Genomic DNA, 72,089 nt, shown 5'->3' on the forward strand with positions numbered 1-72,089 from the left:
TTTGTCATTGTCTCAGTAAGACTAATGAATCGCTATATTTACCTAAAAATGCTGGATCTCTCGCACCTATCGGGACGAACGGCAATGTTAAACTACATGCCAACTACTCCGGCGAGTTTGCCCGTCTCTCGACATGCCCTTTTGAATTAAAGTAGATGATTTCCACGAGCCTTTCTTTGAAGTGGGCCTTCATGCAAATAGCTAACCTTGATTATCAGATAACTGGGCCATTTTTGCCGCTTGGTTATCCAGTGTGTTGTAACAGGTGTCCCTTAGGGCAATCAAAGTATTTTTGTTTTGATATAGTTTCCAGATTGAAAATGAAATGAAGACAATTAACGCATTGGTTACAAAAAGTTTTTCTTTTACATGGGCTTCTTGTCTCATGCCTCTGGTTTTCTGGCCACTTGATTAGCTTGGTTTATCTTTTTAGAGGTGATACTTAGTTTTTGTGCTTTTGTTTTGGGTGTTTTTCAGGCTGATTTTCTTTTTTTTGTTCTCAATAGTGTGTATATATTGCGCCGTTGAGTTCAATGAAAATTTGGTTTCGAGTCAGCGCTCTGTCCGTGTCCTTTACCCTGTCCGTCGTCCTTTGCGCTGTTTTAACCTTTTAAGCGCTTGCCCAGTTTGGAATTTCTGGATTATCATGTGCAGCTGGTATTGATTTACCCTGTCATTTTACTGTGCTGTTGATTCTCTTTGCAGGTGCTCTAATGAAGGACTCCCCTTCCTGGGTGCATGGTCGACTTGCATCACAAGCTGCATGAAAAGTGTGAAGAACATTTCCTAGGCCCGTGACATGCAGCCTCTTTCATCCAGCGCACTCCTCTAGCGACAAGCCCATGATGACCAGCCAAGCTGTAGCTTCACTGGAGCTGACAATAAACAATTACGGTAACAATTTTGTATGTTTTATTTGCTATCATGTGTATGAGCGACAGATGGCTGTGGCAGCCGCTTTACCAATAAGGTGTATACCTATGCCAGAAATTTACTTTCATGTACAGTGCAACATAATTGTTTACACTCATTTGTTGTTAAAATTATTCTTCTTATGAACTACATCATTTCTATTCAGGTGTAAATTGCACACAAAACCACATGTTAGGCTGTATGACAAGACCGGGAACTGTACGATTTAACCCGCTAGCCTGGGGTCTTGCTGGTATCTTGCGGTACTGCTGGTAGTGCACCGGGGATTTGTGCTGGCAGCAGCCCGGGAACTCGCTGGGACAAAACAAGCCCGGGAACTGTATGGCTTGAGGCCGCTAGCCTGGGGTCTTGCTGGTATCCTGCCGCGTTTCTGGTACTACGCTGGGGATTTGTGCTGGCAGCAGCCCGGGAACTCACTGGGACAAAACAAGCCCGGGGACTGTATGGCTTGAGGCCGCTAGCCTGGGGTCTTGCTGGTATCTTACCGCGTTACTGGTACTACGCTGGGGATTTGTGCTGGCAGCATCCCGGGAACTCGCTGGGACGCCCAGTGCCGGGCGTCCCAGTCAGTCCCAGTCACTGGCCAGTGACTGGCAATCTCACTGGCCCGTTGTCGCCCCGCGGTGCGTTTCCAGCGTCGCCCCAGTAGGATCTTACCGGCAGACCGGTACCGCCCCAGTCCCAAACCGGCGAGTTGTGCTACTTGGGATGGTGGCTATTCGGAAGACTATTAAAACTTGTTGTTGGCCTAGTTGGTTCATGATGCAGTATAGAGGTTTTTTGCGCGACACAGGGGACAATTACAAGCGAGTAGACACGGTCCGTGTCTACTCGCTTGTAATTGTCCCCTGTGTCGCGCAAAAAACCTCTATACTGTATTCGGAAGACGTCTATATAAATCTGATCCTTCGCAAGTCTTTAATACTATTTGAATGAGAGCACTTTCTAGGTATTTCTGTCTTCCTATTCTTGCAGCCCTGGTATCATTTGTCTTCAGCGACACCAAAGGTATACCGTTTGCACCAACTATTTGCGAGTTGGTCGTGCATTTCAGTGAAACAGAAATTACAGAATATGAGATGGATCAGTTCAGCTAAAGATAATGAAAGGGGTGTCATGTCGATTTGTTAGTTATCAATGCAATTGTTATGGGGTAGAAAAACATGTCCACACAACGAAACAAACTTATTTATTTATTTATTTTTCAAAATGCGTTTTTCTTTTTGGGAGAAAAAATAACGTGTAAGAGGAAATGGAACAGCGACTTCTTTAATTTCGGGTTGGCGTAGCTGTGAAAGCAATAGGAATAAATAATGCAAGTTCCTACATCGTAAATGTTTTTATGTATAACTCATAGACACTTGTGTACTTGAATTAGTTAATTTTATTTTATTGAAGATTATATTTAACAAAAAATAAAAGGACCAGTTTGGCTTTTTGCGCAACTCTTTTATATAAGAGCATCTCTGATTTTTAGCACATGTTAAAACAACCTTTAGAGCTGAACCATTTTTTGTCAGAAGAAATAACGCGTTGTGCACTTTAACAAAAAGTTTACGTTCTAGTATTTTTAGTATTTTCCTATTGCGCCCGAAATATTTATAAAAAAAATAAAAATTATGGGACTTTTGGAAGGCAAAAATAAAAATTAATTCTCGATTTTGTTTTAATATTTACTCAATATACTCGTGACGCGGGTAATTCAGGTCCTGACGACAATGACGCTTAGAAGAGTGAAGTAATCATTTCAATCACGTCTACCTCGGGGCGTGTCTTTGATGGTTACACAAACGACACAAGCGACGATAAGATTGAGACGACCATACTTCACTCATTTAAGCGGTATTGTGAGCAGTGCTTGCGGCGGGCTTTTTGCGCGCAATTTTTAAATCTGGCTAAAAAACGTTAAGATTTAGCAATTAACATATCAAAGACCATTACATTTCCAGAAATTCTTTCAATTAGACTGGTCTTTAATTGTGATTGTCCTCAATACTGTACTTGCAACGTGACCCTTAAGGCCAACCATCAAATAGTTAATTAACATATTTTAGTTAATTAGTTAACTTACCTGACGGTTATAAACTGATCGAATATCCACCGAGCCTGATAAATACATGGTAAAAACAACTCTCGTTCAACCCCTTTAAAAAAAATTGTTCGAACCAAGATCAAACGCCCTATGAACATAAAACTTACGAACGGACACAAAAAATGTCAGGGACGCCTGTCAATATTTTCTCTTGCACTTGAAACAACAATATACACGCAGAAACACAGAATTATTGTTTTTACTTCACCAGCTGGCGTGGCAGAAGATCAAGGACGATTTTCTACGTCGTCATATGTCAGTGTGTTATGAAATAAAAGGGAGTATAAAAAGATAAGTGTCCAGGAAAAGTCAAGATTCCAACCTGAGTAAATATGCAGCGTGGCTTTGCATATGTCGCGGTCTGTACCCTTTTGGCCACTCAGATGCTTTCCCCGGCTGAAGGAGACGACTATAACAACACGGCAAATGTGGACTACGAGGACTACGAGGGGAAAGCACACGAACTTTTTTAGGTAATGTAGTTATAAGAAAGGCGTGGATAGGTTAGGGGGCGCTTTTTATGTATGGAATATTAGCGAGTAGGACCAACTAATCAAACGTTCCATCATATCCACCGAGCAAATACGTCCGTGTTCAGCCGTCACATCCATCGCTCCGACACATCCATCATGACATCGCCAATGAGAGACAACATCCCTTTTGGGCAATCTCCAACGTGCCCATCGTGTTATTAGATCCATCTTGTTGTTTGAGCCATCCCGTCATTATATGCAGCAAGAAACTACGCCCAAAGCGCATGTCAAGACAACTACAGAACCAACACACCCACCGGTGAATGCGTTGGCTCGGTGGATGCCGCGATCATAAACAAACACAGGTCGAGTGAAACGTTCCTTTGAATGCTCCAGATTATATAAAAACATAAACAGGGTGCCAGAAAAGCACCCGATGTCACTCTATGTACCCCAGCATAGGCTAGAAGCTCGAGCTCAAAGTTATTGTTGAAGCTTCTGCTGTAGATGGGTTCGTGACGTGAAGCCGAGGTGCGTCCTTGAGCAAGACTCTCACGCCTGTAGCTTTCACTACAGTGCATCTTAAGGTGAAACATAGTATAGAGTGGATTGGGCGAATATTAGGGATCATTTGTAAATACTTTCTGCAAGCGTACCAAGAATAGCTGACCTTGCGGGAGCGTACTGGATCCACGTTCGAAATGACGGCACGAGCTCCCGCTAGCCACACAGCAATGCCGAAAACGGTTTACGGAAACTCCTTGTTGCTTGCCTAGAACTACAAGCCTGAGATGAGCACAGGAGGGTAACGGAATGTTGTTCTACACGCATACACAAAGATAAATCTAATTGTCTAAATGAAACTCTTGTTCACTTTCTATACGGATAGAGTTTGAGGTAGAGGAGGAGATGAAAGTGGCTCGGGGCTGTCGAAACATCGAGCTTGATTGGAATGATTTGGGATTTTACATAAAGCTAGTTGGGTTTGTCTCGTATTTTTAGTTATTTTTTCGTTTTGTGGAGTGTATACTTGCCGATTTCATTAAGTGAACATTGTACCGCTATTGAACTTTAAAAAAAAAAGTTATTGTTTTTGTTGAGTACTTGCGCGACAAAACGAACACAACTAGGATGCTTGCTTTATTTTACCCTAAGTTTTGATGGCGCCCTCCCCTCAGTTGCATTAATCGACAGGACTGAGCTCTCGAAAATTATCTACAGCAGAAGATAGAAGAGAGGCATGCATATTTCTCGCGCATAAACGACCTGATTGTCGATGTGTACGAGAGGATTCGGACATGAAATTCAGCAAGTCCACATTCAAGCATTATATGTATTGCATGTACCACACGGTCCAGCGCTACCCGAAAAGGGTTTACTCGAGCAAGATTTCAACTTAAAGAGCACATCTAGTGAACAGTGTCGATGGCAGTCACATCTCGACCACAAGACGGAGTGTGAGAGGACCTCGTTATGCGGCCCGTTTGGGGAAGAGCTTCTTTTTTCACAGCACCAGCACCCAAGCAAAGGAACCGCTTACGGCCCGAATATCCATCGAGACAGAAGATCCAACGAGTCGAAAAAATCCAATTGGTCACGTGACAGACGAGACGGAGTTTCCACAGAGAAGAAATGTCCAATTGAGACGGAATGTCCAACGAGTCTTAATATCTAACGAGACGGAAGATCCAACCAGGTCGGGACGTCTACTGAGAATGGATACTCGATTTGAAAACCGTGGAGACGTAAAATACTACTGTGCTGTGCAACGTGACACGACAGAACCTAAAGTAACGGTATGGTAAAAATTAAGTTGGCAATTTGAAGTTGAGTAGATAAGTTTCTGAGGAGACAGCTTTTTTTGGGAATCAACGAGCGGGAAGGAAAAGCATCCCTGAAGTAAAGTGTACGTGGGAGGTCCTCGTAATTTTGTGATGGATTTAAAATAAATGTTCCTGGCGTCTTGGCCTCTCAGAGAAACCGGTTTGCTTGGGCAAGAATATGCAGAGTGTCCTATTTAGAACAAACTAAGCTTTTAAAAAATCAGACAGTTCTACGCGATGAAACCGAATGTGCTTTGCTTGTAAGCGTCTTCCGAAAGCGCAAATATATAATCTTTGAAACTTAATTATTAATTTAAGACTAATTTTCAAATTTTCTGCTGTCACAGTCCTTTGCCAGTAGTTATTTTGTTTTTAATTTAAAATGTTCATTGGAGCCTTTATTAAACAAGAAATCAAACAAAAGACTGCCAAATTTCTAAAAAAAAAAAATATACGAGAAGGACCTTGAATGGAATCCATGCTCTTTTCTGGACCCGCTTGCTGTGGTAAGACTAATATCAAACTCCCTCTCGGCAAGAAACGAGAGCCTCCATTCAGTGCATGCGTTTACCTCATTCACCAGTGACCATGCATGCTGCCATCTACCAGGACGTCTTGAATTACATGGACAGAATTACGATCATTTGTGTGCTCCCAGGGACTACGTAACAGTTCTTTCTGTAATCGTGACGCATAAATTGAATAAATATTTCTTGTTTTCCGCTGACTACGTCGCCCTCTCTTCAAGACGTTTAGAAGGGTGCCACAGGCCGAACAGGGATCCTATATCACCCCACGAAGCTTGGTCTCCGTAGTGTTTTTGCATAAACAGTTGGTCTGGTATGCACCAATCACTCATCGTTGTAGGGGTTTGCATTTTTTTCTTGAAGTCTAATTTGCATTTTTTTCTTGAAGTCTAATTTTTGTCAGAAAATTTATGAATAAAACGATAACCTAGATCAAACATCTTTCTAAAATAAATACTGGGTATTTGTGCAGTTAAAGCTCCGCAGAGTTGTACGAGTTTTTTTTTCTTTTTCAGCAGTTGTAGATGCTTTGCAAAGTTTGAGAAACTTAACCAGCTTGCTTGAATGTGCTTAAACGACGAGCGTCCTTTTTAACACATTCTTCACCTACCTCACTTCATATCACGCAGGGTAGATATCAGAATAAGGTTCGCGAATAATCGTGCCGCACTAATATCTTTAAATACTTTTTTTTCCTTACCACTCATCAGTGAGACTGTCTACCCGAGTCGCTTGTCATGGCATCATCCAACACATTAGTCTTTATCCAGACTTATTGAAGAGTGCTTGTACCTTATCCCCTGATGGGTCAAATGTGTTAATAAGTGTATAAAGCTTACTATTCTTATTGCTCTTGCCTCTAGCAAACTTTATGTCGCAAACCTAGAGTTAGTTTATTGTTTCTCTGTCAGTGCATATCCCCCCCCCCCCCATTCTCTAATGTCTTTGGGCGCTGAAGGGTATATTGAAAAATAAATAAATAAATAAACAAGCCTAGACCTTCTCATTTGAGTTCACTTCCCCATCGGTGGCATCCCATCCAGGAGTAGCCTGCCATGTACGGTGGTTCCCTTAATCTCTAGAGTGAGTTTTCGCTTCTCCATAAACTGACATTTTCAGCCTCTAATTGCTCACCAATCTCCTCCCACTTAATTTTGTTTCTACCTCCCTGCATGTTTATGAAACCCATATTGAGTATATTCATTCTATTATTTGTACGGGATCTTACTCCTGCTCTCCCTGCTGCTCTTTCGGTACTCACACCTAGGAGCTTCCCCCAACTCTGGTACTGGCTCATATAACAATGGTATATCTACACCTCCAGGCTCCACGTATCTCTAACAAAATCTACGACATGACGCTTAACCCTATCCCCTATCGTGCTACCTGTGGCTCCACACAAGTGGATGGCCCATGCAAAAGGGTCGGAACAAGCCTCAAACACCACCCTATTTACTCCAGTACCCTATACTAAAGTCGTTGGCTCATCCCCCTAATCAACCGGTTAGCTTCCACCATACCCTTCTCTGCCTGAAAGGCTGTCCCCAGACCTCTGGTATAGTGCATATTTTCACATGCACCCTCTCAGATACCTCCCTCAGCTTACGCACCCCAAACTCTACGGGTCTGCAGAGGTTCTGGCGCCTTCCATTCAACACATCATTGAGTCCCGCATGCTGTACTACTGGGTTACCTCCCTCCATTTTACCCCAGAGCTCTTCCGTTGCTTTGGCCGTATTGCCTACGACGCACTTCCTCGACTGGCCACTACGTTTACCCTCCCGTCCCTTTTTACCCTGGCCAGTAGACCCCTTTAACCCTTGTTACGTTAAGGTCTCCTACCACACGTACCCTCTTAACCTCCAACTGCCTATCTTCACTCCCTTTCCCTCCATCCCTGCCCTGGGGCTGACAGCCTTCAGCTATCTGCGCTACCTGACTTTGTCTGTAATTTCACCACCGCGTCCTTTACTGCCCTACTGATAACCTGCTCCACTACGGTACTGTACGATCGACGATCCACTCCCGTCCCGCTGACTTTTACTTGTGCATTATAGTGCTTCTTTTCTCTGAGACTGCCATTCCTGCAACGTTCGCTGTCGCCTCTCCCCTCAGCTGCTCAAGCCCAGCCTCGCACTCCCTCTTACGCTGCCCCATGCGAGCCTTCTATACTTCCCCCTGCTTGAGCTCCTCCACCTGTCTCTCAAGCTCCACCCGCTTCTCCCGCTACTCACTAAGGTCGCCTACCATGCGCTCCCCCTTTCCTTTCCATTCACTGATGAGCTCCTGAAACTCTATGTTGTTTCTCCCCCTTAGCTGACACCTCGAGCTGAGTCTCCTTGACCAACCGCTTTTTACACTCTACTTTAAGCTCCACTTGACTTCCTCGATCCCAGCTTCTCAGTTCCCTTCTCAACTTAAATTCGGCAAACCAAGCTACCCTCCTCCCTTTCATTTAAACTTTCGAAATTTGTCTCATCTAAATGCACCCACCATATGAAGTCACTCCACGACACTAGGTCATCACCCCCGTTGTGTGGTTTCTTACGCCGAATCATTGCGCCTACCTTAAACTGTGCTATTGACGTTTGAAAAGATTGCCAAAAATTAAAACACATCCTTACTCTAGCCTTACTTGATAATGGCCTCTCGGCTGTCTAACCTGGCCTAACTTCCTATCCTAGCACGTCCTTAATATATGCCAACTATTTAATTGACGCTACAGCAAAACCTACAAATGAAGCAACAAATAAAAAAAACACCAAATACAATGTCTACAAATCAAACACCAAAAAGCTTTGCACATCTCCGGAAGAGCTACCGCAAGCACGTCGGCTCCGCTGAGATGATGATCAGTATTGCAATACCTCTTTAACAGATATAAATAAATAAAAGGCAAACGCCAACAAATCCCCAAAAGATCGTAGGGTCCCAACGTTTCGGTGCCGGCTCGGTACCTTCTTCAGGGGGGCTGTTTAAAAGAGAAGCAGCTTCTTTCTTTTCTTCTGCGGTGAATGTAGGGCAGTATCTTCGTTTTTTTACGGTGGTTAGTTTTCAAACCAGGTGCGGTACGTTCGTTTTTTTTCAAATTTGTTTTTTTACAAATGAGGATCAGCATCTTCGTTTTCCTCTATGGTAGGGGCCTGTTTCTTTGGTGTCTCCTCTAATTGTCGTAGTCCACTGACGTTTGCTGAGGGTAAGGTGCCGGAGGATCGATTAATATTTCCGGCACCTTGCTTCCAGCATACGTCAGTGGACTATGACACTTAGAGGAGACACCAAAAGAAACAGGCCCCTACCCTAGAGGAAAACGAAGATGCCGATCCTCGTTTGTAAATAACCAACTTTGAAGAAAACGAAGGTACCGTACCTAATTTCAAAAGTAACCACCGTAAAAAAACGAAGATACTTCCCTACATTCACCGCAGAAGAAAAGAAAGACGCTGCTTCCCTTTTAAATGGCCCCCCTGAAGAAGGTGCCGAGCCGGCACCGAAACGTTGGGACCCTACGATCTTTTAGGGGTTGGTTGGCGTTTGCCCTTTTATTTATTTATAACACTTAACCCAACCCGGCAGACGTCTGCCGAAATTTTCACCTTCTCTCTAGCAGATAGTTTCGGCTTTGCCATAGACGCGCGAAACAAAACTTTGAAACGTTATATTTTTAAAACTACACACAGTCTCGAAAAACAATTATATCTTGTAATTCAGGCACACTGACTGAAGTGAAAACAGTCTTAATCCCAATTGCGAAAATGTTGACCGGAGTCGCCCTTTAACTTCTGAAGAACATGGGTTACTGGTTTTGCTTTGGAGATGTGACTTTCATGAATCATTACGCGTGATGCAACGTGCGATGTTTATATATGCTCCACACTATGAGCGAAGTGTGTTCATTGAGAGTATCGCTGGTTATTTAGAATGCGATCAAATATTTTTTTTTGTGATTGGAGACTTCAAACTGCACTTACGTATCTGAAAAGATGACGCCTCAAAGACGGTGAATAGACAGCAGCGGAATTGTATGGAATAATCCAGCAGAAGAGCATAATCATGAGGGCAGCCCATTGTGGTGAAGGCACGAAAGGGGTGATTTTCACTCATTTTCAAGGAAGCAGCAACAAGCAACAAGAGAGGGCGTACGCCTTATAGATCATTCTATGCTGTGTGAAGCCTTCAGGATCGATCAGATATACGTCCGCCCCCAATGTCTAATAAGTTTTGAGTTCAGGTTAGAAAAAAAGGAGAACCTTGTTGGATTGTGATAAATGAAGATTTAACATTTTAGCCCCTTCGGAAAAATAATTATATGAACAAGGTTAAAAAGCACATCAAAAGTTAGAAAACTTTGGAGATCGTACGATATGCCAAGGATTGGGAGTGCTAAGAGGAGATGAGCTAAATGCAATATAAAGATCCAGTATATTTAAGTTCTTAGAAGAAAAAAGAGAAAAACGGCTGTGCGAAAACCTCAAGACGCTGGGTATTGAAGTATGCAAACTCTCAAGGTTAACCATAGACGACATTATTAGGCAGTAAAGAACAAACTGCAGGTTCTTGACAGAACATTATAAATCTGTAATTGTGAAGTTGGCAGCAGATATATATAAAGATATCTAAATGCTCGATATAATAGGCGACCTTAATTGTTTACAATACGTACCTCAAACGCAAATTTCTTTAGTTCTGCTTTTCATTTCTTTGTTCTTTACAGTTTCTTGAAACCCTTAAAACGGTACGGTTTTGTATACTCTAAAGCGCTCTTATGAGAAAAATATTCAAGCTACTACAGGTACGAAAACTGTAACTTGCATCGAGGCTACAGTGATGTATGCCGAAAAAAGTGCTGCAGGACTGTGCACAATATATAAGACAAGAACAGAAAATGCTACGTAAGTATTTCACAACTTCTGAAATTGCAAACAACACTGAATGGGTTAATTTGAACCGATTAAAAAATGAGAGCAGACAATGAGAGGGTACATTTGAGGTCAATAGCACTATAGAGAATTTTCGGGAAAATTGAGGACGCTTTCACTCAGTCAATACAGCCATTTTCACTGTAATTCTTGGAAGCAGAAAATCAGGTGATCTAGCCAGGCAGTAGCTTTCTTAACTGCTGCACTAAGCAAAAACCAATTCAAGTAAATATTCTAACCATGAAAGCGTCGCACGTAAAAGACTGCCCTGTTTGGGTTATGTGCGAGGCTTCCCCCAGGCTAAGTAGTCGAGTGCGTAGGAATGACTTTGTAACACTGAACGAACCGGTCACATGTTTCTACATTTGTAGTGTTTTTCTCTGTGTCCTACTTAAAAATGTTTTACTAAGAATCAGCTCAACCTTACTTTTTTGCGTCCAAGCAAGGAGAGCAATAAAGTAGTGTGTTGTGCGCCATCAAACATATATGGAGCACATTGCAAAATACGGAATCATAACGCGAGAAGGCTTTTGCTAAAATCTATAGATCTTCGCAATCAACACAAGACAATAACTATTTTTCCCTACAATATTATTTATGATGTTTCTTCAAAATAAACAAAAACAGGAAAAGAAGTATCTAACCAATCTCCCATTAACATTTTACATCAAAAAAGAAAATACCGCGTGTCTCCTTAAACAAATTTACAATGTATTTAGAACAGCAAAATCTTCGCATCGCCGAACGCTAATATCAGAGAAAGCAATGCCTTATTAAAAACGTTATCAGTGATTTTTGAAAGTATCAATAAGAAAACGGAAACATTCGCAGTAACTGACACCATTCCTCTCTATGTACTCGTCGGTGTCGTTGGCAACATTTTTACAAGTTTTGATCTTTGCAAAACACTTTATATTTTGAATCAAAACTACAAGCTCTGACACTTTGGCATATGGTCCGAACAACTAGTGCTATGTTTGGACGGAGGCAGCCTTCGGCGATGTGAAATTTATTTCCGCGATGACATGAACACTGTAGTATTTCCGGAGATTGTGCATACATGGAAAAGCGAACCCACATGAAGTTACTTTAATAATGAACTACGGAACGTGAAATTAAAGTCGTTGATCAAGTAAGAGCTGGACAGCACACTGGAGTAATGGACGTTAGATAAAATTTAAAGATGGCACAAGAACTTGACTGCAAAGATTGTGACACGTCACCAGTTTTGGTACGGGGCGTGATCAGGGATGCTGGAGCTGTGATGTCGGTGGCGGTCGAGGAGGTCGTGGACTTTGTTTTCTAGCATCGAAGCAGCCATCTCCTGGTGTTTCTTCAAATAACCTGGATATATCCTGGAGAAATCCATGCTAGTTACAAGATTGACTCTAATAGTTACCATATTAATTAAAGAAAACAATGATCTAATCTTCTTAGTCTGCTTTGAAAGAAACCAAAATAAATGTATTCCTTGAGACCGCGCACATTAATTTCGTAAAAACAATAGCTCCTAACTGTGCATTTACAATGAGTTAATTCTCCAAAGAGAATAATTTTCTGCCACAAAATATTATCACATACTTTAAAAGGATTATCGCACACCTTTACCTTCTTAGTCCTATAATTCATTGCATGCAGAACTTAAAAAGCAATTGTTTACATCAATTTCGGAAATATGAGGAGTCGTTTCAGGAAATGAAGGAAAGGTTTTAGTCAATGAATTTATATAATCCTCCTTCACAACATCACTATACACTACGGATTGTGAGTATAGACATGTAGTAATGGTGTATATGCACGACGGAGTTTCTTCCCGAGGAGAAGAATAAACGTTATCGAGTTTTAACGCCACGTGCTCCGCATCACAGATGTTCGCTGATCCTCCGAGCTCGCGGCGTGCTCGCGGGGTCCCGAGGAGAATCTGTGACAGGTCTACAGAATATCCGCCTTTCCGTCGGTATCCGTCGGAGCGGTCGGGCCCCCTCTTTTGTCCCCCTGCTTTTGGGGAAGGATAATGATGAATAGCTTTCAAGTGTGGGGTGCCTTTTCTTTATTATTTTGTGCCTGCCTTTTTGTTTGATGAGCCCCCGAAAGCCTCCAGCAGGCTTGAAGTGTGGGGTGTCTTTTCTATACTTTTTTTCCCTTCCTTTTGTTCAATGAGCCCCCGAAAGTCGCCAAAAGGTTTGCGAAAAGAAACACTCCTCCGGCGTGTTTCATATGACTCCGTCGTGCGAATGCTCGCTTGGATTTTCTCCACTGCCTCCTACTTCTCGTGCCGTTTCCTTCTCTCAGCTCTATGACGTACTCGATTTTCTCCGGGGATAAAGATCTCTCGTGCGAATACACCATAACAGTAGTAAGAGACGTAGGCCGTACATCTTAGACGGTGCATCGGGTTGCGAATGGGAAGTTTCTTGCTGCAGTTCCCGGTGGAATATACGGGTTTCACTTCGAGTTCAAAACTAACCCTTACAAAACTAGAGCTTGCTATTTCGTGCTTGGTTAGCAAAAAAAAATCAATTTGATATCATAATATTTTATATGTTGAGCTGCTGCTTACCCGATGGAAAATTAGCTAGGCTAAAACAACTGCACTCTGTGAACAATCAGACTTGAATGGCCATTCCTTCGATTTGCTTCCCCAACTTCAATCATAAAGGATTCAAACACATACGTGACTTTCATTTGACCTTTAATTTGTTTAGTTTTCTTTCCAGGCATAGTATATTACTGGAATCAATTACCGAATGAAATTGTTAAATGAAGAGCTGTAGAAATTTTTTGCGGATTCATGTTTTTATTGCAAATGTGATGCGCCTTCATTGTTGACAGAAGCTTCTTTCTACTATAACAAACGGTTCTAAAAATCTACACAATAACTGAGTAGAGTTTTAGTAATATCACTATTTTTCACTGGCCGGTGTTCTCTGCTTTTAGTGATGTTGGTGGTTTTTACTTCCAATACAAACAGTGGGTAAATTATCTATGGATATAAATCATGTTGTCATGGGGTGCAATTTTATGGCTTGTTTTAAGATAAATTGCTTGTGTGTGGTAATTGCCTGCATGATGTGCCTCTGCATAAAAAAATTCTGAAGGAAACCTGTCTGTGCTTTCTTCAGTGGCACAACTTAAAACATTTTCTTTTGCTTTTTTTTTTCAGTGGCCTCCCAAAATAATTGTATATCTTCACTTCTATTTTCACACCCTGCTTGGGCCTGCGATGGCCTAGAGTATACGCACTTAAGTATATTTATAATTTTCTAAATATATTTATACTTGAATAAATGCTGCGCCATGAGGTACGTGTGGATGCATGAATGAACTATTTTTTGTGGGGAAGCTTCCGTTATAAAAGATTCCATGTTTTAAAGGTTTAGCTAAACAGACTCCAACATTTGTGGGCTACAAGTGCAAAATTTGAGAGAATTCTAATAACAACGCTTTGAAAGAACAAGAAATTATTTCCCGTGACGTATTTTGATATGTAGAGGTGTCTTCTAGGAAAAACCAAAGTCAGGCATTGATAAGCCAGCATCTGGTCTAGCCCATTTTCTTGGGTGGGCTTCCCGATAAAATTGGCCAGGCCAGATGCAGGCTTCTTGCGACTTGGCTTGCTTTATTTGCGCCAAGACCTTCTTTACCTCTTAAATGTTTTCAGGGTGGTTAAATTACTCAAAAGTAGAACGTCAGTGCACTTGTCGTGTCAACTTGTTTTACGCAAAAAAACAGGAATACCACAAAGTGGGCAATATATATTCTATGTGAAACGATGCGTGAATAACTATTTGTGGTTACAGTTATATTATGCAAAAGCAAGAAAATAAATATTGAAATGTTATGGCCTAATCATCACCAGCATTATCATCATCATTTTAATCATTTTTATTCTCACGTGCGCAAAAACTACCAGCAGGTCTTCTCTTTGGTGCACAGAGACAATCAGGAGCAAAAGTTACCAAAAACTGAATTGAAGGTTTCAAACACAAAGCACACTAAAAATTTACAGTTAGGCTGCAGGCACTTTTACTTGCTTCGCGAACACGATATTGTCACTAAATATATCAATTCGTGATTTTTAACACTGTTAAGTAGAGATTGTGGTCGTGACAACTGAGAGGGTTTAAGACAGCGTGGATGTCGAAAGTACTGTGATTACTAGTGGAACTGGGAGGGACATGGATATCCACATCACGGAAAAGCGAACCAGGGTCTAATACGCTATTTACAATCTTGTACAGGAAAACTAAATCGCGTTCTGGATTTCTATTAGACAAAATTACCAGCGAACCTTATTAAAAAGAAAAGTATAATCAAAATAAAAACGACGCTGGAAGTGGATATCGTAAACAATACGTATTAGCCTTTGTTGCACATCTTCAATGGCCATTGCCTGCGTTTTCGATAGACATTTGTACGGCTTGCTAAAATCCGGAGCACGCGACCCTAGTGTGTGCTGACTACAGCTGTTTCGGTCTTGGGGCAGTCCTGCTCCAGGACCAATCATCAGGTCAGCGTCGGGCGGTGGCCTCTGCCTCGCGGTCACTCACAGCGACCGAGCAGAGGTACAGCCAGACCGAAAAGGAGACTTCGGCAGTGATATGGGCCGTGCGCCGCTTCGATGAGTACGTCCGGGGATTGCGGTTTACCGTGGAAACCGATCACCAGCCCTTGGCTGCGTTGCTTGGCGACAAGGCCGTGGGCCTTCTTCCTCCACGAGTTCAGCGACTGAGAATCAAGTTGATGCGGTATCAGTACCAGATCTTTTACCATCCTCGGAAGCTCCTGGCAACGGCCAACACCCTGCCCTGAGCGCCTTTGGGGCGGGGGACTCCGTCAACCTGCGACAGCCTCGAGCTGTACGTCCAGAGTGTGGTTCAGGCAATCCAAGAAGGTGTGCACGTTAGTCTCAAACTGGTCCGTCAACAACAGTCAGCAGATGGCGAGTGTACAGGTCTGGAAAATGTTTGTGACCGATGTTGGCTTCAGAAGACCAACGTTCCATGTCACCTAACGAAGTACTGGAACTACCGCGGAGAACTAATCGTTTGTGACGGTGTGCTTCTGAAAGGAGGACGTATGGTGTCCCTCATGAATGGTCCTGCAGACCATTCATGAGGGACACCAAGGAGTGAACTGCTGCAAGGCACGGGCTCGAGACGCGGTGTGATGACCTAGTATTGGTGATCAAATCAAAACCATGGTCGGGAAGTGCGAGCGCTGCGCATCTACGAGGGTAAAGCGGGTTGAACCTCTCATAACGTCACCTCACCAGACAACGCCAGTCGGCAAATGGATCCGTAAGGTGTAGAGTAATTGTATATGCTTCGCTTGCGTGCAGGAAAGCCACAGATACGGTCGCTTCGCCGCCGTTGCATGCGGACACTGCTAACAACACCTAAATAAAAATAAATAACGCAGTTGCATAGCGACGGCGTTATTGCTACCAACGGGTTTCGTCTTCGTGTCGTCTGCTTTATTACGCTGGTTGGCTATACCCCACGACGCTGCTCCCAGCGCCATCTATCGATACGTGAGCCAAGCGAGCATCACCACTAGACTCGGTCGTCGGCATCGTCATCCGCCGTTGTCCCTGGCAAGTTCTTTGGGCCTAGTGTTTGCAGAAAGGGAGACACACCTTGTAATTTTATAAGGCAAATCCACCAGTAAAATCCACCTTTGATGAAAGGTTTGGATTTTCTACGTGCAGTGCCGACTTTTACGGCTCGTTTTAGAGCGAGCCTAGGCTACGCTTTTGGTTCGTCTTCCCGTATAGCGCCTGGCTCTTGAGCCGTTGAAAAGGGTATTAGTCCAGATGTATCTTTTTTTGTTTCGCTCGTAATTTGAAAAGTTTGTAAGGAAGGATGAATTTTGTTGTGAGTAACCGTGTTACGTTTGCAGGTTTTGATAGAATGACAGTTCACTATGTCTGAAAAGACGAACTGTGTGTCATCGTTCAACATAAGTCAATAAAACCATGTAAGTACAGGCAGCATTTTTAAAGCTTAAATACGTAAGAGCATTTATTTATTTATTTATTTATTTATTTATTTATTTCATCACCCCCAGGGCCACTAGGTGATTACAGGGGGGAAAGCAAAATGCACTAAAAAATTCAGTATGAACAAAATCAAATACAAACGATGTAATACATGAGCACTCAAGGTTCGTACCAACAAAGATGATTTGTTATCGCAGTTTTGAACGAATTTGGAAATGATATGGACACTAAAGATGCAGAAGGTAGTTCCACTCTATAAACGTTGTGAACAATGTAGGCGTTGGTACGACACTGATAAAATCTTACTTTGCATTGATGGTCAAGGCGAGCTGAGATATGCGGGGGAGGAAGAAGAAACTTTTATTTTATAATGGGGTTAGAGTTATGAATTTTGTAAAAAAGACACATACGAAAACTTTGCGACGCAAAAAGAGCAGAGGCACGGACAAGTTTTCACAGACGAGACACCCGCTGTGCGGTCATAATTATAAAAAAGATAAATTGTACGCCGCGATTTTGGACGGCCTCACTGTTAGATACAAGCGGTAAGTGATATGAATCCGAGATGTTTTCAGCGTATTCTAGTTTTGAACGTACCAGTGTTTTAAATAAAACCAATTTTCATGACACATGGGCTAATATAAAAGTTCGTTTTAAGTAACGAAGCACGGAGTTGGCGTTAGCAGATATGTGATTAATGTGAATTTTTATGACATGTTATGTGTAATATGAACGCAAAGATATTTTAATTGCTGAAATAGTAAATAGTTTAGCAGCATACATATAAAAAAATATGTGTATTGATGGTGCTAAGAAAAATGCGGCGTATGCTGTGTTGATCATAGCTTAATATTAAAACACCATTGATCATTGTTTTAGTGTATAATTAAGGCTGGTTCCCACACTCGCGACTGCTGGCTACCTAATGCACGAAAACCTCTTACGACGAGAGTGCACATTAACGCTATCTATCGGGTAACCGTGTAATACATGTGATTTCCGTATATGTCATTTTTTTTCGGGCATCATCTTGTTTTATATACCGAAAAACTTTCGGCAATCTTTAAAACAATCATTTCCCATAAATAGTACATATTTGATCTTATAAAGTTAGATAAACCTTCGCTTCAGTGCAATGCACTTCCAGGGTTGCCTCATGGATGTCTCCAGCGTGCCAATGTGTCCTATCGTCGTGAGACATCACAAGAACTTTGTCGTAAGCCACCAGTCGTAAGCTTCGTCGTGAGCAAGAGGGTCCACAAAGGAATACAAAGAAACTAAATTTGAATTGACATTTGCCGTAATGTCAATAGAGAGCAAGAAGCAGATGAAAAAATTGTGTTAACTTCAAAGTAATTTTAATTCGTCTTATTTTCAAACACATTTCATTTTCCCGAATAAATAATTATATAGGAAATAAATGTAAATATATTTGGGTATGTCGGTGAAAATCGTTTTCACGTCTCTTGCATTTGCGGGCAACGAATATCAGGGAAAAACCTGACCTAAATAACAATACCCCTCTGGTTTCGTATGTGCGGTTTCCTGTTAACCAAAATTGACACAGGTTATCTATTACACTAGAAGTAGTATGGTTCAAAATGTTCACACAAAACGCATATTTGTATATATTTTGGAGTATTAATTGTTTATGCTTATTCAGTACTGGGAGTGGTAGCCATACGACCAGATTATTTTTAGGTTCCGGAAGGTCTTTGGGTCGGGCCGCCCGCCGCGTTTTTACCGCACTATGATGTCATCGATTTTTCGATATTTTTCGACATTTCTTTCGTTGATTGTCTGGAAAGATCGAGAGTTTCCAGAAATTTTTTTTTTTTTTACTGTTGGTTCCAGTTGTCATTTCATATAGAAAACTCTGTTGCCGTGCGGCTAATATTTATCCTAACAACACAGCAGACAAACAGAACAAACTTCTAGGTTGTGCTTTTAGGTGTGGTGCAACGATATTTGAATGGAATGCTTTGTAGCGTGAGATACACTGGCTGAGGTTGAGCAGTTTCGTGTGGCTCCTGGCGAGCCGTGCTGCGCATGCGCGAGGAGCAGTCACTGAAAAAAAGTATTGTCCAGAACGCGATTCGAACTGCCGACCCCCAGCTCCGACGCAGTACACACAACGCCAAGAGGCACTTCTGAAATGGGTAATTCGTAGGACATCTGCGTCGGTTGCTGTTGCCCCGTCACCGTAGTGCAGTTTCTAAAGTGAGGGGCCCCATTACCGTGGTCAGTCTCTATACCTATAGCGGGGCGTTTGCCAGTGTGGAATAGCCATGAAGAAGGAGAGCGAAATTGCTACTCAGCGGCGCAGAATAGCTGAGAAGCTTAATCCATAGGATCCCGAAGTAGTTGCCTGGCAATTAGCGGTTGAGAGTAGGAAGAACGAACAGAAGGAGGCTAAACGTGCTGCGAAGACACCGGAGCAATGGGAGGAACGTCTAGCAAAGCGGCGTCGCCAGGAGGCTGAGGGACGTGCCGGCCGCTCACGCTACGTATATCCTGGCAAAGCCGAGCTCAGCCTTTGAATTTTTTTTTCACTTTACACGCGTTTACTGGCTCTAGTGGGACCCAAGCATACTCGCACGCACAGTCATTGACCAAGAAAGGTTTTTGTTGCGGTGTAATAACACAATAAATAAATGCCGGTATTTGAAGGTATTTGAAAACGGCTCATAGATTGGACCCGAGAATTCCGTGAGCGCTCGATTTGGCCTCGTGATAATGAATAGCTCGACAAGCATTTGGGTAGTGCCCCGTGTCCAATCCCACCAATGTCGACAACGGTTGTCAGCATTCGACGTGTTAGAAAAGAAAAGAAGAGCTGAATGCACAATTTATACCGTATTGCTGAGACCATTATACTCCGCACTCGGCAAAGCTTCCTGACGCCGCCGATGACCATGACTCCATTTATTTTGTTTCTTTGGATTTTTTTTATCGTGACGACTACTCCAACGTGCCTCGGAGTCTCCCAGCAGAGATCCGGCAGTTTTCAATATTTATTATTATTGTCGTTTGAAGGGCATTCTTACTAGGCTGCTTTGTTCCTTAAGCCATCAATGCGCACGCCCTGGATACGACGCTAGGAGCATGCAACTCGTTTGTTTCGGAAACATTCTGCGCGATCTATAAGGAAACGATGACAAAAAAAATCGCGGGTAATACATAACCAAAGACTTCATTGGTTTAAAAAAATAATTGACCACCTTTTTTCCCCTTGTTTCGGTCTTCAGACAATCTGTAAGAATGCCTATTATATGCATTATATATTATACCACATATTACTTACACTGCGAAGGGGAAATACATTATTCTGAAGTTGCTTGGCAACCGGCTTACCTCTGTTTAATGCGCCATGGAAAATAAGAACGAAAATGCGTAATGAGATGGTGAATTAGGAACGTTCTATTCTTTATTCTAAAAGTTAGACGACAAACACGACAAGGACACAAGAAAGGATACAGACTGGACGAGGAGTACTTTCAGTAAACTTTACTTTGAAAATACACAAACGCGAACACAGGCTGACGTAGACATGCGCTTGGGAAATATTTTGCATTCACCCTGCAGATAAAGTGCGAAAACTAGCTCATTTTGCAATGTGACACGTTCGTTTCTAAGGTATGAATATTCCTTATCTGTTATGGATAACGAGGGCGAACTGATACAGACATCGGTGCCATAGGGTCTTATCTTAAAGGCCGCCAGAATTTGGCGTACAATTTTTGTTCCGTCACTTCCCACTATATTTGTTTCATTAAAATTTGGGTCACACTCACAGCGATCAAATTGTATGGCCAAATGGCCAGACGGGGATTGCGCCTAGTTGACGCAGAGTGTTTTCTGATTCTATCGTTAATGCATCTCACCGTCTGGCCAACATACATCCTCCTGCATGACAGGGTGATCTCATAAATGGTGGCAGTGACACACTCGCGGTAGTTTGAGGTCCCCCTGTCATGCGGGAGGGTATTTGTTGGCCAGACGGGGAGATGCATTAACGATGGAATCAGAGAAGCCTCTGCGTCAACTAGGCGACCCCGTCTGTCCACTTGGCCGTGCATTCATTCATTCATTCATTCATTCATTCATTGCTTTATTTCCAAATTTGTTTTCAAAATACACAAAAACTGTTTGGACACATTGCCGTTTAGGCTAGTCCTTGGTTCAATCGTAATATTGTGATCGCTGTAAGAGTAATCTAAACTTCAATGAAACAGCAATAGTGGGAAGTGCGCAACAAAAAGTGTGCGCGAAATTCTGGATGCCTCTAAGGTAAGATCTCATGGCATCGATGTCTCTATCAGTGCTCCGTCGCTATCCCTGAGAGATAAGGAATATTCAAATGTCAGAAATGAAAGTGTGACATAGCAAAACGTGCTATTTTAGCCACTTCTTTATCTGCATGGTGAATGCAAAATATTTCGCGTGCACATGTGTACCTCAGCCTGTGTTCGCGTTTGTGTTTTTTTGTTTTTTGTTTTTTTTTTCAAAGTAAAGTTTAGTATATATAGTAGGCCTCGTCCAGACGCCTCTCTTCTTCTATCCTTGTTTTTTTCCTCTTAACTTTAGGAAGGAACAACCTACTCGCCCAACTCGCTGTCTTAATTTTTACTTTGTATTTAGTTCAAAGTTTTAGCTCTTTTTACTTGGAAACTTCATTCGAATTATGGAACTTATTTTTCAGTTGATGACGCCCTGAGATCGTCCGATATGGTCAGTGCAAGCCTTGATTCTACCGGTGAGGAATGTAACAAACAGTTTACGAGGCTGTGTGGATCAAGAAGAATCATAACTTCTTCTACTCGCGGCTGTCAAGATGTCCCCACTCCTATATGCAACGAGGCACCCAAACCTACTACGACACCCAAACCTACTACAATCCCCAAACCTATTACAAATTCTACAGAGCAGGTTTAATTGAAACGTCAATAAGTAAAGGGACGCGATATCACTACAATAAACCGTACCTCAAAGCTATCGGAGACGTTTCTGTTTCCTTGCAATTAGTGCGCACATTCTAAACATTTTTGTACCGTTTGGACTTGCACAGTCACTCACTGCGGTATATACAGGTTGTTTATTTTAACTTGTGACAGAATGTTAAAAAAAAAGGTGGTGAACCCTACATATGTATTGTCTTCACTGTGGATTTAACGAGCTCAGCGGACGCTAAACTGGACAATCTTCATATCTCGATCCATCGGCTAGTTAACTAAACTTTCCTAATGAACTTTTAAGTATTAGACAAGTGAGTAATGTTCAGATATACTTATTTCAAAGCTCGAAGCGCTTCGTCGCGGCGTAATGCCATCCAATGCATTGTGGGAATCAGTTGGCAGCAAAATTCATACACGCTCCGCTCCTGGCCGACAAGCTCCTGGCCGACAAAACAAAAAAAAAACTTCCCGGTATATGTATATATATATATATATATATATATATATATATATATATATATATATATATATATATATATATATATATATATATATATATACCGGGTGTTTTTTTCTTTCTTTTTTTTATTCTTGCAAATTTCTTTAAAAAAGCGCCATGAAAGCTACATTTATGGGGTTTGTGCGAGTGACTTATATGCCCAGAGGGACATTATGTGGGTGGCTAATCTTTGCGATAAGTCGGCTAATTAAATAAAATGCACTAATTAACTTTTTAATTACTGAAAATAGACATATGGTTCCAATTAGAAGCTTGCTGAGCGTTATCGAAAACCAATGAATCAGTCATTTTCAGAAACACTTTCTTTGAGCGCGTGAGAAGCGTAGTAGTGCACTAAAGTTACCACTCGTGGCAGGTACAAGGCTATCGGTTGCGGTATGGCGGCCGCGCTATTTTTCCGTCTCTTTTCAAGCCCCAGCCTTGTACCTGCTCCACGAGTGGTAATTTCAGCGCACTGTTGTGCTTCTCACGCGCTCAAACCCTTCTAAACATTACTGATTTAGAGGTTTCGGACGACGCTCAGCAAATTTCTAATTGGAACCATATGACTAGTTTCATTAATTAAAAAGTTAATTAACGAATTTTAATTAATTATAAGACTTATTTCAAAGAGTAGCCAACCCCATTATATCCCCCTCGGCGTATAACTAACTCCCTAAAACGACCGCAAAAATCGGTTTCTTAACCTATCGCGTTCCTATTTTGTACAGTGTTGGGCACAGGTGGTGCATTTTTTTCTGTAAAATTCGCAAAACGCGAACTTACCTGAGGAAAAAGTAAAAAAAGAAAAAGGCTTAACTCCTATGGAAACTCAGCGAAGCCACCAGTCTTCAAACCATAGGGCGCCCTATGGTTTGGAGAGCGATGCCTGTGCAGCGTTCGCCTTCTCTCATGACGCCATCTCATTCAGCGGTACGGCTTTGTTATCGAGGAGGTGTCGGCTTTAGTCAGTGCTCAAAATGGGAGAGGGCTCCTGCGTGCCCGAACCTTTGACTGCTTTGCCAAGAAAAGTTGTCTTCGGGATTAGAAATTCAGATCGAGGGGGACTGCACCTTCAAACATCACTGGTTGGCAGTGTGCTTATAGTGATACTCACTGAAGTTGTTGCCAACAAGCTTATGTCGCCCCAGCACAATGCTCAGTTCTTGCGGTCACGTGATCAACGAAAAGTTGTAAGGCACCTGAGACGACGCGGCCCGATTTCGAAGAGTCGGAAACTTGCGCATGTGACCACACGCCAAGGGCGGTGCTTAAACTCATCCTCACCTCGTCGAGTAACATTCTCCTCAACGATATCCGAAAAGAGAAACATGATGCATTGTCAATGAGGAATAAAACAATAAAATATTTATTGCTGAGTAGCGTTTTTCCCTGGTATAAATTCCACACGTGTCCGCAACGCCAGTTTTTGTTTTCACGATATCAGCTGTAGGTGGACGACGGCTCAAAGAAATTTTGTCTTTCTCAGTTATATTTTGATCCAAACTTCATGTTCTCACGAAGGTTTAGCTTTCCGCGATACATAGTTTCTTCACCCTGGACTGAAAACACGAACAACTAGAGGCCGTGCAAACGAAGACCGTGCGCTTTTTTCTATAACTAGTATATTGTTCCCAATTTCGTGATGAGTTAGAGCACCAAATTGTGTCGACGATCTAGAATGGACCTTCTGTCGAGACGTCGTAGGACTAATCGACTAATTGTGTAAATAGAATTGTTGGGGTTCCGTGTTTTGGGAGTTTATTTCTCGCGAAATTCGGAGAATGTTTTTCGGAGTTTATTTTTCGATGGGGAGTCGGGGTTTATCGAATTTTATTTTTGTTAGATTCCCAACCCTTTAAAATTCGCAGTTTATTTTACCGCGTAAACTGTAAAAATTCGAAAACATAATAAATACCGTCCGGGTACCATGACCCGTTGACCCAAAGAAATTTCGACGTGCTAAAAAGCAAACCCCTTTTTGTCAGTAATTCTCATTTTCACAGGAAACTGGAGCGTGATCTCTTCAAGATCACTAAAATTGTGCTCTTATAAAGTTTAGTTGTAGACCTCCTTCTTTTTTGCTGTTCATTTTGTCGGTATAACCTCGAAATTCGGAGTTTTTCGGATAAATCGAAATCGACAAAAAATTTACCGCCGAATGTTTTTTCAATTTTTTTCGGATTTATCTCAAAACACGGAATTCTAATTGTTCTTCGTGAATGACCCAGTCTGTCGTTTCACAAATTTTGCAATCAATACCTTACGTCAGACACGTAACAAACATCCACACGCGATTTTCGTACATTACTTGCGTAACGAGTGTAAGACAATTATTTTCCGCCACACCATTAACGAAAGGAACAGTATTCCCGCTAACTTTATGAGTTCCTCGTCCATTTAATAATTTTCGACAGCACTTGAGTGTTATTGCGACAATTGTCCCCTGGCCGCATATCTTACCATCACGAACCGCGTTAAAGTAGCTTTTAGGACCTTTTTTTTTAAAAAAAAGAGCTGGCAGTATCACAATACAAATATATCGCGATAGTATTTTAGCGATACTTTCGAGTCTCTGTATCTCTGTATCAAGATACATCTGAAAAACGTATTTGTATCCCAGCAGTTAAATAATTTATAATGTATCGGTTGAATCGCGATACTTTGGCAGAATTAGGTATCTCGTCACATTTGTTGCCGTTTTTTACGATAACTTAAAAAATAAAAATATGTTTGGTGCAAGGTGCTTCAGAATTGATAATATGAATCCACCCTATAACATATTTCTACAATATAGTTCGCTCTACTAAATTAGAAAAAGTGGAAGTCTCTGTGAGCGGAACTTATTTTGTAATTCTCAAAAAAAAACCTTCTTTAAACCTGTTTTTTTTTTTTAATGTTGAAGACTCATGAACATTTGAGAAAAGAACTGGTTGAAAGAAGGTCACTTTCAAGATTTACGAAAGAAGCCCCTGTGGCAAATCCTCTACTTTTTGCACTGTAGTAGAGCGAACACTGTAAAGGAGTCGAGTGTAGAAAAGGTACAGATTTGTAGTTAAATCCACCCACATCAGGGGTAACTCAGAAGCACATAAGACGGTAGAATAGCGCCCTTACGGGAGAATAGGATTTATTTCGTGCAGACGCTTTTTGTCAAGCCCGGCACTCAGTCTTTAGAGTTCAATAACTTTGTGGTTTACCAGGAATGATATGTTGTTTTTTGTTTTTTTTCTAGCCAAGGGGATATGCATAAAATAACACAAAGAGGAGCACAAGCATATATTACCGTTTGTATTCATCACGAACTACACCCTCCCCACGTAGCCCCTTTCGGGAACAGATTATCTCTAAATATCTGCATCTGTACCCCGGAATACTTTTTCGCCGTTTTTGCAGAAGTATATCTCAGGGATATCCCGGTGCATAAAAGACAAATGTATCGAAGTATTTGTATTTTGGGCCTTATATAGATGTATCTCACTATTTGAATTCGCAAATATTTTTGAAGTATTTCTGACCAACACTGTTAAAAACAAATTTGTAAAAAAAAACTCGCATAATGCTTTAAACATACGACGAAGCTTATCTAATTTATATGCAGGGTGTCACAAAAAAGATTACACTGTCCTTTTTGCCGCAAAGAGGCATCGCCGAACGCTCATTCTCCGCCCAAAGGTAGCGCTAGCAGTCACAACCAGACGCCAAAGTTTCAGCCCGATCCGATAACTTAATCCAAAGTTATAAGTGATTACTGAAAATTTCAATGGGAAAATGGCGGGCGACGGAGTTTTCAAACACACTGGGCTCAATGGCACCAGAAACCTAAAACGGGCAAAAATGGTCTGGATTTTTCCATTGAAATTTTGAGAAACTCACTTATAACTTTTAATTAAGTTATTGGATCGGGCTGAAACTTTGGCTTCTGGTTGTGACCTCTAGCGGAGAATGAGCGTTCGGCGATGCCTAGTTTATTTTGTGGTAAAAAAAGACAGTGTAAATTTTCTTTTGTGATACCCTGTATGTGAACATTTGCTCCCTGCTTACTCGGAGGGCTGCCGGCATGCGAAAGTAAATGTTTTGTGAGATCAATTTTGCATTTTTGAGGGCCTATTTCAAACAGACATAACAAGGATGATACGACGGAAATTGAAACCGCGACCAAGTGATTTTTAGACTGATATATCAACCGAGCTAAGCTCAGCAAATGGTCTGAGAGCAACTGTGGAATCTGCAGGAACGTGAGGAAGAGCTGCGCTCCGAAGTTCGTGATTTTTGCCCAACATATACTGGACTCAACACTCTTTGTCAGCATGATCAAGCTTGTGTAATTTTTCCAAAGAAATTGCAAGATGTAGCCAAACGAGTCTTAGGAACCGTGCAGGTAAAATCGTTTATTATCCTGATATTCCTCTCGTCCTGAGAAGAGTTTATTTTAAAACCGAGTGCAATAATTAGCGAATTTCACGTGTCTTGATAGTCTTTGCACTCAGGAGTTGGAACTCTGACACACTTGTCACGACTCGAAATAGAACGCCATTGTGAGCCACACACTTGAGTGGCGTTCCCTTGGCATTCGTCGTCATCCGGCACAGTAGAACCAATATTTTTACGCCAAATACCACATGCTCTCTTGCCTGGTGTCACTGAAATATAAAAACATATATAAAGAAAAATCGGTAAATAAATAGTAAATTAGCGGCACTCAATTTTAAGTAATATTTTCCAAACTTGAAACGCCATTCAAAGCAAAGGTATAGTAGTGATAAAGATATCTTCGTGTTATCTCTTCTAGCAATTTCAATGCTGAAAAACATAAACGCCCGGGCTTGTTGTATCTAATTTTTTTTAAACAGCAAGGCCACTGCACTAATACTTTTACGTCAGGTAAGGAAGGCCAACGTTGAGCGCAGGCTGGGAACGATAGCTGGTCCAGTATTTGGCCGGGACTGGAACTCAGTCAGTGATAACAAAAGTCCCAGGCGAATTCTGACAAATTCCTCAAGCTCAATATTTCTCCATGTTGTACTTCTATAGATGACGTAAAGCATTAAGAATTTTCGACGAAGAAATAATAGAATGGGAAACATTGCGCACTCTTTGGATTGAAAGAAAAAGCATAAAGCGAAGCCTGGAAATTTGTGACATAAAAACGCGGGAATACTTAACTATTTGATAATTAAAAAGGTCGAACAATATTTACTTCCACTTAGTTTGTCAAATAAGAACTAAATGAAAAAGAATTCTATCTTTTCGCCCCAGCAGAAGAAAGTCGAAATTATTTGGGTCCCCGCAGGGGGCACCTGTGAAAGCAGGTGTTTGGAGAGTGGCGTCTCCACGGACCCCAAGCCATGCGGGTTCGCCCGCCCACGTCTGGCTGTGCGTGGCTTTCCCGTGTCCGGGGAAAAGGGCATCCTGGTGGTTGAGCCGAGCCCGGGGTAGGTTTGGACCCTTCGGGGCGCCCCGGGTGAGGCAATACACCACTTCGGCCCCCGCTCTCGTAGACGGGAGTCCTGGTAAGGCCCGGCCAGGATGATTCAGTCTAGTCGCCACTCCTACTATCTCCTCCTATGTTTCTCTTTTCTCTGCTCTTCTTTTATTCCTTTTCACCTTCTTTGGCGGCAAGGGCTAACCTTTGGTGGCGATAGACCCCTTGTCCGGATCCACACTAGGTTATAGTGCCTGGGCAGCACTGGTAGTGTAATGTTGTCAGCAAAGCCATATTTGTTATGAGACATTGCCTACCCCCGTGTTGGGCTCCGTGGTGGGTGGTGCACCCGGGGCACAGAAATTCTCTCCCTTCTTTATGGGTACTAAACAAAAAACCTTTCTTAATCGGCCCCCCAAAAGGGGCCGCACCGAAGTACTTGCGATTAATCCTACTAGATCTGCAGAAAAATTTCCAAGATTCTTGGTGATGCACTCTGAGAGTGAGAAACCTTTGGCGAAACTGTCACCATTCCTTGTTTCCAATACACTTGAGCCCATTGTTGGAAAGAACTTCTCTGCCAAAAAAATGACATCCGGAGATCTGCTCATCGAGATTAAAACCAGTGAACAGTGCACAACACTCCTATTACTAAATTCAGTTTCTGACTATAAAGTGACAGTCACTCCCCACCGACAGTGAACACAGTAAAAGGTGTGATTTCTGAAGATGACCTCCTCGAAAGTACAGAAGATGAACTCGTAAATGACCTCAGTGACCAAAGAGTTGTCGCTGCAAAGCGAATCTCCCTTCGTCGAGAGGGGCAGGAGATCAAAAGAAAACATGTCATTTTGACTTTCGAGTTGAGCAAAGTTCCCGAGTCAATCAAGGCTGGGTATTTAAACTGTAGAGTATGGCCAGATGTGCCGAATCCCAGGAGATTTTTTCATTGCCAGAGGTTCGGCCATAGTGCCCAGAGCTGCAGGGGCAAGACCACGTGCGCCAAGTGCGGTCAGAATGATCACCCGTCGGACAACTGCGCAAACCCACCACACTGCGTCAACTGCGGCTACCACACGCCGCTTACTCCCGTTCGTGTAAAAAATAGAAAGAAGAAAAGGAAATAATTACCCTCAAAGTAAAAGAAAACATCTCGTTTCCTGAGGCCAGGAAGCGACTTTCTTTTCTACAGGAAGGATCCTTCGCTACGGTAACACGCACAGGGGGCGTGTCACCGAAAACCTCGGTGGGAACCCAGGCCTGTCCCAAAGACCTAGCAGCCCCACCAACACCCCCTGCCCCCCCAAGGTCGGCTCCACGACCACATTTGTCGTTGGAGCCGAAAGGTTCACAGTGCCTGAATGGTGCTGCCGCGCCTCTCTTAAAGGAGGCAATGGACACCATGGCACCAAAGGAGGTATCACCTCCAAAGGCATCAGGGGTGGTGCCTCTCGCACCACCCTCGGTCCCTAAAGAGGGTCCGTCGCAGACCACCTCCTCTAAGGAGCTGGAGCGGACACCCTCGTCGTCTGCTCGCTCTTCAGGCCGAGGCAAGGCTTTGCCCACTCTCGCCTCGACCAGCTCTCGAAAGCCTGGCCAGCTGGACGAGGCATACTCGACCGCAAGCCAGCAGTCAGTAGATGAAATGATGGATGAGAGCGTGCCACCCTCTGACGACGACCTGGTCCCTTCAGGTGCTGAGTCATCAGTACCTTTTCAGGTCGTAGAAAAGAAAAAGAAAAATAAACTTCCTAGAATTTTGCCCCCAAAGGGATCGTAGTCCCTTTAGAAATGAATCATAAGCAAGAGTTCACTTAGTTATCTTGCGGTGTCCTAAAGGCCAGTTATAATTTTAATTTTAATCTCCAGTTTTAATCTTCACCATGTCTCTGTTTTTCCAGTGGAACTGTCGTGGGCTTTTTTGTAATTATGATGATGTCACTTTTTTATTAGACGAACACCGCCCTGCTGCCTTCTGTCTGCAGGAGACGCATCTTAAAGAAACTAGGTCAAATCTACTCCGCCATTATCAAGTGTTTAGAAAAGATAGGTTGCACTCCTCTGTGGCGTCGGGTGGTGCTGCTGTAGTTACCCAGCGCACAACCCTATCTACCGAAGTGGCTCTATACACCACTCTTGAGGCTGTGGTTGCCGGGTACTGCTAGACCGGGTGATTACTGTTTGTTCAGTGTACATATCACGGGGATACCAGGAGCAGTACGAAGAGCTAGAGGATCTTGTTAGTCAGCTCCCGGCTCCATACTTAATTTTAGGCGATTTTAATGCACACAACCCATTGTGGGGGAATGGTAAACGGGATGCTAGAGGAGAACTTGTTGAACGTTTTCTTTTTTCCACGGGATTGTGCTTACTTAACACTAAAGAAGCCACACACTTTATTTCAGCGACCAGGACTTTTACTTCCATCGACCTTTCTATCTGCCATCCTTCACTATACTCGCTGTTTTCATGGAGGGTCATCCCAAACCCATATGGAAGTGATCACTTTCCAATAGTTTTAGAGTTTAACAGTCCTCCTGCTGGTCTTCAAACGCGTACCCCTCGTTGGAAGTTTGAGAGGGCTGACTGGGCTACATTTACAGACTCTTCAGTTTTAGCTTGTTCATCACTTGATGATCTTTCCATCGATGATGTCCCTCTGCATATCACTCGACACATATTACAGGCCGCAATCATCGCCATTCCCATGACGTCCTCGCATCTTCCAAAAAGGCCGAAGGCGTGGTGGAACAAAGACTGCCGCCAGGCAAAAAAGGAACAGAACCGTGCATGGGGTATCTTTAGGCGTTACCCTACTTCAAGTAATCTGATTGGTTTTAAAAGAAAAAGGGCCCAGGCAAGGTTTATTCGAAGACAAGCCAAGCGGCAAAGCTTTAGAGGATATGCCTCTTCAATCAATAGTAGTGCATCTATAAAGGAAGTTTGGGACCGCGTGCATAAAATTGAGGATTCCTATGGCGCTTTCTCTGCCCCACTCTTGTGCCGGAATGGAATATGTCCTGCAAGCCTTGACGAACAGGCTGACATTCTTGGTGAGCACTTCGAATTTGTTTCTAGTTCCGAACACTATACGCAATCATTTAGGCGGCATAAGCTACATGCAGAAAAAAAGATTGTGCCTACGACCGGTGGTTTGCAAGAGCCTTATAACTCTCTTTTCATGCTGCACGAACTGCAGATGGCTCTCGATTCATCCGAACAGACTGCCCCTGGACCGGACGGTATCCACTATCAAATGCTTCAGCACTTTCATCCATCTACTCTAGAGCTCATCTTGTATCTTTTCAACCGAGTTTGGGTCGAGGGTCTTTTCCCATATTCCAGGAAGGCTGCCGTCATTATCCCCCTTTTAAAGCCAGGAAAAGATCCTGCCTGCGCCTCCAGCTTCAGGCCTATAGCACTAACTAGCTGTCTTTCGAAGACATTAGAAAGGAGGATCAACAGAAGGCTGATGTTTTATTTGGAGAGTAATAATCTTCTTGACAGGCACCAACGTGGCTTTCGTTCAGGACGATCCACGGTCGACCAGCTAGTTCGCTTTGAGACTGTTGTGCGAGAGGCATTTGTAGATAAGCAGCATTGTGTCTCTGTCTTTTTTGACCTGGAAAAGGCATTTGATACAGCCTGGCGTCATGGCATACTGCAGGATCTGTTCAGCTTAGGTGTACAGGGCCGAATGTTAAGTGGCATTCAGAGTTATCTCCAAAACCGCACTTTTCGCATAAAGCTTGGGACAACTTTTTCTAAAAAATTTACGCAGCAAAATGGAGTACCTCAAGGTGGTGTACTTCGCGTCACTCTTTTTATTGTGAAGATGAACTCAGTTGTCCGCGCGATAGCTCCATCTGTTCAGTACTCACTGTACGTCGATGATCTGCAGATTTCTGTATCGTCTTGTAATCCATCCATATATTTGAACGTCGGCTCCAGCTCACAATCAACATCTTGGTCAAATGGGCTGATGTCAACGGTTTTAAATTTTCTCCTGAGAAGACCGTCTGTGTGAGTTTCTCACGTCGCCGCGGAGTTTTGCACGAACCTTCTTTGACTATGTGTGATGTTCCTATCCCAGTAAAAACTGAACACAAGTTTTTAGGTCTTATATTTGATTCCAAATTGACTTTTGTTCCGCATGTCAAGAGCATGAATATTAAATGTTTTAAATTGCTTAATATACTTAAGGTCCTGTCGCATGTGTCCTAGGGTGCCGACCGTCTTTGTCTCTTGCGTATCTATCAGTCGGTCGTTCGATCCCGACTTGATTACGGTTGTATTGTGTATGGTTCTGCCCGGACATCGGTTCTCAAAATGCTGGACCCTGCTCATCATCAGGGGTTGCGGCTTGCTACCGGTGCTTTTCGAACATCTCCTGTTCTCAGTCTATACGCAGAAGCAAACAAGCTCTCTCTGGAGAAAAAAAAGATCTGAACTGGGCTTCACATATTTTATGCGAATTAGCTCGGTTCCTAACCATCCAACCTTACACTGCATGGAACGAATACGCTACGAGCGAACCTTCAGTAACAAGCCTTCAGTTGTTCCACCTCTTGCCATGAGGGTTCGCCATTCTGCGGAGTCTGTAGGACTGGACGTGTTGCCTCCAGTTGTACAGTGTTTGAGTTCGGCAGCCCCTTCGAACCTAGTTCCCATTCAGTGCGAACTGGAGCTAACGAAATATAGCAAAAAAGACACTCCTCGCGAAGTCCTGTGGCAAGAATTCCTTGAACTCCAAGTACAGTATCACGACTGTATAAGTTTTTATACTGATGGTAGTAAAACTGATTCCTCTGTGGGTTGCGCAGTGATCGGGCCTGGGATGCAGCTTGTCCGGAGAATAAATGATAGTGCCTGTAATTTTACGGCAGAGCTCTATGGCTTACTCCTCGCCACAGGTAAGATCCTCAAACAAAACCTTCAGAAGTCTATTGTTTACACCGACTCACTTAGTGCTTTACGAGCTCTTGCCAGAGTGGGAAATGATCGCAATCCACTTGTAATAGAAATAAGGAACAGGCTAATTTCAGCCGCAAAACGGAAGAAGAAAATAATATTATGCTGGGTTCCTTCACATGTCGGAATTGCCGGAAATGAGGATGCTGACAGAGCAGCAAGTACTGCTAAGGATCGAGAAGTCGACCTGTCGAAAATACCTTACAGAGACTATAGGCATGCTCTGAAATTTTCCATAAGACGCAAGTGGCAAGAGGAATGGGAACGAGAAATAAACAATAAGTTGCGCGCAGTAAAACCACTACTTCAGGAATGGGAGAGTGCACGACACCGCGAGCGTTTTTATGAGGTGGTTTTGTGCCGACTGCGAATTGGTCATACCCGTCTTACCCATGGGCATCTTTTGCGTGGGGAGGATGCTCCGGAGTGTGAACACTGCTACATTCCGTTAAGCGTCCTACATATCTTACTTGTATGCCCTTTGTATGACCAAGAACGCCACAGACACTTTGCTAAGGTTTACCAAGAGCACGCACCATTACATCTCGCCCTTTTACTCAGCGATTAGCCGTTGATTCCACACAAATGTGTTTTCAACTTTCTTAAGGATACAAGACTCCTGGACCAGCTATAATTTTAATAGTTCATCGTATTCATTGCTACATCTTATGCGCTTGTACTTTCATGATCATTGTTTTATTAAATTACAAGCTACTATAGCTCTTTCTTCTCTTCAACCTTGATTAAGCAATAGTCCTAGTTGTTGGCGCATTATAGCCTTGGTCGCTGCTGCGCCATTAAACCCCAATCAAACAATCATTTTGGGTAATGTGTTCGGGAATGAGAGCGGTTGGAATCATTCTGTCGGGATTTCAATCTAAAGGTGGCATTTATTTTCTTAAAGGTTGATCTCAGATACCATGTTGAGAATAACTCGGACCAGTGCTAATTGCTCGTTTTTGGTATAACACACACAAATCTTAAATAGAAGGAACCTTGCATTCCTCTCGAGAGTCACCTGCTTGCCCATCACTTTTATTCCTTTATAATTACTTGCACTTACATGGTGGCATTTCTTTGACTGAATACACAACGCACGCTTCTCCGACAAAATGGACGGTCAGTGTATATTTGCCTGTAGGAAAAAAAAAATTATGATTCGTTAAAAGTTCCACTTTATTTTAATAATATTATTAAAATTAAAATATTACTACGCATCGTTTCGCCTCTGTGCATAAGACAATACTATAATCAATGAACTCATGGTGAACACTGAGCATTATCTAGGGTCTAATGTCATATCATTCCATTATTTATTTAGACACTTATCTAAAATACGTACAATATAAATTGCTACATAATCTTATGCGCCTTGGGGGCATCCAGGTCTGCGACAATGCTTGGTCAAGTGTAGACGACTTAAGAATAGCTTATACACTGTCACAAACATTTGTATTGTATCGCAGGCGTTTCTCGTGTCAGTATCGTTGTAAAACGAACTTTTATGCAAATTCGCGCTCTACCAGACATGTTTTTTTCTTTTTTTTAAATATTCGTTTACCATGCAACATTTCACCACTTTCTCGGGCCCAGTCACTCTGTAAAAATGTCGCCCATCCGGATGTCGACATCTAGGGGTCGACCTCTGTGTTCCGACGTTTGTTGAGTAATCCGCGTTTTACTAACAAAATTCCATTTGCGTGCGTTATATTTTTATTAGTGTGTCTTTAATGTATTCATTTGTATTTTTAATCTTTGTTCCTTTCTTGTAGTGTTCTTATTTAAGTCCACCAATCTAAATATCACTGTAAGAAAGGCCAAAATGGTCTTCCGGACGGTAAGGCCAGAAAGGGGACAGGTGTTCCATTCGGGTTTCGGGTATCTCCCTGCCGGGGCACTGGGGGTTAGGGCTCCGCCCGAAGGCACAGCCGCGTGCATCGCGCCCTGAAAAACGTGTTCGCGGAAAAAGACAGTTCCTGGAGCACTTCTCAGTCTCCGCCATCTCACGACGTCTGGAATGGGAGCTACCCTCCGTCACACTTCCTCCGTGGGGATGCCGTGCCGTTCATTTACATCCCTTCATAGTCTACAGTCACTGACATTTTTAGAGACACAAGACGTGGCTTATTATATTTATGCTTCTTCTTTTGTTATTCGTTCGTCGGTGTTCTTACCGGCTAATGCCAAAATTTGTTTGGCCGGGAAGCGAAGATAGAACTCGAGACTCGCCACGTTTTGAGTTTCTTAATCTGTCAGTGACCATAGTTGCTTATCTCTAATTCTGATATATTAAGAGCGTCAAATATAGACGTTTTCTGTCGTCCTCAGTCGCGTGGGTTTCGTATCTGGTATGCGGAACAAAAAAAATAAAACATATCAACCTTAAATATGCGAGAAAATATAGGTGAGGTAAAACAAAAATGTGTGACCATCTCCCATTTTTCGTAAACGCCTTCCAGCGACGTGGAGGGATCAAAACGATGCTTTGACTTTCCACGCGAGAAGTGATGACATGCAAGATGGTTGCTCCCTTGTGAAAAAGGTGTACACAAGCAATCAGAAAAATGGCTTACACACGCCCAGCCTTCGGTTCCTGGTTTCTCGTACGTGTGTGTGTGTGTTCTTAATATAATAATTATATAAGAAGGTATAACGCACGTCTGTAGATGTGACGTTCACTTTGACCACTTGGGTATATGTGTCCGTGTGCCCTTTTTGGGCAAACCTCAAAGCGTTACGGAGCTGTGGACTGGGGAATGGAATGGGAGTGGACTGGGGACTGAAAAGTAAGGTGTCCTACCAGCTGCTTGTTTTACCGGGACTAGGAGTAGCGTGCTTGCTTTTAGTTGGCGAGAAACGATACAAATATGACGTAGTCGCCCTCTTGATTTCTCAACAAACCAATAAAAACGTTTATAATAGATTAAATAAACAATCGTAGTTGATTATGTCATACCAATATGGAGTCCCTTAGAATTGTGTACCTGCCATACATGCTAAATATAAGTCGTCCCTTTACGATCGAAAATTGGGATTCTAGTATCATTGACCCCCCATAAAAGGCGTATTTAGAGGCGTTTCCAAATATCAATCAATGATATAATACACGATTTTAATACACACGGAATCTCATTCGAACTCATAATGATGTGGTGTTTGACGCGTCCCGTAAATATAAACTCTACAATCAATGGCATAGATGTTTTTAAAACGAATTTGAAACACGTTAAAAATAAAATGAGTTAAAGTAGCCATTATATTTTTAGATGTTTGTCTCCTGAACTTGGATATCGCAATTAAACAACAGATCCCTGCGAATTTTTAACTCACAATTACTTCGCTCCTAACAATAAAGCTGAAAGGAACATTTGCTCTGATGATTTTTAAGTTACCGTCATTCAGGGCTTCAGAGATATTTTAAATTCAAAAACCTCTCCAGATACTCTTTTTTACGAAGTTAGATTTTTACCAGTGTCAAACTAATTAAGCAATAAATATATGGATATCGTATAGAATTTATTCTGAGTCACCAAAGGGTTTTACGTAGAAATACATTGTTATACAAATTAATACCTTCTATCCAAAGGGAATATGTTCCACTCCGTATTATATATCCCTTTCAAGACAAAACATGAATCGTACAAAAACGCGGAAGCAGGGCAAAATCGATGAAATGAATTTGGAGTGACTTTTGTTTTCAGAACATTGTGGCGGTTTTGCTTGTTTGTGTGGCTTCAGTCGTTCCTAGCAAAACTAGCTTTCATCGTATATTCGAATCACTCTATAAAGATTAAAATTCAGTCTGTTCGGAATTGAACCAAATTGGTCATTCAGACAAAATGCATATTGTGTATATTCACAGAGAATCACTATTGGAGTTTAAAGCATTACCATCTTGTAAATGATCCTTGAGCATAACCTAGTCTAGACACATAGAGCAGAAAATTTAGCGCTCCGGGCCTCAGAATCATTGGTTTCGTTGTGTCACTCACCGCTGCTCCACCCCTCAGTGACGACGTCGCACTTCTTGGTTCGTCTATATGTGATCTTAACAAGAAACCTACATTCCGTATAGAACGTAGAGCACGCGTTAGAAACTGCGATACTAACGATACGTTCTCCTGCTTCCGCCGCGCTAAAGCAGATTACGCTCCTGTAACTTCTTCCCCAAGAACGGTACGCAGTAATCAGCAGCAATCAGGTGGTAGCAAAGAACGCTTCAACGGCTGCGCGAGGTACTTCATCGTAAAAACAAATTTAAGGGTTTTACGTGCCAAACCAACGCAGGAGGCTTCGAACGAAGAGTATCTGGAGAGCCCCAGCGGACGGCTGGGGCTCTTTTTCGACCCTCGGCAATTTTTGACGTTCAACCGAAATCTGAGTTACACGGCGCCTTCTGCGCACAGGTCCCTCTCGACTGGCGGGCACGTTGGCCGGGATTCGAACGCGCCACGTGGGGGAATTTGCAGGCTGGCGCCTTGCCTCGGAGCCACTCAGGTGGTTGCGCTCCACCATTGACAGTCCCTGCCGTTGCTCTTTGGGGAGGTAAAGATTACGAAGGTCGTGGTCTAAAGAAAGCTACATTGATACATAAATACCCGCTCTCAAAATGTTCCGAATGAATCCTACAGGCTAAAAAAAAGCTTTTGGATACGATTTGTTAGATCAATGGAAGAAGGGAACAATATAAATCTGGATTCCACAAAGCACGGCGGAAAAAGCGTGCAACGGGATGCTACAAACATCAAAACATCACTCATACAATAATATATCGAACGGATGACCGTCTATTAAAAAAAAAAAAAGCGGGCGCATATGAGACATAAGTTTACATCTTGTTTCTTCGAGAAGGAGAGGGAACGGCCTCGCGTCTTCTCCGCCTTGCCGCCTTGAGGGGGCGAAGCGAAGAGAGGAGGAAACAAGATATCTTGACGTCACGCGCGCCTCGTCGGCCTGGTTCAATCTCGACCTTTTTTTCCAAAAATACGGCCGTCTATTCGAGATATCGCCTTACGAGTAGTGTTGTAGAGATTGTAGCGTCCCGCCTACATCTCCTGCATTGTTTTTTGAAATCCGAATCCCGGTTCACCATTCCTTGAAAGAACCCCTGAAAAGAAAAAAAAAAACTTTTTTAGACAGTTTGGTTGGGACACGCGTGTCGAAAAATATATTTCATGCGAAAAAGACAAAGTTTAGAGCGAAATTGACGGCGAGAGATTTATTTGAAATACTTCACGCAAAGTTCATTACGTCACAGAATGGTCATTCGCTTAACAAGATGGTCATTCGGTCTTCCCACCTCAACGTAAAAATGAAGCCGATCCACCTCTTCTCCATCCGCCCAAAATTCCGATAAAGAAAACAAATGGACAGGAAGTGAGTACCGACAAACTCGCGTCTCGCGCCGTCAATATTGCTTTAATTTTTTTTTCCCCATAAAATTAATTTTTTGACCCGCATGTCCCACCCAGACCGTTTAAAAAAAATATTTGTTTTCTTGTTAGGGGACCTTTAAAGTGAGTGAATGTGCGAGCACGTTGTGTCTCTTCCAGTTTCTGGATATTTAAGCACACCAAAATAACGTTTTCGACCTCTTCTGCAGGTTAAGGATCGTGACATACGGTTTTAGTCGTAGGCTGTTTATTTCACTTCGCATGCACATTCTTACTACCTTGTCGTCTGAACTTATTTTAGTACGCATCACGCAGTCTACTCGGGATTGTCTCTGCTGGTAGGAAGCCTTAGTGGTGTAAACAACGTCTCTCTCTTCAAGAGCTTGAAAAAACTGTGGAAATAAGAACAAAAAGTGTTTGTCACTTTCCGGATAATCACAATTATGAAATAAACAAAACTACGCAGAAAACGTTCAGGGTTAACGCTTATTTTGAAATCATGATAAACTAAGTTTCGAAATGAACAAAATAAAAGGGGGTGAACGAGCTGCAGAAAGTTAACAGTAAACAGAAACCCCAGACTGGGGATGCAAGAGCACTACATGCACCGAGGCCTTAGGATAAGCACGCTCCGTAACATCGGGAAGGTCTGGAGCTTGCTGAAACTAAACAAGAAGAATGCCTCATAGGATACAAGGAGACTAACATAAAAAAAACAGAAACCACTACAACGAAAAGACAAAAAAGTAACAAAATTATCCGCTTTCATCAACGTTAAAACAAGAGACGAACGAGCTACGAACACCCAAAACAAGTCCACAAGTAAAAAAAAAAAAAGCTGTCAGCACATTTTATTTTTAATGTTCTATGCTATAATGCATAAAATGTATATAAGATGCGTTATTTTAAATGTTTTGTTGTAGAGATATCAGGGAGTGAAGAACATTAAATACCTTCACCGTTCTCTTGTCCTCTACAACCTCACTTTGCAGTAGAAGACAGTATCCGTGAAATTAACTGTTGCAGGAGACGTATTGGCATGAACTAGAGCCGGTGACAAGTTAAGAGTTAAAGCGAAGCTCCTCCCACCTTTTTCCGCTTGAGCAGAATGAACACTGGACGGGTGGTCGCATCCTCTCCGGTGCTCGCTCTGCTAAATACGAAAGAGGTAGGATGAGTTTTCCCTGAATTTTTAACACGACATCAACAATATTTAATTACAAGGACTTGTGTACTTTGTTTTGAATATGGTTCTATGGTACCGAGACTGGTTAGGCTAATATCCAAGTGTCATGAGGTATGCCCGGACTCACGGAGGCGCGGACTGACACATATGTGGGGTTATAGCTATAATTACAAAAAAAAACATTCAAGTTCTAAGGTCTACCTTTTTATTTATAATTGCGTTTGTTTAACAAGTGTTCGCTTGGCTCAAATATGTGTAATTTGTTACAAATTGATTACCTCTTAAAGCCATACAAATTGCTTAAAGATTCCGTACCTTAAATAGCCCCTCTGCCAAAGTAGCTCCGAGCGCCTTCGAAGGTATGTGCGCGGCCAGAATAGTACATACTGTCACAGCTGAAACGATACGCAGCATCATAACTCGGGTTAAAATCTGAACTTTTCCCGTAATCTCAGTTTTTCATCTTTGCACTTTTATTCTACGAAGCCTTACCATCTGACCGCATACATACGCTGCTGTTTTCGGTTTCTGGTTAGTTTAAGCATTTTTATGAAAAGAAAATACTTCCGTATATAACTAACCCAGCATCTTCCTGGGTTTTCGTAATGCTGAATGCTTTCTCTTTTGTGTATTACCTTTTAAACTTTCAATGCACTGCCATTAGAACATAAAAAGCAATAAAATATATTTACTTTTGAAAGAGGACTGTCAAACCTTAGAGTATTCAGTAGCTCTGGGAATATAATATAACATGCATTCTTCCATGAAATAGAACTGATATCTGGTGCTCCTGAACAGCTCCGTATTCGGTAGTGAAACGCTGAGGTTACAAATAGATCTGCACGATGTTTTTAAAATAAGTTTTATTTATTTTTCGTTGACAAGTTTGTTATTACCGCCCCCTAACAGCCAGTGCTTGTTGGGAGCGTGTGGGAGATTAACACGTTCGTACGCGACAAACGACAAACTATTTTGTGTGGCGGGCTAGCTGTTGCACTCCCGTGCGAGGTGTGACCTTTCCACAGATCCTAGCATAATATATCAGTGGATGACTGTGGGTACGAGCAGTTCGCTGTGGACTATGATTCATGAACAGTGCTAACCAACATCAATGGGGGCTGTTTTATCGTAGCTACCATATGCATGGGTTTAAGAGACATGAGGTTACTGCTCTGCTGTGCGAGCACCTACAAATATATGAACAGGAGTCAACTAGCCCAATTAGCCAGTTTGTTGCAATTTATTTCCTCTGAATCGGGCCCTTCTATAAGCGTTAACAATCACCTGTCCTCAGGGGCCGGGAAAGCAAGTTTAATGGCGCCGTCAATGTGCCCGGCTCACTTTACTCATACGCTATCAGAACTGGTTTCTGTCGCTGGATGTGCTGGTTTTGTTTGGGGGCACACCGCCTTCAGCGAGGCACGCTAAGAGAATATTCAAGATGATACGAGCGGAAATGTGGGGAAAAGTGACGAGGCACAAATATTGCTTGACAATCTGGTCTCATCGATCAAGCAGCAAACTAAAAGAGCGGCTGAGAGGAATTGCTGAGAGTGTCTGCAGCTTCGCTCAAAGACTACGGATTTCCTTGGTGAGGGACTCCGAGCTGCCCTTCCCAAGAAGGAAAGCCAGAGCGCCAGATCCTTCAGTGACGTCATCTTTCTGAGAGACTCTTCGGCACTCGAAAAGGTGACGGATGTGCTAGAACTGACACCTCAGTACAGCCTAGAACCCCGTCCCAAACTCACCGAGATGCTGCGCCTTGCGTGAGCCCTTGGGGAAAAAGCCCCGTCGGAAGAAAAGGAGAGGTATTTTTCCAAGGCGGTCGAGATACAAGTATGAGAAGCTGAGCGTGATTTTGAAGACCGGACCCGTGGTTTTCTTCTTTGTGGCCAACACGCTCAAGCTTCTGACGTCAAAAAAGAAAGGCGGCTTTGCGGTGCTCCAGGAGGGCCTCTTCGGGGAAACGTCCAGTACGCTCATTGCCAAAAAGTTCAGTCATGTGAAAGACGTATCACTAAATAAGACCACAGCAGAAGCTGAGGCCGTATGCCAAAGAGGCTGGAATTGTCAGGCTTCGCAAAGAGGATTCAACCAGCTAAGAAGATGAGCCTCTCTGTCCTTTTTACCGCCAAGATGCATAAACTCGACTGCTGAATGAGGGCTATTGTGACTGAAAGAATCTCGTGGAAAACGGAAGTAAGGGGCTACCTCTCAAGCACTCGGCTGGGCTGATCCTCAAGGACTCCTTTCTAGTTTGGAACTCTGATCCAGTGGTCAAGTCTGTTTGTTTAGATGGCCAACGTTACAGCGGTATGTTTTCATTAGATGTACAAGGCGTATTCTACTCAGTTACTCATGACAAACTGTTCCTTGCGGTCAGGCTTTGCATAGGTAAAAATGGTGAGACCTGCTTTAGGAATACAAGGGGTGTGAGCGCCAAGTTATTCATGAGACTTCCTGACGTTGTAACTGAGTTCTACCATTGTGTCGTTTCAAGATGATGTCTAATGTGACACTTTTGCCAGTGTGTGATAGGGGAATTCAGGGGTAAACATCCCGATAGCCTGTTAAGTTTTAGGTACGTTGATGATCAAGTGCTCGTGCCGCCGCTTGTTGCAACGGTGATTCGATCAAAACAAGTAAAGAACTGTTTTCTCTAAACTCACATGACCTCACATTGACCCACGAAATCATGGCATCAGGCAGGCTGAGTTTTTAGATTTGAACGTGACCTTTGAAAAATGAACATCCATGTTGGAAACACGTGCCGCGCTCGAAGAAGGAGGTTCTCCCATTCATTTCCGCACTACCGAAATTGGTTAAAAGAAAGATCGCTTTATCATTGATGAAAGCCTCACTTGACAATCGTGCAAACACGTTATGGGTGCGATTCAGCTATCAGGAAGTGTGCCTGGAAACTGCCAGCTATCCAGAACGTTTCGTGGTGGCAGAGGTCGCAGAAACCATTAGGTTAAGACTCAAAAAGAAAGAAGGAAGGGTGACCTCAAGAAGAAAAATGAGAGGTAATCCCATACGTGCGCAGGTTGTCCCACAACACCAAAAAGCTGCAGCACACTTTGAGGTTTCTATGCGGAGGGCAAGTTCGTCTGCTCCTTGCGCAGCGGGTAGCGGTGACAACAGAATGCCGAGCCCTGATTGGCTGATCGCGACCCCCTATCTGAGCGTCGTCTGCTTTCTTGCAACGTCGTCTGCTCGCAACGTAGTCTGCGTCTGTTTTACCTTTCCTGCGACTTTAGGAAGTGCAGAGGCCAGGTTCACAAAACGATCTTACGCCAAAACTATGCGTAAGACCAAATTTGAGAACGAATTCGTATTCACGAAACGAAATTTTCGTAAGTTTTGCGCAGGTTACGACGAAATCCTACGACAGTTCCGAAGCTGTCTTACGCCCTTCTTACGATCAAATCAGCATGGCCGACAGCGTCGCGGTCGCGACGACCAACGGACGTTTATTTTTCTACGTGCGCTTCTCACGCGTCCCGACTTCAAGCAGCAAGAAAAAATAAAAAGTACTTGTAACAGACCATGACGAACAAGAACGCTGGATCCACAAACACCCGGGAAAGGCTCCATCGGCCACCACTCCACCGACAACGACCAAGCGAGCACGGCAGATAGGCCTAGCAGGCACTCCGACTCTCACTATATGAAAATGACCCCGTCGTGCATCTCTCCGAGCGGTTAAAAGAAAACGTTCGAAAGTAAAGAATAAAGTACGTGGGCTACGAAAGGTGTGTTTTCTTATTATTTCCTATGTAGGGCAGTTTTTATCGCGCACCTGTCCTCTTGCTTCCCCCTATTTGCAAAGATTTGGAGCGTGCGGGCGATGATTTGAACACAGTACAAGCATCTTCGCACATATTCATGAGCATAAAGAATAAAGCAGTACTTATTTATTGAAAATCTGACTATATTACGTGACTTTCAACTTATTTTGATCGTCTGCAAGCACAAGGAGTTACTTACCCAGTATTACTGCGTAGTTCTTGCCGTCTCTCTTGGTTTTCCACATGTCGTTCGTTCGTTTGGCACGTATATCCCCCATGCTGGAAAGCGTCGACGCCGTGTTCGCGCTAACAGTGTCCGACAGTGCACATAAATACACGTGCGAAGCGGTTATAACACCGTTTTTAATGCCGCGAATTTCAAATAAAAATGCTGTAACTGACCAATTATTTCGTCTGCGTGACTGAGAAATGTTCCAATGTGCCTAGTACGTACAAATTATTCGTGATATTTGCTTTTATAATCGAGAAAATGCACTCGATTTTTCCCATAGAAATGCATTACCGGAAGTCAATTTCTGACTGCATGCTGTCTGCTTCAATTTGCAACAGCACACTAGTGCCAGCTGAGCCTCTAGCGTTTATTGTAATAACTCTATGCTCCGACTGGGCGAGCGTCTGCCCACGACCGGCTGGCGTGCTGAATGGAATATGCCCGCGCAACCCTTGTGAACCCTTCCCGTCTTATACTTTGATCCTCAATTTTAGATTTAGAGGTCAATCTTTTCCTCTTGTCATCTCTTTGTTTTCCGAGGCAACGGTGTCTCTCGCCGGTAAAAAAGTGGTGAATCTCCGACAGAAGCAGGAAAGGTAAAGCAGCCATCGCTTTGACTAGCAGACGTAAAGCAGACGACGTAAACTGCGCGAACCCGCCCACGCCGTTAAAGAGTGAGGAGTCTCGCCGCACACGAAAGGAGGGAAAAAGTATTTGGGAGGGAGCTTGCGGACACTAACCACCCTCACCTCTTGGTTCTTAGCAAACAAACCTCGGCGCCTCGGGACACCTCGCCAGTGAGTCCTTTGACTTCCCTCCTTGATGCGCGTCTGCTAGTTGTTAGACAGAAACAACGTACCGCACGAGTTATTTTGTCTGCCCTCTCTCAAAGGCGAAGTCGAGTTCGCTCTGAAAGTCGCAGGAAAGGTAAGACAGACGGAGACGATGTTGCGAGCAGACGACGTTGCAAAGGAGCAGACGACGCCGAGATAGGGGGTCGCGATCAGCCAATCAGGGCTCGGCGTTCTGACGTCACCGCTACTTCCTTTCTCATACGCAGAAGACGAATATGAGCTCACTTGCGAGGCGTATTGTTTTGTCGGCTCCAAACAAACTAAGGAGCTGTGCTCAGAAATCAGTAACAAGATAGGGGCGAAAATGCCATGGGAACAGTAGCACGCTACAAAGTTCGTTGACTGCGCTACATCAGTGGTCTACGATGTTCATATGACATGCGGGAATTTGTACGTGAACCAGACGAGGCGCTGCATTAATGATAGGTCGCGCGACCACGCGTTATCAATCAGAAATTCTTCCTCGGGCAATCTCGCCGTTCTCTGGAACAGGCTCCCCTGTGCACCGAATCTCTAGAGAATAAGAATTTTTGGGAAAAATGAAAGCAAACCGGAGAGCTACTTCTCCGTTTTGTTTTTATTTTTGGAGGGGAATTCCTGTTCTCTGCAGATTTGGTTGTACGCTTCGATTGTTCACTTCGATTAGTTCTCCAGAGAGCAAATCAAAGCTTAAAATCAAGTACAATATAAGGCTGGCACGGGAGGAAAGCTGCGTAGCTGCACCGTCCGTGTAAACTACTGATAGGGAATTCGCCTTCTTATTCGGGTACTGTAATTCCATAGAAAAATAGTTTATAACGTTCATGAAAAATCCTATGGTAACCTATCACCGAATATGGCCCTTTATGGTCAGCCCTTTATGGACAGCCGACTACAAAATGATATATGTCTTCAAAGATAAAGAATTTCAACCATTTATATTTCAAAAGCCGGCTAAAGAAAAGTATGTGCCCAAAAAGCTATGAACTCGCGATTTTTCAATTTCCTTCAGCGAGCTACAGCAAAATGTGTGTCCTTAATGCTATAGATTTATGACTATTCAATCTGCTTTAGCCGGCTATAGGATGGTGCCTATCCCTAAATTTATAAGCTCGCTACCACTGAATTTTCTTTAGTAGAATCAACGGTGCTTTATGCCACATAATCTATAAGCCTCCAACCTTTCAATGTGCTTTAGCCGGCTATAGATGGATGCATGTTCCTCAAGGTAAATATTCGAGACCATTCAATTTTCTTTAGGAAGCTCGGTGGTGTTTTATGTCGCTTCGGCTATAGACTCGCGACCTTCTTAGATATACACAATAAGGAAAGAGGAAGAGAGCCAATCATGCGGACGCTCGAGGTGAGGATGCTCTCTAATCAGCATAATTGGGCGTAAGTCGCAGATGCTATAGACACGCAATCACGAAGGCGTCCTTATCCGCCTGCAGACATATTGCAGTTTTGCCATCGGCTCTCCTTGGCCTTACCTCGGTGTTGACGTCATCTCAATCTACAGTATTTAAGCTATAACTATCCCTTTCTATCTCTTCCAGCCTATTTCTGTTTTTGTAAGAATATGCATTTCGTAGTGTTAACGTCTCGTACTTTTTCGGTTGCTGCGATGTCTGTTACCCGTTAATATGTCTTTCTTTCTGCGTGTTGTATATTTTTTATAGTTAATGTCTTTGTTTATATTTCGTCGTTTTCGACCCGGGCGTCAACGAACGTAAAGCCGCTGCTTACGTTGCTACCGAAGTGAGTTCTACTTTTGTCACAACAGTCTATCGCACTATAAACTCATCTAATGGACTCAAATGAAATTTCGAAAGGCATTTGTCATCACTGATGACAAATGCCATTGCACGTGTCATCAGTGTAGGCAGAGCAACGAGGTAGCAATGGCGATGCGAGATTTGACTGCGCCTCGATCTGGCCGACCACGCTCGCTCTGCTGAAAACTGAGAATGGGAGTCTCGAGCACCGTTTCCTTGCTGAAGATGCGAGACGCTACTTTGTTGTCGCGAATATTTTGCCCTACGAACGGGTGCGAGGTTGTGCCAGCGCCCGGTGTACCCTACGCGGCGTCGTTCAACAACTGTTTGCGCCGCATCGCAACCTTCCGTCGGCGAGCGCCGGCGGTTCATCATCGCGGGGGTTCATGTTTGCGTATGTTCATAAAATGCTCGCATTCAAGTCGTGACAATGAACCGCCGGCACTAGAAAGTTCGCGATGCTGCGTGGGTCGTTGCTGACAGGCGCAGCTGCGTAGGGTACGCCGAGCACGTTAACGTTTTCGCGTTCGCACGGCAAAGGATTTCGAAAGATTAAGCGGCGTCCTGCGTCATCAGAAAGCTAGAGCTGCTCGAGGGTCCCACGCTCAAATTTTAGCAGAGCGAACGTGGTCTGCCAGATTGAGCCGACGTCGGCTCTTGTGTAGAGACTATTGCGTTGTTGCTCAGCCTACGCTGATGATGGGAACAGACATCCCAAACAACTCTCTCAAAATCTATGCGCGCCAAAGAAACGAGCCTCTTGGGCTATACAGTCCCGTGAAAACAGGAGCAATTACCTCGGCAGGGGCGTAAGCAGCGGTGTAATGGCCATCGACGCCCGAGCGGAAAACGAGGATCTATACAGAAAAACACATGTTAACCGTCGAAAAAAACATTTTATATAATATTATTATGGGCGCGCAAAGCTAGATACGTCATATTACCTCTCTATTCTGCAAATTCCACAAATCAGCAAAAACTAATGCTGATTTCATTTTTTTTTTTGCTTTTTAAATTCTTAAATGTTATAGTCGTATGAGCTTTTTTGAGTACACAGCCCCACCATGTGACATTTTGTAGTGCAGAGATTGTAATTGAGGACGTCGCCAATAACTGAACTTAAGATTGAAAAGATATATTACTCAGGAATAATCGGAACCGTAAATTTTCACACTCGCTGATAACAAAAAAAAAAAAAAAAAAAAAAAAAAAACTTTTGATGTTTTTGTTGTTTTCGCAGGGGCTGTGTATATGTAGCAAAATCTGTGCTATTTCTTCAACCATGTGATAAGACATGGTACGACGATGAAAAGATTCCCAAAGTTGAATTTTAAGAATGCGAACCTAACAGCGTGCACATAATCTTAAATTTCTCGGTAAAACAAATGTATATATATGCATACATACCAAAATATTTAACTATTGGTGAATATCATGGGATAAAAACGTAGTCGTGGTTAATTCTTCATTTTAAATCACAATATGGGTTGCACGGCGTAAAACATAGGATCTTAAAATTTCCCATCTTTCGGGGTTACTCTTGGGTTGGGCAGTTTTTTTGGAAGTTCGAAAACTAGCCTTCATGGCGCTGTCCTGGGGCCCTAATATGGACACTTGGCGAAAAAGTTGGCGAGAAATTTGGCGGCCGTGATTAATTAAACACTTTTCGAACTTTGGAGGAAAGATATGATCCCCATCCTAGGCGAAAACAAAAAGAAAAGGGGAACAGTTGCCAACAACCGCGAATAAAACAAAGGTGTTAGCACAAATATACGAATCACCCAGCCAAGAACTCTTTCAACGACGACAATCATTGTTGCTAACGCTTTTGGAAAAAAAAGAAAAAAAGAAAAAGAAAGCAGCTGCAGTTTGGGCATCTCACGCGCGGGGCGTCGATAGGAACATTGAAAATGAGCAGGTGGTGCAAAGCGGAAGCAACACGAAAAAATTAATTAAAAAAAGAGCTTAACTTTTTTTTTTAGTTCCTGGTTACATGTTTGTTTTGGTTCCGCGGCATTGGTAGGAACTAAAAACAAAACAGAGCAATGGAATAGCGTAGTCCAGCTCGTACTAGCCGATAAATAAGAGTCGCTCGCTGCAATCTGCTACGTGCTAGCAGTGCGCGACATCTTTTGCTTTCACATTTCTTTTCCCGTTAACCTTGGCAGGTTTTTGTTTGCTCGACTGACGAAGCAGTTCAAAAGTTACTTGTTGACGCACGTGTCCAGGGAATCCTTGCATACCGTGCCTCTGTTTGGAGGGTCGATCAGCGGCCTCAAGTGCGTCTTCAGCAGAACAATTGCGGGTGCAATATATGAGTGAAATGCGTGTCGAAGGCAAGCCTGATGTTACCGGTTAGGTGACGAGCTAAGTCGGCAGGTTGTGTCATTTTCGCGTGCGAGTATTTTCTGTTCTTCAACAGAATGTATTTCGAGGTGTTTCATGTTTCTGATTGCAGTTAGACTTGGTAAGCATAATGACAAATTCGACTGGCTGCCCACCCAACTACATAGAACTGGGTGTTCAGTTGTGAATCTGGTCTGTCGTTCGTGAAGCTCTCCGCGATCTCCGTGGAGCTGTCATAATCATCTTTTGAGGCATCAGTGGCGATTTTGAAGCGAGACTTGGATAGCGCTTCCAGTTTCATTTGAATGCTGCAGTAACTTAATTACTTCCGTTTATTTGGTCTTCGGAAAGCGGAAGAAGGATTTTTCATCACATCACAAAAACTTGTTTTTTGCAGTGATAGGCAGCACATGGCATGCCTGCCATCTCCAAGTTAGCGCTGGTGTATGCCCGAAGCCGGCCGGCTGGTCAGAAAACGATGGCCCATAGCAGACGTGCCCGAGTACGCAAATAAAAGCCGAAGAGAAATGTATAACGAGCTTCTACTTTTTAATATATCTAATAAATGTCAAAACATGTCAAAACGAACATATAAAGATTTCGGATTGGAAACTCAATCGAAGGCGCGAGTGGGAGGCTATCGCCGACGAGAGATGAAGAAAATAACAACAACACCAAAGTTGCCTACGGACCTCCAAATGTCCGCGTAAGCGCCGAAGCGAAGGAAAGAAAGTGAAGACAAAGCCAAACAAAGCAAAACAAAATACTCGAGGGTCTGAACTTCAAGTATTGAAAATACATAAAAACGCAAAAGAACTTAAAAGCTGTAGAAAGAAAGAACGCGGCGGCGTAGCGAGGCCTCAAACATAAAAAGAAAGTAGAATTTGAAAATAGGAAGGAGTTGTAAGGCGGTACAACGGGTGCCGGCCTTTATTGTCGAAAACGCAGAAGACGTTAGTTGTCCCGGAGCTAAATAATGGAATTTGTGCACCGCATATAACGTTACCAAAATCAACTTTATTTGCGCTACGACGCTCTCCTTTTTTCTTCCGTTGCACGCGCGAGAAGTCTGCTTTTTTGTAACTCCTCTTTTATTAATTTTAGAAAGAACGTCAGATTTCCATGTGCACAATTGACTTCTTCCAGAGCATACTGGCATCGCAGTAACGCACGTAGCTCAAGATTGCCTTTTGCTTTTTCATCCGAAGACGATTTTAACGGGATTCGCCAGCTCGCCTATTGAACCAAACGGTTATCAGCAAGGTATTCATAAGAAATGGGGATTGCAAACACAAAACGAATTGATTTCCGTATGGAAATCTTATATCTGGGGCATATCTGGCCATATCAAACATTAAATGATTATACACGGTTTATGTACAACCTTATCTGGCGAATATAAAGCCTTATCTTGAATGTATACAGCCTTATCTAAGATATCTACTTCGTTATCTCGCGTATGTGCAGCCTTATATGGCGGCCGGTTTTCAATATATAAAAAAGTTAAAAAACTAAGTTATAAAAAGTGCTTTGTTAGCGAACTGCAAATGACTCATTGTTCGCGAACTTGAACTGAATATCAGTACAAATAATCCCAAACTTCAGTTTTGGCAAGCTTAAGTTTGGGATTATTTTACTTTTACAAGGATTTTATTGTACCTTAATTATTTGGAAGTGTTAACATTAGAACCTCTGCTAAATCCCCCCAAGCGCCCCGGCTTGTATTCGAAGAATCATGGGAACTGTCATATCACCTAGATGAGATGCAGACATCTCTTACATTATTATTATTTTTGTAAAGTTTCAAAGACGCTGATATTAAGTTGGAAACGCTAAAAATGTTACAAACAGACCCGCGGCCTCCGAGCTAAATCCTGGTTTTCGTTGTCGTGAATTATCGGCTTTTTAAGCGAATTCTGCTAAAACAACAATCACGACAATGATAATATTGTAAGAGGTTTCTGCGGCTCAGCCAGGTTGAAAGGTGGATAGCATGCACAGTATCATAAACGCTGACATTGACGAGAAGTTTTAAAAGAAATATGACAGGTCCTTGGGCTCTTATAGGACGCTTGTTCAGGGTGACTCTGAATTACGTTCAAATTTGTGTAACCATGGAATTGGTCGAATTTGCCGATCACTATATAGAGAGCTCAAGGAACACCGTTGCATGATACCTCGAGTGCGGACCGGGGCACTTGGGGGATTTAGCAAATGGTCTATTGTAGACAGTACACAAATAAATAAAGTGATGATTTCAGGCTTGTTTACTTTTTTTTAATGCCTGGCCAGATATGGAATTTCCAAAATTAGCAAGATCTAGGATTTCCATACCTGTCCAGGGATATCAGACTATATTTGCTGGATATACCATATCAGGTTATATGTGGCCGATTTTTGATACGTGCAATATCTGAAATCTTCAAATCTCGCCAGATATAAATTTTTGTGACGGTTGATAAGAACAGTGAAGTTGAAATGAAGCTCTGTTCTAAAATGTTTGTACAATTTTTTTTTTTTTTTAAAATGTTACATTCGTGTTTTGCCTGGCTTGCATCAGTTGTGACGGAGTATTTTCTTCAGGAGAGCCTCAATATTGCACCCTGAAAGGTGTAGTATCATCTTTCCCACGGAAAACAAATGCCCTTGAATCATGGGGTGGCACCTATTGTTTTAACATTCAAGGCAGCGAATACCCGTGACAATTTTTTTGCATTAGTTACCTCGCACAGAGATAGGCAAAACCAATCCGTTCTGGAGAATTTGTCTGCTAACGGCGACGCTAAGCTCGCCTGGGCAGCTGCGATCCCTTTTCACCTGCTCTCCGCGGGAGTTGTCGGTATTGGCTTACATGGTATTTAGGGACACTGATTATGACCTAAGCACGTAATACATCGTTTTTATTCGCAGAGCTTGTTGGGTAGATCGTAGCGATTTTTTTCAGTAACTTTCGGAAAATCCCCGGAGGGCGCACCTGTGAAAGCAGGTGTTTGGTGGGTGGCGTCACCACGGACCCCAAGCCATGCGGGTTCGCCCGCCCACGTCTGGCTGTGCGTGGCTTTCCCGTGTCCGAGGAAAAGGACATCCTGGTGGTTGAGCCGAGCCCGGGGTAGGTTTGGACCCTTCGGGGCCCCCCGGGTGAGGCAATACACCACTTCGGCCCCCGCTTCTCGTAGACGAAAGTCCTGGTAAGGCCCGGCCAGGATGATTCAGTCTAGTCGATTTTCTTCTACTATCCCCTCCTATCTTTCATCTTTACCTTTCCTGTTTCTTTTACTTCTCTCTCATTTCTCTTACTCCTTTTTCACCCCTCTTTGGCGGCAAGGGCTAACCTTAGATGGCAATAGAACTCTGTCTTGACCGACACTTGGGTATAGTTTCCCGGAAGCACTGTTAGCGTAACGTCTCCAGCCAAGCCCTTCTTGTTATGGTGCGTTACCTAACCCCTTGTTGGGTTCGGTGTTGGGTGGTGCACCGCGGATTCTGAACAGTCTTTGCCCTTCTATGGTGCCCCACCCTTCTAAACCCCGTTCAGAGCACGCCCTTAAAAGGCGTGTCCTTGAACACAAAACCATTGACAAAGATCCCGAGATAGAAACCTTCACAAAGTTTTTTGTTGTTCACTCTCTTGATGAGCACAAGACAGTTGCAAAGATGTCACCCTTCATTGCAGCCAAAGTTCTAGAGAACCTTGTAGGGTTTTCCTACAGGGCCAAAAAACTGTACTCTGGAGATCTCCTTGTGGAGGTAAACACAAAAAAAACAAAGCAAAGCACTCCTCAACTTGACCATCATTGTTGACGTAAAGGTGTCGGTGAGTCCTCATCGCACACTTAACACCATTCGTGGAGTCCTCTCTGAGGATGACTTTTTGTACACAAGCGAAGAAGAACTCCTCGAGGGACTCAAAAAGTTCCGGCGTTGTCGCTGTCTAACGTATCATGTTTCTGAAAAATGGTGAACAGGTTCCTTTGAAACATGTTATTCTGACCTTTGAAAAGCGCACACTCCCAGAGACCGTCAAGGCAGGATACCTGAACTGCAGCATTCGCCCTTACGTCCCCAACCCCCAGCGGTGCTTCCGTTGCCAACGTTTTGGTCACGGAGCACGCAGCTTCCGAGGGAAGGAGACGTGTGTAAAGTGTGGCAGTCAGGGTCATGTTTCTGACATTTGTGAGGAGGCTGTGGCCCGCTGAGTTAATTGCGGTGGACCACACCCCGCTTTCTATCGTACCTGTCCCTCGTGGAAACAAGAAAAAGACGTCCTTACTTTTAAAGTGAAGGAGAACCTATTATATTCAGAAGCTAAGAAGCGATTCGTCTTTGTGTCAAAGGGGAGTTTTGCCGACGTGGCGCGCAGGGGCCCACCACCACGCTCGGAGTCGAGGGCCACCCAGGTCTCTCCCGAGATCTTGGCGGCCGACCTCAGGGCTCCAGCTCCCCAACAGGTGCAGCAGCAGCCTCCCCCAGTCCCGGGTGGTAGCACGCGTGCTGCCCCTCCATCCAAGGACAGGCCGGCAACAGCCGCGCCTTCCCCTTCTCCTAGGTCCCCTCCTAAGGAGAAGGAGTGAGTTTCTCGCTCTTGCTCGCTGGAGAGGGCCACCCTACCAAAGGAGCAGCATGGAGCCCATGCAGCTCCTGTAAAAGAAGGAGACAAGACGACCTCGGGCGACCTTTGCCCAGTTCGTACACCACTCTTCCAGCCGGCCGTGGCCGGGGACTGCCCCCCGTGGGCCAGGCTGGACAAGCTCCGTATCAACTCCAATGGACACTTCTCAGGAGGGGGAGATGCCAACAGATGTTGACACTCTGTCCACTCCTGGGTCTGACCAGGATGGCATGGAATGGGAGACGCCCTCACGCAGATCCAAAAAGAAACAGCCTATAGTACCGTCCAAACGATGACCCCGTCAGTAGCCGGATTGTGACCATATCTTCTTAATTTTCGTTGGCTCTCCATGGTTTTATCTATTTTACTATGTTTCACTCATTATATATATATACATATTTACACACCTTTTAATAGATGACGAAGTTACATTGTATGCAGTGGAACTGTCGCGGTATTTTAAGAAATATTGATGATGTTAACTATTTCATGGATGAGCTTCGGCCCATCGCTCTTGCTTTGCAAGTAACCCACCTTAAATAAAAAAATTTTAACATTTTAAAACATCATCAGGTTTTTAGGAAAGACCGTCCTGCTTCCCCTCCTTCTGGTGGTGTTGCAGTGGTTGTGCAGAGTGGAGTCGCTTGCTCTCAAGTCCCACTCTGCACGCCACTGGAAGCTATTGCAGTGCGTCTCCTCGTGGACCGCCTTGTAACAGTTGTCTCCTTTGAATCTTCAAGAGCTACAGGGACTTGTAGGACAGCTTCCTCATCCTTTTTTTAATTTTAGGCGATTTTAACGCTCATCATCCCATGTGGGGTAGTACCCGTCAGGACTCCCGTGGTGGTGTAATTGAACGTCTCTTATTGTCTTCTGGGCTGTGCCTTTTTAACGGGAGAGAGCCAACTTTTTTTAGTGCGGCACACAACTCATTCACATCCATTGACCTTTCTATTGCTTCACCTTCATTACTTCCTTGCTTTTCCTGGAAGGTTCTTCATAACCCCTTTGGAAGTGATCCCTATCCAGTTATATTAGAGAGCACCATCCCATTGCCTATTCTTTTAAAGCGGGTCCCTACGTGGAAGTTAGACAAGGCTGACTGGACGCTTTTTAATCTTCACTCCACTTTAGATCCTTCGATCCTTTCTTCTATGTCCCCTGAGAACGCTACTCTTTATGTTACTGAGCAGATACTAAAGGCTGCTTAGCAGTCCATTCCACAAACATCTGGTAATGTACCCAAAAAATGCAAACCGTGGTGGAACGAGGAGTGTGCCACAACCCGGACAGGCCAGAATAGGGCCTGGAGCCGATTTCGCAGATACCCCACTTCACGCAACCTGGTAGAGTTCAAGCGACGAAAAGCTAAGGCTCGTTGGACTAGGCAGCAAGCAAAGCGGAAGTCGTGGATGAAGTACCTCTCTTCTCTAACTAGTTTTGTCCCGGCCAGAGAGGCCTGGAACAGATGTCGGAAAGTAAATGGAGATTATAGGTGCTTTGCTATTCCAACGTTTAATGCTCCTTCTTCATCACTAAGAGACATTGGTAATATACTCGGGGAGCATTTTTATAATGCATCTAGTTCGGCCAACTACAGTGTTACCTTCGTACAGCTGAAAGCTTGTGCAGAGCGACAAAAACTTGTCTTGTCGGGAGGAAATTCAGCATCTTATAACCAACCTTTTACGCGATGCGAGCTTGAGATGGACCTTAATGTAACTAAACTCTCTGCCCCTGGGCCCGATAAAATTCACTATGAAATGCTTCGCAACCTTTGTTCAGAATTCCTTGAAAACCTTCTCCTCTTTTTCAATCTTTTGTGGGAAAAAGGATGTTTGCCTCAGGCTTGGAAACATGCACATATCATCCCCCTTCTAAAACCCAATAAGGATCCCTCACAACCATCTAGTTATCGCCCAATTGCCCTGACGAGCTGCCTCGGGAAAACGTTTGAAAGGCATATAAGCAGGCGACTGGTATACATGTTAGAAAGCCAGAGGGTCTTTGATAATAATCAGTGTGGATTCCGCCAAGGTCGATCTACCCTTGACCACTTAGTGCGCCTGGAAACTGTGTTACGTGAAGCATTTGTAAACAGGCAGCACTGTGTTGCAGTTTTTTGTTCGACTTAGAAAGGACATATCACACAGCATGGTGGTATGGGATTCTCCGAAACCTGTGTGCCTGTAATATCCGCGGCCGTATGCTTCAATGCATAAAGGAATATCTGATGGACAGGACTTTTTAAGTTCGTCTCAGTTCAGTCCTATCTGATTCCTTTGTTCAAGAAAACGGACTCCCTCAAGGGGGTGTTTTAAGTGTGACTTTATTTTTACTAGCAATGAATTCACTTACACGACTGCTGCCATCTTCAATTAGATATTCTCTCTATGCTGATGATATACAGATCTCATCATCCTCTTGTAATTTTTCCAGTTGTGAGCGGCAGTTGCAGTTAGCCGTAAACAAACTGTCAAAGTGGGCCGACGAAAACGGTCTGTGTGCCTTTTGCTTTGCGCCGCGGGTTGTCTTTGGATCCATCCCTGGAATTAAATGGAACCCTTATTCCAGTTAGAAAGGAGCACAGATTTCTTGGTGTAATATATGATAAAAAGCTTAACTTTATTTACCAACTTAAAGCGCTAAAGCAAAAATGCCTTCAGTCCACAAATCTTTTGAAAGTATTATCTCACACGTCTTGGGGGTCTGATAGAAAATGTATCCTGCAGTTATACAACGCCCTTGTACGATCCCGTCTTGACTACGGTGCAGTAGTGTATGGATCGGCTCGGCCCTCTGTCCTTAAAATGTTGGACCTAGTTCACCATCTTTGCTTGCGACTGGCAACAAAAGCCGTCCGTACATCGCCCGTCCTCAGTTTGTATGCAGAATCTAATGAGCTGTCCCTGAACAAACGACGTACATATCTTAGTCTAACTTATGCTTACAAAATTCTGGCCGACCCCCAGCATCCGACGTACTCTTCACTTACAAGGTTAAGGTTCTTTCGCCTTTTTAAAAATAAACCAAGCATTGTAACACCGTTGAGCTTCCGCATTGAACATCTTCGCTCCTCGCCGCACCTTTCTCTGGACCAGGTCAGCCTCGTTCGGAATGTGAACGGTATTCCACCTTGGAAAACACAGCGAGTTGAATCCGACTGGTCTCTCGCAAAGTTCAACAAGCGTGGCATTTCCCATGCTGTAATTAAGCAAGAGTTTGAGAACTGCAAAATAAGTATAATGGTTATCTTCATGTTTATACAGATGGCGCCAAGACTTCATCTTTCGTCGGTTGCGCCGTATACTCTGAAAGCTTCTCCAAGGTACAATGACTTGATTGTATTGAAAGCATTTTTACTGCGGAGCTCTATGCGGTATCAATGGTGATTGAATATATTATCAATAGGAAAATACTGAGGGCAGTCCTGTTTGTTGACTCTCAAAGTGTAAATCTTGCAGTTTGCTCCCTTAAAGATACTAAAGATATGCTTGTACAAGAAATTCGATATTAACTTGACTCTGCTTTGCATGGGGGTCAAAATATAAAATTTTGCTGCGTGCCGAGTCACATTGGCATTCAAGGCAATGAAGAAGCCGACAAGCTTGCAGGATCTGCCGGTAACCTTCCACAATCGCTCTCCTGTTTACCCTATCAGGATATTAAGCCCTTGGTGAAGTCCTCGATTCTTCATTCTTGGCAATTGGAATGGGACATGGGGAGCGATAATAAGCTCCATGTTACCAAACCTGCATTGGGAGTTTATGAAAGCTCTTCATGCAAGAGCCGACTTCATGAAACATTGTTGTGCCGCCTGAGAATTGGACACTCATTTATAACTCATAGGTATCTGCTTTCGGGAGAAGATCCACCTGTGTGTGATCAGTGTGGTGACTGGCTCACTGTTTTGCATATCTTGTGACTGTGTCCCGGCCTTCAGCCCAAGCGCCGCATTTATTTTCCTGATTTTTTTCAATATCATATCCCATTGCATCCTGCTCTCCTTGTGGGAGAGAATCCTCTAGTCTCTTTTGAACGAGTAATAAAATTTCTTAGTAGTATTGGCCCTTTACACCGACTCTAGCATTTTGGTCATCCTTTTGTAAAGCCTTTCTTTTAGTCCAATGTTCCTGACACTAGTTTGGCCTCGTAGCTTTGCGCCATTAACCCCCAAAATCTCTCTTTTTACTGTTCTCTACATTATTGTGGTCTACGCCTTCGGCCTCCTAGCCAACATGCTCTATGTATATACTCGTATATTTGTGTGTGCACGCGTGCTTCGTTTCAAATTCTAGTATATCACAGTTAACAGGCTAGTGAATATTACGAACACAAAATACAATAGATAGATAAAAGTAACTGTAAAGTTAATATATGGTTCACAAGAGACCTGTAATTTGTGCAATTTATTGGCATTTTCAACACCCCCCTTTACGAACATCGAAATGTGTCAGGTTTTGAAATTACTTCGAGTAAAGGCTTAGTAGAATGAAGGCCAGATCAATATATTGTCAGTATAGTATACTCATATAGGTCGAAGAAAGGCATTAGACGTAATTCTTTCAATAAAGGGGGGGGGGGATATTTGTATCAAAAGGAGCATATAGTATTATGCCAACGGCCTTTTTTTTCCAGGAGCAATCTGTTGATGTTTGACATAGCTGTGGTAACCCCCACTAAGGTAGAGTACTTCAAATTGAGTTGAAAAGGCCCCTTATTAAAAGGCATTTTCTTTTGACGAGGCAGCATACTGCATGAACTGGCATAGTTTTCCAAGCACTCTTGATAACTTTTGAACAACGCTTATAACGTTTTAATCCCAAGGCGTCTGTTCATTAATATGGACGCCAGGTGTTCTCAACGTTCGGGACAATTTTTGTAATTAAGCGGCCCAGAATCAAGCTAAGTCAACAAATATATATGCATCACTTATAAAAGTTAGTATCTTCATTGTACTGAAGCCTTCCTTTTACTTCAACCTTCCGGAGCGAGGAATGTGGAAGCCTAAATTACATAATTTTCCTCGGCTCGGTGGCGCAAGCTTCCGCCCGTTACAAGGTCTGTATGTAGCCAATATCTATCCATTGAAGCAGAAGGGGCGTTTTCAGCGAACTATTTTCTTGACTGCGGAGGCGTCTGAAACGGGCGCATTACGCTTGTGGGGAGGAGCTTCTACTAGATTCTTGACTTGTAACAGACTATAGTTATTTCCCCTGGGAGAAGGACCCCCGCCACGCAGAAATTTAAACTCTTTTTTCCAGAGTGAGAGAGACAGGCTGGAGAGGTTAAACGAAGATGATTTTGTGTGTAATGATTTAATAATTTCTCTGCCGAATCAAGGCCTGTGCCCATCGAGGATTTTTGTATGTGTAAAATTAGGCTCACACGTGCGTCAATTTTGTGCGTGAACGGCTACAGGAAGTACGGATCACGGTGACGGGTCCATGATCTTTTTGGCGCGTTCGTGGAGCCTGTCGTTCGCACGCATCGCCCTGTCTGGCCGATGTACTCCGCTCCACGCTTGTGGAGGATCTTGTACGCATTTTCTCTCCCGCAGGTAAGGAAGCGCTAGGCGAGTTCCTTTGTGCACTTGCGCGGGCGTTCTGGATTATTTACGCGCATGCACGTACCACCCAATGTAAAATTTCATGTGAAGAAAACTGGTGCTAAATCGGCGCGCAAGCGCTTTTAGTCGATGTGCAATGTTGTGTGTGTGTAGGGAATGCAAGCGGGACGGCGAATGAGGGACACGGATGGGGGTTCGCGGGGGATTTTCTTCTGTTGAGCTGTAAGCCTTTTGATGTTCTCGATTAGGATGGCGAGTTGACCCGCTTTTTGATTTTGTGTCACCTGTACTGAGAGACCCTTCCTGATGAGGTGGGAGCAGGATTTTCTACAGGAAGAGGAGTGGAGGAATTTAACGATGCCAGATTTTCACGTTTTTGATTGGTAACTGGAAAAGGCTAGGACAGGCTTTTCAGAGTGCTGTTGAAAAGACAAACGAAGGCCGTGCGAGGAAGGGGTGAGTCGGAGATAGAAACATTGGAGTCCCTCCTTGCTAATGTCTTCTTTTGTGACGGAGAGACCCATGTCATTCTTGGTGAAAGCATGATGGACTGAGCTGTCTGAGCCGGGAGATGGACTCACAGCGAGGTAGTCATCGACATACCTGAAAATCTTTCACCAAGAACCACAAGGGCAAGATCCTCCTGCACCTTGCGATTTACGAAGAGATAAATCTCGCTGAGGAACAGCGTGAAGCAAAAGCCTATGCACACCCCCAACCTTTGGATGGAAACTGTCCCCTCGTGTTCGACAAGGGTTGACCTCAGGCAGAGCCGCAGGATGCCGAGAAAGCCTCCCACGGTTGTTCAGGGCAAGCTTTGGAAAAAAGGATTGGAAGCCCTACGCACTAGTATGAATTTAACGATACCAAAAGAAAAACGCAAGAATCTGTACGAATTATGGAAAACAAAAATTAGTTTATCAGGTCCCTACGCTGCTAAACACTTTGGGTGAACACGCTGACTTTTCACTATCATCCCACACGTACAAGAACGAAATAAAACACGTGTTTATAGAAAGCCAAATACGTATCGCGTAAAGACGAAAGGGAAAAAAGAAGCAAACCGTAGTACGATTTACACTGAACAAATGAATAATGCTTTCCTGCCAGTATTAAGATATTTTTATTTTATTATTTTCTTGTGATTTTGTTTTATATATTAATTTGTTATTTTGTGTTAATTCCTTGTGTACTGGCATTGCTTTTTTGTGTGGGCCAACAAGAAGAGAAATATTTTATGTCTCAATTATGAGTGAAAGCATGCCTTGTGTATTCACAGTAATTTTTTTTGTGTTTCAAAAATTAGTTATGAACAGTGAGTGATGAACAATGAGTGCAGTGTTTTTTTGTTGTTGTTTTTTTGCCGAAATTATGATTTTTTTATAAATGCCTTGTCATGATTGGGTTGTTATAAATAATTCTGAAATTTAATAACTTGTTTTCTATGTTGCATCCTTCGATGAAACACAGCCGTAATGACCTTTTGTTGTGTATGTCATGATTTCGGGTTATTTTGTTCAGAGATCTCTTCATGTAAAAGCGCATGTACGTCTCAGTGGCTGCCTTTTTTCCCGAGTTTATGTTTTTTGTCGTCTTTCTTGTTTATAGCTTGTGTGTGCTGCTGTAAACAGCGGGAAGGTAGAGATATTTCTCAGGCATAAATACCTTTTGTCTCATTCTTCCTACAGCGCTTGGCCTGTGGATATTCCAGTAAACTTGAAAATTCAATCTATTTTTGAACTATATTGAAACATGTTAAATGAGGTCCAAATCTATGCAACGTTTCTTATACAATATTTCAGTGCTTTTGAGGAACTCCACCAAGCTGTGTGCAATTTCACCATGCGCTGTAGTGTCCAATAAACAACCATTTTCAAACAGACGATTTTTAGATTAAATTTGGGGGCAAATATTGATTCATGTATATATAATTCCTTTTTTTTAATATTGAAATAGATTTTACTGCAAAATACATTTGCCAACTGTTTATATTTCCTGCCGCCACTTTCATAATAGCTCTAGGAAGTATTTATTCAAGTGTGCCAACGCAAAAAGAAGCCTCAGTGCATATAATATGCGCATCTCCCGGTTCAACGCAATAAGGTCTGTTTCTGTTAAATATGTTATCGGGCATACCAAATATTCGCTCTTATCGAAGTCAAAGTTTAGTTTAATATTGAGTTTATAGGTAAGCCTTATTGGTAACTCACTAAGCCTTTCTAGTGTAGAATGCACCGGCATAAATAAGCTCATTAGAGAATAAATATGGCTAGGGACACACCGTCAAATGGCAACAAACATATATACTGTATATAGGGTGGAAAACGCACTGAGATAATTCTACTCTAATTATCTTTGTTGACTGTTTCGTACACTAAACGTGGTATATGGCACGAAATAATTAAAAAAGAAACTGCGAAAGAGTACACAGTAATACTTGCAGTAGAAAGTTTAAAAAAATGCACCCTGATTTGAAAGTCTTGATAGAATGGATTATTTATAAATGTACCCGTAAATTTAGCTGAAGATCTAAGGGATATACTCTCTTCTAGATCTTACCACATTTCTTTACAAACCTTGAGAGTACCCGACATCAGTTAGTCAACAGAGGCAATTCGCTAAAAACAATGGTTAGGCTTTAAGCATAAACATTTAAAGGCTCTGTTTCGTGTATTGAGTATGGCTACTATTTTAAAACAACTTCAAACAAACAGGTTCTTAGACATTACTTAAGTCGCAATTTTTTTACATCGTCTCCAAAGAACGCATATTTCACTGCAGACGTAAGATACACCACATGCACCTATTGTAAAATGTTCAGCAAACATTTTCGCATTTCTTTTTAAGTGTCACATCATTTCACAAATGCAATTTTATCGTAGTGAGTTAACAAGTATAATGGATCACTGTCTTTTAACTTAGCAATTTTTTTACGATACATATATATGTGGACAGTTACAAAGATAATCTCTTGGAAACCCATCCAAAGTTTGGTTTATATAAACTGTACCTGAAAGAGCTCGTCCGCTTTTCCGTTAGTGCCATCCGTACTGTCTGCAGTTGAAGGTATATGCATTACAAGAATGCTGCAAACCGCGACAAATACTAAAGCAGGCTGCATGTTCCCTCCAGTTGGTGTCTTCACTTTTCCTGCAGTCGTACCTTCTGATACACGCTCTTTTATTCTATCAAACCGTCACATGCGATGCAGCAAAAAATACTCCTTGTCTTTCTGCCACGTAAGTCGTTGGCGTAAAAGCAATATTTTTGTGTGGTTATACATATTGTTGTTTTAAGTGTCAAGAAAGAAACATTGACAGGGGACCTTGACATTCTTGCATTGCCTGTGTGTATCTGTTACGTACACAGTCTGTTTTATTTTAACTCCAAGATATTCTTTAATGGTGTGAAGGTTAGACAAGTGCCGTCCTCACCACGTGTTTAACAAGCTGGTGCGGACATTAGATGAGGGGGTAATCCTTACGGTAATTTAAATAATTAACTAACCCCTTAAGTGCCTAGGACGAGCTGAACTCGTCGGCCATTTTCGGGCTAAAAATGCCATGGACGAGCTCAGCTCGTCCAGTGGTTTTTTTGGTAGCCCTCAATTCCAGGGACGAGCGAGGCTCGTCCGTGTAGTTTTGCGGCGCTGATCGTAGATGGCAGCACTCGTATTAGTCAGCAAATATTTTTTTCGCCTCCGCTGATTTTTTTGTAATAAACTTTTCACATTATATGTTTAATACTAGAGGAACTCTTTGGATCGTGCAGTACACGATACTCTACAGGAATTGTCCAAGCGTATGGCGATAGTGCGAAGATACGTAGATGACATCCTGGTATGTGCGTTTGCGGAAGGTCTTTCAGAGCGCATAGAAGGTGTTTAGAATTGAAGTTTAGAGTCTAAACACCACAGGGAGATGTTCTGCAGTTTCTGTATTTAGATATTCACGTGCTTCAAGGGTTATGTAGGGAATACGGGAAAGGAAATTCGAAACCGGTTTTGCTAAGAATGAGTTGTCATTCGAAGACCGTAAAGGGTGGTACTGTGAAGGCATTGGTCAGGAACACGATAGAATGATAGTGTAACCATCATATCACTGAAACGGTAGGAAGGTCGTGGAAAGCGATGATTAGTGTAGGATGTGATGAGTTTTATCAAACGACAATTATATTCGTTTATGAAATACACGAGTGAAACTAAATAAAAATTAAAGCACAGCCCTGGTGTAATCCCATATTTTCATAAGGTTTCTCACAACCTGAAGGCGTGTGCGAGGCAATTTGGACTGAACAAGATCTTTAGTTCAAATTTTATTTTAAGTAAATTGTCACCCTTTCAAACAGGTGTGAGTGAGTGCAAAAAGGCCCATAAAAATCGATAGGTTGCGAGAATGGGTCGGAATCAATGACAGATTAAACAAATATAAAAGAAATGTGAACAACAATCCAAGAAATTCGGAAATGGCGAAACATATCCATGAATTTAACAAATGCACGACGATCTTGTTGGAAACTGAAATCACGCGAAAAGATCGAGAGGAACAATCTAAACGGAGTAGTAAGGGAGACTGCGCGGATAAAATCTCTAGGCAATTGCGGAAGTCATGCTTCGCAACAGTTCGGAAGCAATTCAAAACGCTTTTTAAAAGTATAATGACAATTGTTTTTGTGTGTGTGTGTGTGTGGTGTGAAGAGTGAACTGAAAAACCCCGGACTGTAATTATTGAAAATAACTGCGAAAAAAAAATTCTTTTGAGTGGGGTGGGGGTCTCAGGTGGTGTCCGCCCGAAGGCCGTTTCGGTGTTTTTTTTTTGGGGGGGGGTAGCAGGGGGAGAGTGAGTTTTTTTAATCTGAAGTGGGAACTGTGTTGGGATATAAAGGAGGAGAGACCCTTTTGTATAAGTTTGAAGGAGGATGGATATAGCCTAATCGCGCCGACCTGTAAGGTTGTCCACATTCTTACATTGTGGGATAAAGATTGTGCAGCTTGAGCTGTATAGACTTCGTCTGTTCGTGTTTGTGGTGATAACCTTGAGATTGAGATTATATAAGGAGGTGGACTAAATCAACGAGTTAGATGAATTTGAGACGCCGTCCTGTCTACCGTAAAATGCCGAGATAGCCCCCTTAAAATTGAAAGAAAACTGCGGGAAAATGAGGAAAGGGCTGACTTTCAGTGTGCCATCGAGAAAAGTTGAAAAAATTATATTTTTAGATTATGCGTCTCTGTCAAACTTTTTTTCTCGGCGAGGGTCATTGAAGCAAGGATGTCTGCATTTCCCAGTCAGCAATGTTCACTTCTATCTTACCCTAGCTAACTAGAAGCATTTACGCCCAGGTATCATTTGAAGCAGCACCAAAAGTGCAGGTCACTGGGTCTTTTCTGTTTATTTTTGGTTCAGCGATGATATAAGAGATACAGAAACATGACGAACACCACGACGGGGAACTTTTAACGCAATCTTAATGGCCCTTGAACTCGCAGCACTGAGTACACTGAACTTAATTGAAAGAAAGTATAGCTTAAAAATTGCACCTAATAAGGAAAGAAACTTGATTCGTACTCATAGGTTTGTAATTCCAAAAATGTAGACACTGTAAAAAAATAGAAACAATTATTACGACGCTTTATTACTTTATATATATTATTTTTACAAGGTATGTATTTCAATGTAATATTGCTTTCAGACGCTGCAGTGCTATCTGCAGATTTTATTTAAAGTAAAAGATAGAGGTTGCATTTAAATTCGACCACCCATCCCACGGGGCTCCTAAATTCTTTTAAAAGTATATTCAATAGCTCAATTCCTGCAATTAACTAAACCTCTATTCGTAAACTTTCCTTGAATTTCTAAATAAAGATAAAAAGTGCAGACCTCCGCATTTGTAAATTAACAATTATTTTTCTGAATGAAAAAAAAATGTACCAGAAAACAAAATTGTGTTTTCTGATCATTTAAAAGGTACAGCACTTTCCCAGAAGTAATCCCCCGACTTATTGCCTATCGTTTGTACTTTATATTCTGCATTGTGCGGAAGATGTAAAAGGGCGGGCTATAAAAGAATGTGCTTGTTTGTTTTTTAATTCTTGCGTTATCGCTGTCATGATTGATCAATGTGACTGTCGAGATCGCGGTGTTTCAGACTGGCCATAGTCAGAAAGAAATTCTGAGACCAATATTATATTGCTTTTGCCCTCAATGGCCCGCTATTACGCCCAAAGTAGCTGTGCCCAAGACGACGTTAAAGGTCAAGCGTTTTGATAAAACAAACCGACTTCACGCGGTTGTAAAATCATTACCAGAGTCAAATAGGTGACTGTAAATTCCTACAGAAACCACAATAGCGATCCTCCCAAAATTAAGAACGTTCGGGTTCATTTTGCTACCAATAAATACAATGAGACTAACAAAATTATACATTTACATTCATATTTAATTTGTCGGTATGATGTCCTTTTTCATGTGGTTTTGACGACGTCATTAAGGGTAGTAATACATTGATGCAGTAAAGATCTTGTGTATACAAAGAAGCAGGTGTTTTCTTTTTGAAAGAAAAAATGTTCTCTGTCATGCGAAATTTTCCCTTGCAGAGTCGAAAACCGGTAACAAAAATACTTCAAAAATACAAGATTATATAGAAGTACCTGTAGTTACACGGCTCTTTAGTTATATGTTGTGGTTTGGCGTATCTAATTTTTTAATCAGGTTGTTAAGGAAAAAGAGACCCGAGGTACACCTAAGCACGTCTTATGATTTGTGAATGCGAAAGCATCCACGTCGTTCTGCCGCTTCCTTATTTCGTCTGCGGCGTACTTCCATAGAGGGCCGAGCGCGCGCTCTCCTCGCCGCGCTGACCTTGGGCGTGGAGCCGCTGCTCCGCTCGGCGGCCAGACGCTTCCTGTTATAGCCGATTCACACGACGGACTGATCCGCGGACAGATTGATCACGTGACGACATATCCGCGGTTCGTCCGTCTCCCAAGCGCATCCACATGAGGGAGACGACGAGCAGACGCCAGTGAGGACGGACCGAACCTGTTCGCACCCCACAGTGCCGCGAAACTCCAACATCGCACAGTAGCACCGTTGTCCAAGAGAGAAATCGACGGTTGCTACCGCGATAAAGAATCGTACGTCGCTGCTGCGTACAGATCGAGAACAAAACACCGGGACAGGCTTCGCGCGAAGCGCCACTAACTTTACTAACCCAAAGCATGACAGTGACACAGGCATGATCCTGCCCGAGAAAGCTTCGGCGTAGACGCGACGAACTTCTCCGCTCGCGGAGGGGCGTTTGGAGATGCCTTCACACACTCCGCGCTCGTGCACAACACTCAAGCACACCACATCCACAATAGAGGGCTTGCTCGGTGAAATCCTGATTGGACGTGCAAGAATTATCGCGGCGTGCTAGACGGGTTTGACGGGAGCTTCTTGACACGGACCCGGAGGAGTACCGGAACCTGCGTCGCGTCAGCCGGACAACGTTTCTGGAGTTTCTCTCACGCGTGGAACCAAGAATCGTACAACAAAATGAACCAACAAACGCACAAAACGCAACGACGCGCCATTTTTGTTTTGAACGACCAGAAGCAAAATACCAAGAAAACCATGTACCGTTGCCAGACTAAATGCTTTCCAAGTCAGTCTGCCGCCAAACGTCCGCGAGTGAAAAAGGCGCTCGACTTTATCAGTCCGCGCCTCCGCGGAGGAGGCGCGGATCGCAGGAATCGGTGACGTGCCGGTCACGTGGTACACGGTCCGCGGACGAAAATCGCGATTTGGTCCGTCGTGTGAATCGGCTATTACCGGCGCGCTGGTAGCGCGGACAGGCAGCGCCATGGGGTGGCGGTCGTTGAAACTGACTTGCAGCGGCTAATGGGAGCCTCGTTTTTTCTTGGAACTATGACGCCCGCCAGCCAATGCGATTGAAGCCGACATCCGTCAGAGTTCGGCTTCACCCCGCTCCTTTGGGAGCGATGAAACTAGGTGCCGTTTGGCTAGGCTTTTCGCACGGCTTCGAATCGGGAAGCCATCGGATCTCGACTTCACTTGGAGAAATAAGTTTAGGTGCCCTATTGGCGCGGCTTCAAAGCTGATTACGTCGACTCGTTCCATGGGACAGTTAATGCTTTCGCATTAATATTGCTCTAAATATCACCGGAGAAAATTTTTACCCGTAAAATATCAAAATAATAATTTCAATGGGGCATATTTTTGTGAACAAAAGGTATAGCATGCATTACATGGGACACGAGGACACGTAACTTGACATTAGCGCAAACCAAACGTATGAGCACACAAAAAATGTATTTGCTACAAAAATGTATTTGTTTGTTATGTTTCGCCCTTCTTTTTTTCCTCTAACCTTAACTGTCGTCCTTGTGTTCAACAACGACGAACCTAAAAAATCAAATACACAACTCCTTTAAAAAACAAAAAAAAAAAAAAAAAAACACTGGAGACAAACGAATGGCAAGACGCACGAAGGGATTGTTGACTATATTTCAAAGCTTGTCCTCAACGGATTATTGAGATGTTTACAAGCTTGCTTTTCGCACGCGGCATTTATATGATCTTTCAGCTATACCGAGGATTATTTTTTGAGCCCACGTACATACGTGCCGCGAACGCAATACGTATTCACTTCCAAAACTAGAATTGCTTTCGCAGAACCGAAATACATCCACATTAAAACTTTTACCAGGAGCTTTTCCCGGACTGAAATGACGGCAAAGGAGTTTCGAAAGAATAAACAAACAAGAATATAGTAAATATGTGACCTAAAAGAACAGCTTGACGAGTCGCCGGCCCCTCTACAGTGGCAAGAGAGACGGCAGCAAGAACAACGAACAAGTTATAAGACAGGGAAGGGAAATAAAGAATGAAATACAGTGGCAATTGACTGTCATTCATAATTACATTTTTAGCATGGACAGTACAAATTTCACATGTATTCAGCTAAGGTCCAAATCATTACTTGTGAGGCTGTTGAGTAAAAACGGTAGGGTGTGTTTGAACATTTGCTTACCACAATTTGTTCTGTGAGGGATCATCTTCCAATACTCACTGTGACGAGTGGGATACGCCTGGATATTCCTGGTCAGTGCTGCAGCTAGAAAGCGAGAATTCCTTTTTTCTTCGTTTTTAAGACTAACGCTCAACCTGTACTCATATAAATTATGTGCAGAAATAACTGCAAAGCGCGTAAAGAAATCTACAGCATTAGACTCATACGGACCGTTACATATAATTCTGATTATTTTCTTTTGAAGTAAAAATATCTTACCGAAATTTGTTGACGTGGTCGTGCCCCATACGAGGTGACAATAACATAAGTATGAGTAGAAAAGGGAGTTGTATATAAGTAGTCGCACAGAAATTGGCAAGAAAGAGCGATTTCGATTAACCAACCCGACGATACAAGATAACTTACTGATAACGTGATTTACGTGGCAGTCCCATGACATGTTTTCAGAAAAAAGAACGCCGAGCGTTTTAAAAGAACACACAATGTCAACAGGTGACGCGTTTAAGATAAGGCTAGTATTGTACGAGACTTCTTTATTTTTAGGACGAAACATAATGGCTTTCGTTTTGCTTGCGTTAATTTTCAGCAAGTTTTCATTTGCCCATGCATTTAATTTTGATAATGTTTTAATTGCAAGACTGATAAGTAAGTTTGGCTCGTCGGCAGAAAAAGAATAAGCTCGTATCGTCAGCATACATAACAAGTTTAGCTTCTTTATCTATGTTACCTATATCATTCACATATATGTTGAATAGGAGCGGACCTAATATACTACCCTGGGGAACACCGTAAGTAATTGGTTTGACCAAAGAAGAAAAAACACTTAAATGCACATATTGGTGTCTATGTTTTAAGTATGAACTCAAAAACCATAACGTTCAAGTTTTTGAAGTAGAATACTATGGGGTTTAAACAATCGAAGGCTTTGGTGAAATCTATAAATACTCCTAAAACTAGCTTTCTATTCTCACAGTTCTCCAAAATAAATTATTTCTGTACTAAATGTGCTGTTTCCGTGGAAAGATGCTTTCTAAAGCCGAATAGTACGGCGTTTAGCAGGCCATGCCTATTAGAAAATGAACATAATCGGTTATGCAATATTTTTTCGAAAACTTTAGAAAAGACAGGTAAAATAGAAATAGGACGATAATTGCCCATGTCATTTGTTACACCTTTTTTATGTATCACTGATACTTTGGCTAATTGCATTCTTTTTGGAAATATACCTGTCTTGATAGCAATATTAAAAATATGTGTTAGTGGTGGGGCGAGAAGATCTATGACATATTTAACCGGTCGGATCTGAATATTGTCAGCGTCAGTGGAGCAACTGTTTTTTAATAGCACTGTTAGAGATATGACTTCCGGGGAAACAACCGGCTCAAGGAATATAGAATTTACGTTGCTTTCATCAATATATCTACATGGATTGCGGCCAACAGCAATATTGCCTTGGTTAACAAAAAAATCATTAAACGCGTTTGCTAAGGAACTGCCAGTCAACGTTACGCCATCTATAATCAGCTTCTCAATTGCGTTCTGCGAGCGGTTTCGGTGTAGCACCAAGTTTAGGTTTCTCCACATTACTTCTGAACGCCCTCCAGATGCTTGAAGCAGGGCGGAGTAATAGTGCGCCCTTGCGGTTCGTAGTTTTTTTGTTAGGCTATTTCGATCAATTTTGAAAATCTTAAGCTTTTCTGGCTTTCTCTTTTCCAAAAAAACGGTTATATAAGGCATTCTTTTCTTTAATTTTACACAATAATTCCGGTGTTACCCATGGTTTGCGAGCACCTTTTGGCACTTTGAAAGGTTTTGATGGAAAATGACTATTATATAGTGCAGAAAAGAGCTCTATGAAATTATCGTAACAATGATCTGCGCTGTCTTTTCTAAATATATCATTCCAATCAGTACGTGCAATACATTGTCGAAGGTTGTCTAGTTTATCTTTCGTTATATTTTGAAAATATAGTTTAGATTTCTTAGTATTTTTTGAGGAAAACATCTCTACACACAGGAATATTGGAAGATGATCGCTTAAGTCATTGCTTATGACACCACTGTGAAACTTATAGGTATGACCAGGGATGGGCAATATACATGCAAATATGTATCGAAATACAAATACAAAAACTGCGTCAAAAATGTATTGAATTACAAATCTAATTACATTTCTAAAAAAGCATTTAAGTACAAGATACAAATACATCCCAATGTATTTGGTCTCCTCCAAATACTTCTCCAAATACATTCTTCAAAATTTGCGTCAACCACTTCAGGGCACCTGCCACGGGTTTCTGGGCATCTCATTTTAATTTTTCATCGCACACTCGGGAGTTAGTGTGCGAGGCTCTAGTAACGTAATAGAAATATAATCAAAAACAAATGTAACCAGCTTGGACGTAATAGGTGAAAAAAGTACAGAGCTTCAAGGAGCTTTTTGTCGATTACATTTTGGTATAGACCAGTGGTCGGCAACCAGCGGCCCGCGGGCCGGATCCGGCCCGCGAGGCAGTATCATGAGGCCCCCAGTCCCCACCGCCACACCCCCCCCCCCTTCCCCCCGCCCTCCTCCCCCCCCCCCCCCCAACGTGGTCAGCTAAAAAAGAAAGAAAAAAAGATAAAGTTGACTAATTCGCTGCCCGTTGCCTGCCTTCTCCACCCCCCTCCCCGCGCTTTTTTTCTCTCTTTGTACGCCTTTTTTTACCTTCACTGGCTTTAAACAAGGACAAAGAGCACTGCCAGTTGGCCATAGCCCTATGACCTTACTCTTGTGTAGATAGCATCTTCACGGGTATCCTAGCACAAAGGTGGGATGCAATACGAACTTGACTGGTCCAGAAGTGAAACTGCTGGCATTAGAATGCTCTTCGTGACCGTCACTTGCAAAGCTCGTTCTGATTGGATACTTGCTACACGTCCAATCGAACAAAGCCACTGACGGAAAAATGCTGAGCACTTTGCTTGGACTCAATATAATGGTCACTCCTTTCCGTCTGTTCGGGCAGTCCGGTCGTCTCAAGGGCCCTATCGACAACTTGAAAGGTAAGTTTCAACATTACGTGTTACTCGCTTAAATTTGTTTTCTAGAATTCGCCTTTATAACAGGTGTATCTTCTTTTTCTTTTTTTCAGACTGTTCGTCTGCAACATGTCACTGTCTAAACGCCGCAAGAAGCAAAAAATAGATTTGGAATGCCGGACATTCAATGATCAGTGGACAAAAGATTATTTATTTGTTCAACATAAGAATAAAGCGTTATGCCTCGACTGTAGAGAAGCGCTTTCATTATTTAAAGAATACAACTTGCGTCGGCACTACCAGTCTCACCATCGCGACACGTACGACTCTCTGATGCCAGGAGCCAAAGTCGCGAGAATCGAAAGTTTGAAGAAGATCCTGGGCATGCAGCAAGACTTCTTCAAGAATAATGTCCAGGTGAAGGTGGCTCTGGTTCAGGCCAGCTACTCATCTCCAAGTTGATCGCAAAGGCCTTTTTCAGACGGGTTTGTTAAAAGACGTGTTTGTTGACAGTGGCTGAAGATCTTTTTCCGGTTCAGAAGAATGTGTTCAACGAGCTTAGTCTGTCGGCCCGCACTGCCACAAGGAGAATCGAAGACATAGGTGAACAGTCGTTCAGTACTTCGAAGGATGGTGCCCAAGCTTTCCAGTGCTTCTCTTTGGCGCTTGACGAAAGCAATGACGTCTCTGATACTGCTCAGTTGCTTATCCTTGGGCGGAGAATTGACACCAGGTTTGAAGTGACGGAGGAGCTTGCTGCTCTAAAAAACCTGAAGGGCACAACAAGAAGAGAATATATTTTTAACAAGCTATGCGAGTGTCTAGATATGCTACAGCTAAAATGGGAAAACCTTGAAAGCGTAACGACCGATGGCGCAAGAAATATGATTGGCTGTAAAGCGGGTGTCGTCGGACGCATCAACTCAGAAATGACACGCCTGGGCGTTGTTGCTCCTATTCATCTTCATTGTATTATCCACCAGCAATCACTGTGTTCCAAAGTGGTGCGCTTGAAGTCCGTGATGAAGGTAGACGTACCTACCATTTTTTGCAGTTGCAGCCTGAACCATCGTCAATTTCAATAGTTCTTGTCGGAAACAGAGGCTGAGTATGGGGATGTCCTGTACCACACAGAAGTTCGATGGCTCAGCAGAGGAAGAGTTTCGCGACGTTTTTTTTTGCTTCGTGAGGAGATCGCAGCGTTTCTTCGTGGGAAAGGGAAACCTCTCAAAGAGCTTGCTGATCATGATTGGGTGTGGGAGTTGGCACTCCTGGCTGACGTTTCTCAGCACCTGAATGACCGGAATGTAAAATTACAAGGGAAGGGGAAACTCGTGTCCGGGATGCTCGCAGACAAGAGAGCTTTCGAGATGAAGCTCAGTCTCTCCCAAAACCAAGCTAGAGAGTCTAATTTTTATAATTTTCTTTGCTGCAAGATTTTTACAGGCGAGACACCAACGCCACTTCGCACTGAAAGACTCTGCAAAATCTTGCGCGAATTGAAAAGTGAGTTTGAAGTTAGGTTTTCGGACTTTACGAAGCATTCGAGCGACATTTGTTTATTTCAAAATCCATATAATGCAGATGTTAGCCAAATTCGACAGTGCTACCAGATAGAGCTGGCCGATCTGCAAACAGAAAATGATTCGGCGAGCGCATTTGCAGCAAACGATCTTGTTA

At 42.9% G+C, this 72,089-nt stretch overlaps 1 protein-coding gene across 1 annotated transcript; it reads right to left on the reverse strand.

The window, feature by feature from the left end:
- Positions 1-26,683: 26,683 nt before the first annotated feature.
- LOC120842716 lies at positions 26,684-39,611 on the reverse strand. Its single transcript, XM_040213882.1, has 5 exons — positions 39,513-39,611; positions 38,240-38,403; positions 36,611-36,678; positions 33,682-33,753; positions 26,684-26,865 (listed from the first exon to the last, which is right to left on the reverse strand). The coding sequence occupies exons 1-5, from the start codon at positions 39,609-39,611 to the stop codon at positions 26,684-26,686; spliced, it is 585 nt and encodes a 194-aa protein (XP_040069816.1).
- Between the last annotated feature and the right edge of the window lie 32,478 nt (positions 39,612-72,089).

The sequence above is a fragment of the Ixodes scapularis genome, unplaced genomic scaffold (assembly GCF_016920785.2).
Source record: "Ixodes scapularis isolate PalLabHiFi unplaced genomic scaffold, ASM1692078v2 PGA_scaffold5__190_contigs__length_132052651, whole genome shotgun sequence".
NCBI classification, from domain to species: domain Eukaryota; kingdom Metazoa; phylum Arthropoda; class Arachnida; order Ixodida; family Ixodidae; genus Ixodes; species Ixodes scapularis.

What these genes read in the sequence shown, in the direction of transcription:
- LOC120842716 (XM_040213882.1), bottom strand. Translation starts at nt 39,611, where the DNA reads ATGCTGCGTATCGTTTCAGCTGTGACAGTATGTACTATTCTGGCCGCG. An exon ending in AACAGCCTACGACTAAAACC is followed by an intron (nt 36,679 to 38,239) that starts GTATGTCACGAT and finishes TACGGAATGTAG; the next exon opens with GTTTCTTGTTAAGATCACAT. An exon ending in CACTGAGGGGTGGAGCAGCG is followed by an intron (nt 33,754 to 36,610) that starts GTGAGTGACACA and finishes TTTTTCCTACAG; the next exon opens with GCAAATATACACTGACCGTC.